A 60948-nucleotide genomic window follows, 5' to 3' on the forward strand; every position below is an offset into this window, starting at 1 on the left:
CATGATGACCATTTGGGTCCTTTGCCAATGTTGTGACACCTCGCTGTAAAGCCTTGATTACAAGCTGAATCTGATTTGGATCTTTCAGATTTTCCAACAATCTTTGCATAGCTCTAGTCCTAATTTTCATGACATATAAATCATCACACATAACTTAAAAGTAGTCCAAATATAGCAGCCCTCGCCTGGCTTAAACTTTTTCCATCACATAAGCTAAAACGCACCTTATAGCCTAACACTACAAACTGTGTTTTGGATTTCAAAAAAAAAAAAATAATCCCATTTTTCACTTAGAAATTTTTTTCTAAAACACACCTAATGACCAAACGCGACAAACTGAATGCTGGCTTTCAAAAGATAGGGCCTTAAGCGTAAGTTCATTTCCCCTTAAAACGTACGTAATAGCCAAACACTAAAACGCCATTTGGTCTTTCTATAAAGAGCCCTAAACATAAAGGTTTAATTCCTTAAAATAACCTAAAAGGCACCTAATCAAATTACTAAATAATTCAAATGGCATTTTAGTTTTCAAAGAAAAAACAATAACCTATAAACATTTGAAAAACACCCAATCTAACATGATATATCATAAAATGTAAACAAAAATGCAACATAATGTAACATACCCATGAGGACTCATACAAACAAGAATGATATTGTTTGGGACTTGCATCAATGAAAATATCAACTGCATTTTCTGATCTTCGTTACAAACCGAAACGAGTTTCTGAACCAAATAATTCCCAAATAAATCATTCATTAAATCCGAAACACAATCCACAACTTCATTAAAAACAACCTGCACATCTTCTATTGTTGGTCTTTCAAATAATGTTTGTAAAATCCTACATCCATTTTGATCTTTAGCCAATGTATAAATCCTACCCCTTAAATTCCTTAATGACCAAATTCCCAAATTTCCATTTTCAATTTCATTTCTAGTTACAAGATTTCTGTTTTCAGAAAGATTTTTATAAAGGTATTTCTTGGAGCACAAGGTTGACTTTTGGTCAAAGTCAAGAAAATAGTCAACATTCCTAGAAAAAGAGTTTCGCCGGAAACTTTCTGTATCATCACACAAGAGCGAATGACTGGCCGGAAATACGTCACCGGAGTACATCACCGGAGACCCATTTGCCGGAAACCCAAAACCCACGTCGGAAAAGTCATTTCCCGGAAACCCAAAACCCATGTCGGAAAAGTCATGAACTGAAGAACTGGCGGCGAGTGTGCGGCGGAGCAACGGCGGTGGGTCGATCATATGACCGGATACGTGACCGGAGATAGCCGAAGAAAGATTGAGACCAGAAAACAAGTCACACAAGCTCCGATCAACGTCAAACGGCGGCGGAAAACGATCAAGAGGCGGGGGAAGACGATCAGACGTCGGAAAAAACTCGCCGGATGTAAGAAACTCCGGCGAGAAGTGAAACCCATTTCGGGTTTGAATGATTGAAATGTTTCTTCTGTTTTCCATTTTTGAAAAAAAAATAGTTTTCAAAAGCAGGGTTTAAAGAGGGTTTTAAAAAGATATATGTATAATAGATAAGATAGATACAGAATTTTGTATGTATAGGTGGTGAAAGAAGAAGGGGAAAACGGAGGCGAAAGAAATAAGGGTGAATTGATTGATTGGTTAAGTAAGTAAGGAATGGATGGAATGGGATTTGTTTTGTATTTATTTTTGTAATTTTAAATTTAAATTTTTATTTTTGTGTTAAGAAAGAAAGAAGAAAGAAAGAAAAGAGTCATAATGTGTGTGGAGATTTGCATGCAAATAAGGAAAGATTTTACGAAACGTGAAAGGGAAGGATAACAGATTATATAACCAAAAACTGCAATATGCCGTTAACTGCAGTGTTAGTGGGATGGGATGAATATCTGCGTGTGTACTATGTGCTGTGTGATATGTACAATTTAGTCTAGTGTCTAATAAGTGTACTATTGTATATTGTGAGATTTTTATATTTTTTTTAAAGAGTAGTGATAAATGGACCTAAAAATAGACTTGATGCATTGAATATTTTATATTATGAGTTTTTTCTCTTTTTATTTACCATTGATTATGTATTGTTATGAATAAACGATTCACATCTTTAAATAAATGAAAAAATGTAATGTATAATCGTCATATTTATAAGTCTATTTTTAGACTGATCAACTAGGCTTTAAGCTTATCAATCATTTCTCTTATTTTTCTTATTGTTTTAGTTATTACTTGTCATGTTAATTTTGAGTGATATTGATATTATTATTTTAATATATTTATTTATCATAAAGTATAATATAATACTTGTAACTTATCTATACTTCTATATAAAAATTATAACTCAATGTTGAAAGTTCACAAAAATGGGGCATGCGAATTGACCAAAATACCCTTAATGACTTAAATCATCATCAACCCTTAATATTAAATTACACCATTAGTCTTTTATATTATAAAATATCTTTACTAACCCCTTTAAATCAAATACCTTTACCTACACCAATAGATGTCGCACAACCATCATCGTCAGTTCACCATTGCATTGCGCGGATACCGTGCGTATGTATAGTATAATTGTTTATTAGATTGAAATTTTTATGACAAAGACTATAATATCAATATCACCTATTTTTTTTTATGAGTCATTATAAATGTTCTTGTAGAAATATGTATTTTGATGAATAACTTTTGTAATTATTTTTGGGACTCAGCAAAGTGGGATGAAGTTCATAATAAATCTTGTTAAATTGATGAAAACTTGTTGATTGAAATCATATGATGAATGAATGAGTTAAAGTTCGGTTTGTATGAATATGTAGAATTTTAGGATTGTTCTTACAGAAAATATTGAGGGTGTCAAAAGCAAATGTAGATTACATACATAATTTTCATTATATACGACATAATAGAAATGTCATACTTACAAAATATAGTCGTAGAAAAATAGTTATGCATCCTGATGTAACTAACATCTATACATTAAAAAGGAAAATTAATGGAAAGAGTAAATTTAGGTTGATATGTCACATCCGCATAATAATTAATTAGAGTCAATGGGTTAAAAACCTCAGCGGCATTTCGAAGCCCTGCAATGATGCTTGGATTCTATGAGATCAGGGTTCAAGTCTGAGCAGGCGAGGTTTTACCTCCAATTTAACGTCATGCCTTTTGTAGCGGTTAAATTAGTGAGTTTTCTCTCCCTTGTGGTCCCTGACTTTGTGGACAGTTGTTAGTGACTGTTTGCTCGTACGGATGTAACGGCTATCCGTCCCGTGACACTAACGTTCAAAAAAAATTTTAATTAGAAATTATGAAATTAAATTTAAAAGTTACAACTCAAACATCAAGTTTGAAATTTAATCCTTAAATTTAATCTAATTATTGAGGTTATTCTAGCTAGACTAGTCAAGTTAAGACAACTTAAGAAATTTTAATTACAAAAGTTGAATAGTTTTACTCCCCTTCATAATAGTAATTAGCCTCAAGGTTCAAGAACTTTTGTGGGTTTCAAATGTATTCTTTATTTTTAGCTCCAAATTCGGATTTTAAGCTTCAAGAAACTTTGATAAGTGATTTCTATCTCAAAATACCTAATTTACATTGTAGTATAATTTCCTTGGGTAGATCTAACGATCGTTGGTCAAAAATTATTTTTAAGTGTGTGTTTTAGTGTGTGTAAGAATTGATGTTTGGGCATGATTATTCTTACTTTTGGTTGTGTGGTAACTCAATTTAGCTTATAAGTTGATCAATTTTAGTGTCAAACCCAACTTTGTAGATGTTGTATTATTTTTCTACTGCCTTATGGAGTTTCCTATTGTCTTATGGCAATTCATATTGTCTTATGGTGGATTCACTGCCTTAGGGTGGGGGGAGGGCTTCCCCACTCCTCCCCTCCCCTCCCTGATTTTTCTTCTCCTCCCCTCCCCTCCCCGAAACCTAGGAGCACTTAACCACCTCTCTCCTCCCCTCCCCACCCTTTTCTATTTAATTTCATTTCTATTTATTTTTAAAACTAAAACATTTTATTTAATAAATTAAAACTAATACAAATATTAAATATAAAACAAACAACAAAATAAAACATCAAAGTACAATATTAAACGAAACGACAATACAATACATAAATAAACTAGCGATCGATGCTCGGGATGAATGTGCGATGAATATGGTCAATGAAATCCATCTTAAGATCCTCGTGAACGTTTGGGTTCTGTATCTCAAACAATCGTTCATCCGATGGCCGTGGCGCAACAAGGGGATCTGGAATGTAATCAGGACTTATAGCGTGGTCCTCGTCTTTTAAAATCATGTTGTGAAGAATACAACACGCATACATAATCTTACGGATAGGGGTTTCTTCCATTTGTCTTGCCGGTTCTCTAAGTATTTTCCATTTTTTTTTTATAATACCAAAAGCTCGCTCCACATCCTTCCTTGCAGCCTCCTGCGCCTTAGCAAATCGAATCCTTTTCTCACCGGTTGGATGGGAAATCGTTTTCACAAACATCGCATATCTTGGGTAGATCCCATCCACGAGAAAATACGGGTACTGATATTCGGTTCCATTTACAGTGAATGGAACCAACGGTACTGTGCCGTCTTCAAAAGGATTGAACAAAGGAGATTGGTTCAAAACATTAATGTCGTTGTTTGAACCGGCAACACCAAAGTATGCGTGCCAAATCCAACAATATTGTGATGCAACTGCTTCAAGCGATATCGTCGGCCCGTGATGATCACCTCGCGTGTACTGGCCACGCCAAGCTACTGGACAATTATCCCAACCCCAGTGTGTACAATCAAGACTCCCTATAAACACGTAAAATATATATATATATATATATATACATTATTAACTAAACTATGTAATATATATATATATATATATATACATTATTAACTAAACTACGTAAAGTATATATACATATATACATTAAGTAAATATATATTAAGTAAAGATATACCTAACATGCCGGGGAAACCATGATAAGACGCATGATGATCAAGAATGCGTTGCGTATCTGTACGCGTTGGCCTACGCAAATATTCATGCCGATACAACTTAATGACTCCATCACAAAAAGCATTAAGGGTGTCACGTGACGATCTTTCCGACATATTTAGGTAATCATCTAAACTGTCGGGATTACTACCGTATCCTAACTGGCGAACTACAGATGTGCATCTCTGTAAAGCCGAAAACCCCCATTTACCACGAGCGTCGATCTTCCTTTGAAAATAACTAAAATTGTTTTCCAAATCTGAAGCTATCTTCACAAACAACCGTCTACTGATACGAAACCTTTGTCTAAAAAAAGTCTCATTAAATTTCGGTTCCTCGGCAAAATAATCTCGAAAAAGACGGTTGTGAGACTCACTGCGATCGTCGCGTCTTGTATACGTTCTTGAAGAGGAGGCAGTATCACGAACATCTTGTTGAATCGCATAATGCGCCATTGTGAATAGATTAATATACCGTTCCGTCTCGTCGAATGAACTCGAGTCCGATTGGAAATTTGGGGGTGTTGGGCCGTGATTGTCAAGAAATAAAGGATTATTGAAGAAAGGGTTCATGATTCCGAAAATATAGATATATGTGTGTGTTATTTGTGTGTGTTATTATTTGTGTGTGTGATTTGTGTGTTGAAAGAAAAAAAAAAAGAAACAGAAGTGCAGAATGGATGGAAAAAGAAGAAAGAAAGAAGAAGAAAAAAGAGAGAGAGAGAGAGACGTTGTGAGAGTGGGCCCCCCCCTTTTTTTTTGTAACGGTCAACTTTTCCGGCACCCAAACCGGCACCATTGTGCCCAGTCCCCTCCCCACCCAACCGGTACCGGGGGGTCGGGGCTGTGTGCCTTCCGGTACCAGCCCAGTACCGGTCGGTGCCTACTCCCACTCCGAGCACCCTTATGGTGAAACCTGGTGCCTTATGCTAATTTCCTATTGCCTCTCGTTAGTTTGCTATTGCCTTTCTTGAGCTTGCTATTGTAACACACAAATCTTTTTTTTTTTTAAGTATATATCTAATTTAAAATCTCATCTCATTTTAAAACTTTCCAAAAACATTTACTATTTTCTTAAACAAGAATTTGAGCATTTCCAAAATATTTCCTTTTTAACATTTTGTAATGACTTCCATTTTATAACCTCAACAAAATATTTTGCAGACATCTTGAGCTTGATTTAAAAGAATTAATACCATGGGTTGGTCTTGTGCAAAATACTTCTTTTTCTGTTATCCATAAACTTCAATTCATTTCCCTTAGGCCTTTTCATTTCTTGTTTTTCTTGCCTACAAGGTATTAACCACTAAAAAATAAGCTAAAGCTTAGTCAGTTTTAATCTACAGGCATAACCGTTTGACGTGATCTTAACACTTCATGTATCCCCGACACTTTATGTACCCCCGGTACTTTTTTGTGCTCCCAACACTTCTTGAGGTCCTGCCACTTCATGTACTAGTACTTTTATATTATGTGTCCCCGTCACTTATCACACTCGTGTGCCCCCGACGCTTAGCATTTTTTTATTTTGTCTCCGGCACTTTACAATTATACTTGTAAAGTAGAACTCACCTTGCACGCAGTTATCATATGCAACCATACAACTCCACGCTTGCTATTACTTATTTCAAAATCTTTCATCAATTACCTTTGATGCTTACTATCATTATAGATATTATCACTTTCACCTTCTTCCATTTTCACATCTTTCACATTTTTCTTCTATTTTCAAATCTATTTATCAATCTCCTCTTTACAAATGATCATTTATATATGCTTAATTATCATTCCACATTTTCTAACCATCTTTGATTTTATCTTGGTCAAATCTCATAACACACTTTCATATTGTGTTGGATCAGGGATTCGCTGAGGAACTCAGCGAGGGGCTCATTCAGCGAGCTGTCAGCGAGCTCACTCATCTGCAAGCATATTCGATCTTCAAAGTCTAAAAGGATATGTTCAATGACTCACCGTCTAGTATTTGTTAGTCAAATATGAGCGGGAATTTGAAGATTAGAAGAATGGTCCCAAGGACACGTGTTAAAAGATCAAGATAAAGACATGTGACCTTGTACTACTTCTTTGCAGTGAAGTTTCTCTTTCATACCGTTTTTGGAAACAAACAAGATGAAGGAAAGAGGCTTCTGCAGATTTGAATGATCCACCAATAGATAGTTGACAACCTTCATGTGTCAACATCTACTAGAGTAGTCATGTGATTCCTTATTTGCCTATAAAAGGAATCACTTGACCTAGCCACCACACTGGTTGGTGTGTTCCACAGTTTTACTTTACTTTCTCTAAGTAATTTGTTAAGTTTTTGTGTGTTCAAAAACTTAACATAAATTTCCTGTTTATAGTTTATTGTTGTTGTAAAACAACCACCCATGTTTTCATCGTTTAGTTTGAGTTTCGTATAACTAAACAAAGTTCTTTACATCTCATCTTTATTCTTGTTATTTCATATTTACATTACAAGTTAGTTAATTAAAACACAAGCAGTGCATTCGAGGACCGTCAAGTGGTATCAGAGCCACCATTCCTAAATTATTGGAACAAGATCTGTTTGCCTCTTGTGTTTACATTATTTTCTTTCTTTTCTTTACATTTAAATCTAAATTTTTTTTCCTTTTCTGTTCTAAAAGATGTCGTCTGTACCCACTCTTGTTAACACACGTGACTTTGGTTACGTTTCTATTCCTCCAAAATTTGAGCCAAAGTACTTTGGTTCATGGAAGGAACGAATGTTACTACACATAGTGGGTGTATGCTGCCCTTGAAAAGAAATTTGCTGAAAAGGGTAAAGCAGTCATGGTTTCTCAAGGCAAGCCACCCAAACCTCGTCAGCATGAAAAATTGATGTCTGGAGCCTTTTCGAAGTCAACAACTGCCTCCACTGATCTTTCTCCAGAAGAAGTTGTAGCTCAGCATGAAAGACTAAGCAAAAACAAAGAAGAAGAGCTGTCAGCTAAATTCATCAGTGAGCAGATTGTGGATGAGGAATTACAGGGCGCTGACGAGGAGACAAGGAAATTGGGTTTGACTGCTCTCAAGAGGAATGAGGAGCAATTTTTTGCAAAGAAAACTAAAACCTTGGAGGAGAGTCAGGCAGCTTACCTTAAGTCAAGAGAGATCAGATAAAGAGAAGAAGAAATTCTCAAGGTAACTCCTACTCTCACTCAGCAAGGTATGAATTTGTGTATACAAAGAAGAGGAATGCCCAAGTTGTTCAATCTGAAAAATGTCAAACCTTCAACACTTGGGCCAACTGAATGGATAGAGATTTTCAAGCTTATCAAGGATAAGAAGTCTCTACAATTTGATCCTCTACTCAAGATGGCTGGAGAGCAGATCAAAGACATCCGCAGCAAAGAGCGAAAATACAAAGTAAAAGATTCGCTGCTCAGCTCTGCCAGACATCCTTATCCTCCTCCTCCTCCCCAACAACCAAGAAGTGGCACCAAGAGGACAGCTGCTGGCCAAGCAATCTCTCAGCTCCCTTCTATTCTCAGAGCTGTCCCTAAGTCTAATATTGAAGAAGAGCCACTTCTTAACTTAAAGATGCCATCAAGAACTCTCTTCATTGATGGAGAATATGATGAAAAGCTGGGAGGGTTGTGTTTTTGCAACGTTCATGGTCATGAACTGTTCTTCCGTACAAATGAGATTGGCATTGCTTCCTCGGCTTTTCTGGTGAAGATAAGGAAATACTGCATCAAATCCTCTAACAATCAAGAATTTGTGAAGCTGATTGATAGAGAGCTGCTGAAGCCTGAACGACAAAATGATGCAGATCTAATTAAGGCCAAGGAAGAATGCATGTGGGAATAGATTGTTTATAGATATTGTAATGTTGATATTTTGTAACTTATTTGTCATTTATAAAATCAACATTATATCAAAAATCCCTTGTCAAATGTTTGTCAGTACAAGCCCTCTATTCAGCTAAGTCTCCTCAGCGAATAGGGGGAGATTGTTGGATCAGGGATTCGCTGAGGAACTCAGCGAGGGGCTCATTCAGCGAGCTGTCAGCGAGCTCACTCATCTGCAAGCATATTCGATCTTCAAAGTCTAAAAGGATATGTTCAATGACTCATCGTCTAGTATTTGTTAGTCAAATATGAGCGGGAATTTGAAAATTAGAATAATGGTCCCAAGGACACGTGTTAAAAGATCAAGATAAAGACATGTGACCTTGTACTACTTCTTTGCAGTGAAGTTTCTCTTTCATACCGTTTTTGGAAACAAACAAGATGAAGGAAAGAGGCTTCTGCAGATCTGAATGATCCACCAATAGATAGTTGACAACCTTCATGTGTCAACATCTACTAGAGTAGTCATGTGATTCCTTATTTGCCTATAAAAGGAATCACTTGACCTAGCCACCACACTGGTTGGTGTGTTCCACAGTTTTACTTTACTTTCTCTAAGTAATTTGTTAAGTTTTTGTATATTCAAAAACTTAACATAAATTTCCTGTTTATAGTTTATTGTTGTTGTAAAACAACCACCCATGTTTTCATCGTTTAGTTTGAGTTTCATATAACTAAACAAAGTTCTTTACATCTCATCTTTATTCTTGTTATTTCATATTTACATTACAAGTTAGTTAATTAAAACACAAGCAGTGCATTCGAGGACCGTCATATTGTTTGTAACATCAACTTATTATTAGTATCTCAATAGAGTTATTTCTATATATTGTTACTATCAACCAAAACAATCCATTTTATTATCAATTAGACCAGTTCATTCCAAAATCATTGTTATTACTAAGAAAACAAATTCATTTCAAAATCACATCATCACTAGCACAATAACTTATAGGCCATGTATAAATCATTTTCATCACTAACAAAACTAATCCATTCAAATCCTCAAATAAAAGATATAAGAGCTATAACTTGTACGCCACATAAAGCGTCGGGGACACAAGAAGTGCTGTGAGCACACAAAAGTACCGGGGTACATGAAATGGCGGGGCCATATAAAGTGTCGGGGACACATGAAGTATTGGAAGCATGTCAAATAGTTATGCATGTAGATTAGAACTTACTAAGGTTTCTCTTACTTTTTAGTGGTTAATATTTTGTTGGTGGGTATAACAGAAAATGGAAAGGCCTAAGGGAAATGAAGTGAAGTTTATGTGTCACACCCCACCTTAGGCGGAATCGTAGGATATGACGAAAAGATATAGCAATGGCACATGGAATTTGTAATAGAGTTATACTAAATGAAATCCAAATAAATGTAATTCCCACAAGCGAGATAAGTCTAGGCAACACGCCTCAAATAGCAAAAGATATAACAAATAGCAAATAGAGTTCAATGATTAAATGCAACCAGGAGTCCATGAAGGATCTCTTTATTAGTCTTCCTAAAGTCCTTATGCTCAATCTCCCTTAGCATTGTTATTACTTGAAAATGAATGCTCGAAAATGTCAACATAACGTTGGTGAGTTCGTAGGTTTAAAGGAATACAAATGAGTTTGTTGTGCATGATATATCAAGTTTGGACAATAGTGTAAATATAAACATGTAGTAGTATACTAAATACTGATCAATGCCATCATAGTTATCCAACAACACAATCCCCATCACTCCTTCCAACAACTCAATCATGCTTTAAATACCAACAACTACCAGCTGGAGTATATAGTTGGTCGATAGATTTCAAATAGTCTTCAATAGATATCAACAGACATCTATTGCATTATAGAATCAACACAAACAAGCTAGCATACACATTTCATAATTACAGGTATTTGTCCAAGAAAACAAACAAGTTTTGGCACAACTAGTAAAGAAATGAAAAGTGTTTTGAGCATCATTTTCCCCCAAAAAAATAAAATAAAAAGGGGCCACGAAACTCACCTCAACAAGTAAGTAGTTGTGCAAAGTCCGAAATGATCACTAGAATCTACACAACACATATACAAGAACAAGTTACAATTATGGACATGGTCAATAACCGTCCATTGTAACTCGTATTTGATGATATACAAATATGGCTACTTTCAAAATATTCGCAACTGATTTGTCATATATTATTAAGTTACAAGTCACATAACTTAATATAGAGTATTTGTTTTAATAATTTATGATTGAATTCTACAAGCTCATATTCGCTGAAATTTTTGGTAACTTTATCTATTTTTATTAGGATGAAACAAACAATTCAAGTTTTCAAATCTTAACTAATGTAACCTTAGAGTGTTATAAACTTACATGAATTTTTACTTCATTTATTTCGCACGTTAACTATTTTTAAAAATTCTATAATCACAGACTAGTCAGAAAATTCACTGTTTGCGTGCAGAAAAGTTCTATAAAAGTTAAGGGTCTTCGAAACTTCAAAAAAATCCAAATTTTTACTGTACACTCTTAACATCTTAAAAATGTTTCTGGAAAAAAATAATCTTCCAGTTCATAAAATCAACCAAGATATGACTATTTGAAGTCGACCTAAGTCTGTTCGGAAAACTCAGCTTTGCGCAGTTTTGTTATAAACTTCGTTTGACAACCTTAAACTTCATATTTTTACACGAAACCAATTCCACCAGAAAGTGGACTTTCTGAATTTAATTTTAGACACCAAAAAAGTGACTTAACCATCTTCCATGACCAAGATACGACCTTTCCAAGTTAGCAAACTGAATCTGTCCAGATTCTGAAGTAATTCCAACTTACTGTTTTAAAGACTACTACAACTAAATATTTATATATAAACTTTCAAATCTTTCCAACACCTATTTACATCTGTTATTATGATTTCCATGCCTTCATAATTGGATTTCTTTAATTACATTAATTATTATGCTACAATAAATACGTAAAGTTTTAACATTAATATGATTTATACTTCAAGCTTTTGATTTAACCCTAAAAAGTCTTTTATTAGTTCTTGTAAATTTTGCCATAATATATATTCACCAAATAGGCTACTTATAATAAAAGATCCACAATATATAGATATATTGATATATATGAAAAGAAGAGATAAGTAATTTACCCCAAGATTGATGATCACTCTTTAGATACTTTAAAAATATAAAATATAAACTTATAAGTATTTTAACATGGATTTTTTTTTATACAGTAAGATCTTTTGAGAACACAATGAAATTGTATATTATCTTACCAAAAATTCAAGAATCCTTGAGATGAATGTATTGGCAATTGTATGATGAAAAAAAAATTGGTTTTTGTGATGATGCTTCCTTTTGTTCGACGGCAAGATAAGCTTACAAGGAGAAATTGTGTTTTAGAGTTTTTGATGACTAATAATAATGCTTATATCCCATGTAGGTGTTTGACTTTGATTATAATTAGGACTACTTAGTATTATTATTAATCAAGACTTCTAATTGGGATTTTGATTCCCTCCATCCGTAAATCACTAGCTAGTGATTAGGAGAAATTTTTTTTTTTTTGTTGGATCATAAATTATTGGCATTCCATCGGTCCATTATATATGTTAAATTATTTAGTTAATAGTAATTTTTACTTGGTTTGTAATTAACGTTTAATTTCATATTATACCAATAATATTATTATTACTACTACATATATCTATACAATATACTTTGTTAATTACATATTTTACCTCGCCACTAAATAGTGTATAGAAATTTGTAAATGTCTAGAAATGAATATGACATATAATTATACGTCTAGAATCAACAGAAATAATTATAACCGTCTAACTTTTAGGAAAATAGAGTGACTAAATCCTAAACTTTTGGAATTTAAGTAATAGAAGTCACCTATTGGAATGATCACACCATCTCTACGTTTGTTATACTATGTAGGCACATTGACTAGTCAAGAAATTAGGAATTCAAGTTAGAGACTATTATAAACTATCGGTTTTGGTGACAGGTGTCACATTATGGAAAACAGAAAAAGAAGTATTTTGCAAGAGACCAACCCGCGGTAATATTTCTTTTAAATCAAGCTCTGGATGCCTATGTAAAATATTTTGTTGAGGTTATAAAATGAAAGTCATTATAAAATGTTAAAATGGAGATATTTTGGAAATGCTCAAATTTTTGTTTAAGAAAACAATAAATTTTTTAGAAAGTTTTAAAATGAGATGAGATTATAAGTTAGATATATACATTAAAAAAAAGAGTCGGGTGTTACACTATTGCCTTTCATTAGCTTGCTATTTCCAAATGATGTTTTCCTTGAAAGACTTAGCGATCGTTAGTTGTTTTGTCATGAGATCGTTTAGCTGTTATTGCCGGTTGTTATTTTTCTTAACGGACATAATGGCCGTTAGTCATTAATGTTCGTTTGGTGTTCTAAAGTGTCCAATCCTCTAACGTCTAACCTCAATTCATCCTTCCTCTTAACAATCTTTCTTTTTGGTCATATTATGGCCTAGGTAGTTGAACCTTATCGTGTGGGGTACCTTGAATTAACTTGATTACTTGTATAGTAGGTAGTGATCCTTGATGAGCTTGGGGACTTATTCTCACCTTTCTCAGTCGCGGTAAATTTGTGTGATCGTCTCAGGTGAGTTCGTATCCCCTATGCTTGTGTGTTTTGGGGGTGGAAAGATACTCATTATGTGCCTATGTATTATACCGTAGATTAAGCTTATATTAATACTACGTGCTTGTGTTTTGTGTTATTTCACGTTTGAAGGTAAACATGTATCTTGGTGGCAACAGTGTGAACAATGCTAAACATATAAGTTGTTATAGATTATGTTAAGGTGATCTTTTGAGGTTACATAGGTTATCTATTGAAATACTTATATAATTAGAATATGGTAGGTAAACTGACATGCATTTTGAGCGTTAGTTTAGTGGAGGGAAAGCCGATGGTATCACCTGTATATATACTCTGCCAATAAAGTGTCGCTCAAAGCATGTTAATGAGTCTGACTGTCTAAGTATCGCTCAGATTGTCGGTGACAACTAGGGCTTCTTGTAAACCTATAAATACGAAGTCTAAACCCTCATGACTAAGAAGGTCCCCACAAATTCATCTCTAGGATGACATTAGGGCTTCTTTGGGGTGTTTCAAGCAGATCTAAATGGTTTTATCATCCACCAATCATCCATGTGAACCAACATCATTCGGTTGATCCTATCTTGTCTTTCTAATTTATTACATGTATTAAAACGTGAATTATCTTTATATCATTTGTATGGATTTGGATTATATGAGTATATAAACACTTTTACCTCTAATTGGATATGTGATCATGCTGTGATATCTATTGTTTGCGATTGTTGAACTATTTTTATGTTTAGTTGCAGATCCATAAATATTTGAGTTGAACTATATTATATGTTTATAACATATGAATTGATTAGTGATTTGTTTGAGATAATTGGTACCCTTATCTTTAGAATTACTACTTTGATTCACGAAGTGTTAACCAGTCTTTAACTAATGTAGTCACTTGTCCTCTAGCGAATCAGGTGACTGGATTATACGTTTTAACAAATTGTTTTAGTTAATTTGGTGAACTAGCGAGAGGACCTCGACTACTAAAATAATTATAGTCCGGTGAATCAAACAAGAATCCTGGTTTATATAAAAAAAATTAAATCATAATTACAGGCTTAAAGCTTAATCTTAGTTAGGTGAATCTAGCGAGAATCTAGCGTAGTTTTGGTTTTGCCTTGTATTTTATATTTACTAAAACTTGACTACTTTTTCACCATACAAAAATCTCACATTACACGGTGATAGCTTATTTTGTTGTACATAAATTCATAAGGAGGCGTAGTATTAATGATCAGTTATTTAAGGAGCTTGATGACAACATTGCACTTGTTAAAGAACAACAATAAGCAGGATACAGAGAAGAAAGACTAGGGAAAACATAATGTGATGATCGAGGCAAGATATGGATAGTTAATTTGCGAGATGAAATAGCTAATCAAGTTACTAGCTAACAATTTAAGTCAAAATTGCATTCAAACTTCAAATTAGTATGAACTCTTATTAATGTTAATTTGTTATATGTTTTTATGTATTAGGCTATAAATGATGTTCGTAATATCTTTGGTCTAGAACTTCAATAGCTCTTGTTTTATGTTCAGTTACTTTTGTAACTTTGTTTTCCCCTCAATATCCACCCTATATATCAACCATATCCCGAATATATGACTAATCAACGTGCACCTGTCGCTATAAGAGTTTTCTTTTGATGAACATGCATATTCACAATATAGACTGGCTGCATGGATAAGTATGGCCTGGTATTAACCATTATTATGTCGTTTTATGCGTAATCAAATACCAAATGAATGCAACATAAACTGTATTGAGACAAGATATCACAAAACCATTCATAATTCCTGTAACTTCCGAGATGAAAAACTCCGTTAAAACACAACCATTGACTGTGATTACCAAGCCAGCCACAAACCATGAAATCATCTGCAAGTACCAATCACAAGTAATCAAATGATTGCAATCTGGTTAATTGCAAGCCAAATGTAACCAATTTCATTGCAAGTTTATACCTTCATAGTTAGTTTAATCGTAAATGCACCCATGAGTCGCTCACTTGCCACCAATTTTAAAAGAGGGATAAGAGCAAAAGGAATCTGCAGACCTTGAAGCACATTAAGCCATTGATTAAGAACATCTAGAGATTCTTCTGATCTATTGAAGTACACTGCTACGATTATAGTTGGCACAATGGCACAACTCCTAGTCATCAATGTTCTTAACCATTTTTTCATGGGAAGATCAAGAAACCCACCCATTATAAATTGACCGGCATAAGTACCTGTTAATGTGCTACTTTGACCTGCTGCGAACAACCCAATTCCCCATATGTATAGAATTGGGAAAAATCCTTCCCCATATCTGTCTTGAAGATAATGCCCTGCATTTAACAGACCTATGGTATCGGCCTCTTTTGTATTGTAAAATTCTTTAGCAAATATAGTAGTTACAAACACATTGATTGTAAAAGTTACAAAAACGGCTAATGATGATTCAATTGTGTAGTAATATAATGCCTCTTGGACTTGGATTTTCTTTTTCGTGTCAATATTTATCTCGATTGTACGATTGCAGAATATAAGAAGATGTTATGAGGTGTTATTATGCCTCCTAATAATCCCACTGCTTTCTGTAATGTCTTTGAGCCAATTTTTGGTATCAACAGACCTGAAATGAAATGTGAATTACATCTAGTTTTATTATGATGATACATATCAACACTTATGCTTACAAATGAACCGGATCGTTGAAGAACATTTGTACCAACTATAACATAGATCTTGCTCAATAATCCAACTTCAAAATATGAAACTATGTTTGTTGTGATTTGGCTTTTCTCAAGAGCATATTAAAAAATGTAAGTTACTTTAGTATGATTTATATTTGCCGTTAGAGTTGATTACAGAATTGGTCCATATGGTTTGTCCGTTTTCAATGTTTACATCCCTCCTCCAAAATTTCAGTAAAATAGGTTCACACTACACGGTTTGTTGCAAGTTACACTCCTAAAGAGGAATGTAACCTATGAAAAGGAACAAACCACAAGGGTGTAATTTGCAACAAAACGAACGGCATGGGGGATGTAATTCGCAATAAAACTAAGTATATTTGATCTATTTCACTAAAATTCTTAAACAGGGATGTAAACTACGAAAAAAACAAACTAAGGAGATGAATCCTTCGATTAACCTTTGTAGTTATAAACATTGTTACCCGTAGAAAACAATCATACACTACCATTCCATGTCTTTTCCACATTGAAAACAATACTACTTTGAGCATGCAAAGATTAAGATTAAGATTAAATTAGTTGAGTCAATTCGCTTGCAACCCTATATGTGTTAAGAATTGAGAGAAGGAGATAATATCAACCTAGAAGTAGTTCCTTTCCACTAGGATTAGTGTCAACAAACATCCAGGCAAATGATAGTGCCATTATTGAAATAAAACCAGCAAACATAGCTTCCAATTTCCTCACTCCATAGCTCTCAAGAAACAAGAAAATGAAACTAGCAACAAAATTTTAAATAAACATTATTAAGGCTTCTGGAAATGGTTAACATTCCGAAAAGTAATTAAACCCAAACACGACCCATGTGACCTTTTTATCTAATTCTAAATGGGATAATGTGTAAAATGGTTTAGATTCTCAAAGCATCAAACAACTTATAAGTAATTGAGAGAAACTCCCAAATAAATAATTAAAAAAATATATGGTTTGAAAGATAGATATCTAATTGGATGGGTTATCTGCACCTTTTAACCGCTGACTTAGTAAGTAGGTCAGACTTTTTTTGTATTACATTTTATTTTTTGAAGTCTTATATGCTTAAAAGAGTTCAAAGCTTAAATTATCTATCCATGGACCAAATCCGACTATCTCCCATTTCATAAATAGGTTAGATGTGGCAACACGATTTCGACCCAAACACATTTCATAAACGATATGTGCCTTGTTGAAAATTCCCCCCTAATGTCCGCAACATAAAGTTTGACGATCTGTTTAGCATATTTTGGAAGTGATTATCTGACATGAAAATAACCATAATCGTGAAAGAAAATAGTGTTGATTTCTAAGATATACCGGGGCGGGGTTCCTTTCTTCAACTCTTAATATCATTGATTTATTTTTTGCTTCATAAGTTGCAATATTCATAATCATTCCATAATAACCGAACACTAGAAAATGGTTATGGTTGACTTTAAAACACAATAGGTATGTAATTTGAAATCGAAAATGCCATTTCAAACACCCCTCATGAAAACCATACTTTGTAAGACCAATATATAATTCTTACCAATCAAAAGCTGTAATCAAAACACCAACCCAAAGAGGTACATTGCCATTGCTTAAGATCTTGATGGCAATAGCACTCCCAATCACCTCTTGAATATCAGCTGCAATCAACGCTATCTCGGCCATAACCCATAAAAATAAAATTGCCCAATATGGGTATTCAACCCTACAAATTTCTGCCATATGCCTCCCAGTCACCATCCCAATCCTACCGGACAAAAGTTGAATGAAAAGCCCCATTGACGTTGACCATAATAACAACCACAATAAAGAGTACCCAGAAACCGCACCAGCTTGGAGATCACCTTCAAGGTTTCCAGGGTCAAGAAATCCTACGCTCATTAGAAAACCAGGACCCGTGAATTTCCACAGCTTTTTCCACGAAAATGGCGATAAGGGTTGAAATGGGGCATCATTTTCCACATTGATAGGACTAAAATCCTCATTGGGTGTTTGGATATCAAGTGTTTGGAATGAAATTTGATCAAGTTCCTCGTCTGATGACAATAGACAATCGATTTCTTGATCAAGATTCATGGTGTCTGTATAATAATCATCAACTTGTTTTAATCGTTGATCGTCCATTGATGAGATAAAACATTCAAAATATTGCTTGAACATGTAATGAATTATGGTTTTTCTCGTTGCAATTTTTTTTTGAAATAAACAGAATCAGATTTATGGGTATAATCAAAACATAGCAAATGTTGGTTTGCCTTGAAAGTTTGTGACGGTAATTACCGTTTTAATCCATGACAAGATATCAATATAACTACCATAGAAAGTGATATTAAATATATTTAGACATATATTTAACTTTAGTTTAGTCAATTGTATATATTAAATTTAAAACATTTCAAGTATTCAATTAAATATAACTATCGTATACGATAGCTATATTTAATTGATTACATTTAAAATATTATCAAAAATACTATTTGATATATATTGTGTGTCTATAGGAGTGTATGCTTTGATATTATATATGTCGTATACAATGAATGTATACCAATACTTGTACTCTCAATAATCTTTAACAAGCATGTACCATAGGTTGATCCCTAAAAGACCAAGTAGATTAATTGTTAGTGATTATAAATATAAAACCATATATTTTGACAACGATATAATATGAACATGTCTGTAACATAAAATGAATTAAAAATAAAAGGATAAATATTAAAAGAATCATTCTGGTGGAATCGTATGTACTATATGAACTAGGGATGAGCAAAAGACTCGCTGACCCGCGCCCGACCCGGAACCGGCCTGAACCGACCCGCATGAAGCCCTAACGGGCTGGGTCATGGGTCACGTTTTTAGTGCATCCGCGGGTCACGGGGCGGGCCGGGCCAAGTCGGGTGAAGGCAAAAACCGAAAATTTGTGAAGGAAACCCGTGACCCGCCTGACCCCGACCCGAACCTTCACGGGTCGGGTCACGTTTTCATGCTCTCATGGGTCGCCTGTTGGGCCGGGTTTCGACCCGTAAACATCCTAATATGAACTATAATAAGTAAAAGCAAGTATGCGATGGAAATTTTTTTTTTATTGATCATAAAAATTGAAAGGGAAAAAAAACCAACAATCAATATGTGTTTGTTTCTTTGATCGTTTACATTACATTTCAAATAACATCAATTAGATATTTATTTTTCTAAGTATAAATAAGTGAAAAAGTAAAACAGTATAAAAGTAAAAGTTTGAAATTCTAATTGTTAGTTGACGGCTTTAAGGCAACAAAAAAAAAAAATTAAAAAATAAAAAAAAAATCCTCTTGTTTTTGGTGTTGTCTTTAAAAGACAAAAAAATTAGGAAACTTGATCAAGAAATAAAAAGAAATTAAAGTAAGAAACACATAATAAGTTGATAGATATATATATTATCTCAATGTTTTTTTAATTTATTGATGGATACGTATGATAAGTTATATTTGATATTAAGTAATAACTTGACAGGTATATATTAATTTTAAATAATATAATATTTAATAAATTTAAAAATGATACTTGTGTATAAGGAATACCATATATGTCGTTAAAAGAATAGTACAAATGTACAATTCCATTTTAGTTTATTAATTAACTAAAATATAAAACGAAAAAAAATGCCTTGACCGGTCAACGATTTTTGAATATGAGTTCGGCCAATGTTTATAGAAATAAACCTTCTGCGATAAAAATATTGCCATATTATTAAATATAAAAAAAAACTAGCAGTTTTAAGCCCCGCGTTACTAGATTTCAAATATCATGTTTATGTTTGTTATTGAATTGGTTCCATTATGCTAGTAATCTATCCTATTCAATAAAAATTCTAACCTCATGCTTGCTGAAAAGTTAAAATAAAACATACGAAATGATCATTCTATCGTTGATAAATTAATTTACACCGTCAGTTTTTGATCTTTTAAAATATCTTAATTTGTTACCTCTTTAATCACTTACCTTAAATCAATTATCATCACTAATCGCCGTCACCATCACGCCACCGCCACCATATTACGTGAGTATCTTTTGGTAAATAAAAAAAATCATATCAAGATTCTAATAAAAACATGTTTAAAGGTCTCTATAAATCTTTAATTTATGACAATAGTCAAGAAAATCTTTTTGTACAAAAAGAGTCAACTTCTAAATATATATTGAAGAGACTCCCTTTTAACAATTCTTCAATTTTATCCAGAACTAATTGTCCAATTCCAACTTTCAAGTTTTTATTCAAATAAATTTCAGCCCATGGCCACATAAAGTTTAAAAAACGAACTTCAGCCTATAATTGAGCCCAATAAAGCCTAGTTCAGATGTAAACCAAAAATTAAAAAATCAACCAAGCCGTCACTCCAAGATTCAAACTCGAGGCGTTTGTTTGGAAAATGGACATCTTTGGTTTCTATTTTACATACGTTTTATAAATATCATGCTGAATTATATTTAAAAGGTTGCTATAGCATAATAATCCTGCTTATAGCAAAATGATGACATGTGAAATAGTAAAAAGATAAAATTAGGAAAATTTTTTATTGAAATTTGCATTTCATCGTGCTGTTTTTAATAGGTTTTTTAGACTATTCATTATGCGGATATATTATTTTTTATATATTAATATATAGAAATGGTTAATCTACTAATACATTAGTCTAAAATACTCCTAAAACCATAAGAATGTGACACATGGAATTTTATTTTTTTATGTTTGATTTGTTTCTTTTTTTCTTTTTATCTCTAAAATTTTTTGTAAGGATCAGCTTGGTCTTGGGCAACCAATATTTCTTTACCTCAAAAATGTTTAAAGAATTAGTCAAACGGTACAAATAGAAGTCGATTTTTTTTTTTTTTCATTCACCCAAGTGTTTCGATGCTTTTTACATCATTTATTTGTATTTTTTATGGTTCAATTAAGTTTTCCCTTCAATTTATTTCGGCCATCACCTTGCAAACATGCATTGCATGCAAATACATACCACAACACCAATAATTCCATTTCTAGATTTTCTATTAGTTTCCATAATCTATATATCAAACATCATTAAGAATATATTAATCCAATGATTATGACGCTTCATATTTTCACCTTCGTTCTTGTACTTTTCACAACCTTAAGCTTCGATGGAGCAGCTCCCCAAACCGATGCGGCAAGGCTTCCTAGATTTGCAACTAAAGAGCTTGAAAAGGGAAATTATGGGTCAATGAGGTCTAGCTCAAGCGCACGGGTCTTGGAACAAAAGGATATCATGAAGAACCCTGAGTCTGATCCCCAATCGGTTCCAAGTACACCACAAACCAAGGATGGTTCACAGGACATGAGATCCAACCCAAAACCAAGGGTAATGGGACACGGTCATTACAGGGTTTACAAGGCCCAACCAAGTGGATTAGAGGAGGAAGAAAATATGGAAGGTAGGGAAGTAATTATGTCAAAGAAACCAAAACGTCGCAATCCGAAGGCCTCGAGCCCTAGGCCCAGCCGGAAAACATAGTCAAGGAGGGATTAATGAGTGTAATGTTGTTTTGTTTATCATTAACCAAAGTTTTAGTTTATATGCATGGTGTTCCATTTACTAGAATATGCTTAGCTCGGTATACATGATGGATTCAGACTAGGATCAATATGCATAGGTGTGCACATATATATGTTCAATAGGTAAATATTGCGAATTAAAAAGAGAATTTGCATGAGTTAAAAAAGTTTCCCCATTATATATATATATATATGTTTCCTGTATGTACAAGTCTTGTTTTGATTGGTTATAAAAAATCTACATTGTGAAGTTCAACTAAGACATAACAAACAATGTCTAGACAATTGTCTTTCAAAAGTATTTTTAGAAAAAAATATGATATGGTAAGTCTACAATTTTACTTAGAATGTCTTTATTTCAATTATGATGTCATAAATAATTTACAATATTTTTAATTAAAAAATATAACTCACGAAATGCTTATTTAAAGTTCTTAATCTTTTATTATAAAAAAAAAATTATTTTATATAGTATAATCCTTTTATGTTTTGTTAATACAATAGGTACTTTTAATTTATAAATTATTGTGTTATTCAACTCATTATCTCCATATAAATTTATAATACATTAATAAAAAAAAATTACATGCATATTTTTTGGTTTTATAATTTTAAATAAAACGTCCGGGTTAAACTCAGGTAAATTCGATAGTAACAAGATATATTCCAATAGAAATTAACTAGACTCGTTTAAATTAAGTTGATGCGGGTGCTATGGATCGAGAACCCCAATATATTCCTGCTGGAAGTTGGATTTTTAATGATCAAGACGCAATCCGTCAATCAGATCGAAGATCATTCACTTTCAAAGCATCAAGCCTAGCTAGATGTATTGCTAGCGTGGCTAACAGATGATAATTGTTTATAGTGAGTCGTAGATCGACTTAATTTTGACTCGTTTACTAATTAATGGGTCGAATTGAGTTTTTGGATGATCATACTAATTGTTATTTCACTCATTCCACTAGTCCAGATAATAATAAAAATTAACCAAAGAGAAATCAGGTCAAATGAGATTAAATGGACCTAACAGATTGAATATCAAATTGTATATTAGTGAAGACGTACAATTGAAAATTAAAATTAATTAAAATTATTATCAGACATTTTTATTCTTACATAGTTACATTAGTTGTGTTAGTTCAACACAACATTAGCACTTCTTAATGCATGACACACCAACTGTGTAAAGTATCAACCTCTTTTCACTTTGTCACTTTGTCACTTTGTATTAAACACATACTCGTACATGTATGAAACACACAAAGAAACCAAGTGCCAAAGCGAAAAGCTTATCGGTTAACTAAAGAAGACCAAACTGACAAGGCCACCAACGAATTGGTCCAACAAATTGAAACTCGAGATTTAATATATATATTTTTTTTGGAAATTTTATGTAATAAAATAAAATATCCAAGTTAATAGATATGATAAAAGGACTTGAAAGAGTAATTAACTAATGTGAGTTTGTCCTATATTGGTAGAAGAATAAACATTAAGTGTGTTTATAAGGAGGAGTGTTGGAATAATTATAATTCCTTTACGAGCATGGTACCCGCGTAATGCGTTAAGTCTTAGAAGACAAGGGCTTAAAGTGTTAAGTATTAAAATAAGAGTTTATGGTGTAAATTAATTCATTAAAGGCAAAGTTGTTAATTTATAAAACTCTTTCCACAGTGTGTTTTTATTAAGGGGCAATTTAGTAATTTCGTGTGTGACATATGAGTAACTATTTCTATTTTGAGGGGGATGCATAACTTTATATAGGAGTATAGATAAGGGGCTACACCCCAAGTGGGCAAGGAGGGCCCTGGGCGATGAGGCGTAATGTGGCATTTTAGTGGCGCACTTTGCACTTAGGACGCTTTAGAGCCGTCCTTATTTTTGGCTAGCTCGGTTATGGCTTTCATGGCTCATTGTGGCTCACGATTGTAGCTTCCATGGCTTAGTGGGTTGAGTTGTTCCACGCCTTGGACTTGGCATTACACTTGACTCAGTTTCAAGTATAACACCTGTTAATTAAGCATGCAGGCTAACAACTATCCCACTAAACCTTTCACTAACTGATTTATATGTATATAAATCATACTTAGTGGAATTTGGTAGTTTTTACAACACCAACACTCCATCAATCTGGATAAATCAAACACTTTCTCTTTTACTTTTCTTCTTGCTGTTCTTGAAGGTATAATTTTGGGTTGTGATTAACTCCGACAGTACAATCTGCTTTGGCTGTTGTACTCTGGAAAACTGTCGGGTTCACTTGGGTGGCCCGGAATCAGTTTTAAGGGCCTTCTGTTTAACAAAACTTTCAGCCGTTGTTAATCCTTTCCTATCTGTTTTATGTCCGTTTGTTGTATTTGGATTCTTGTATTAGTTTTTTAGTTTGTATTTTGTAATATGTTCTTGTAATTCGAATATATATTCTTCAATAAAATGTTATATTATTGAATGGTGAACCAACATTTTTGTTTTATACCACCTATAATATAAATTGACGATATATGGACAAGATTACATATCTCCACTCTTTTGTCATTACTAGGAGGAGAGTCTTCCAACTTCTTTACTGCCATGTCAATAGGACTTCCCTCAGAACTCTCGCCTATAACACAAGCTTGTACCCCATATGTTACCCCACATTAATCCGCTCCTACCTCACATTAATCCTCCTTCCTACCCGACATCGTGTCGTCTTGCAGAGTCTTGGGTAGGACCCCTTTCAAAACGCAGCTAGAGGACGCTCCATGCCAATGGAGTCCTCCGTCCTTAATGCTTGAGACGCACCTTTTGGACTACTATAAGCACAGGCCTAACATCCAAGATTTTGATTTTCTTAGTTTTTTTAACAGACATCTTAGATTTTTATTTTATATTTTTAATTTAGATAGATTATGCCAGGTTCTTGTTTTACTTCATTCTATGGTACAAACGAGTTGCTCATTTTCTCCGCTTATTTCATATATTACCTAAATCCCATATATAAAGTAGATGCAATGACTAAAGCAAAGATTCTCAACCGATTACCATTAATTTTCCATCCAAATGTGATGAAATGATGGGATGGAATTCAAAGTAAAGTGGGTGGTCGCTAGCAAATATTGACCTATCAAAAGTGCATTTACCTTGCATGAACTGATGAACGTATATATTCCTTCATATATTCTTGTTCTTCTGATGTTTTATTCAAACACAACTTTAATTAACAAACCAACATTTTGCAATGTCCAAACACGAGAGTTGCGCTCGTTGTTGGACTCAACCAAACACCTTAGGGCTCGAGATGACGACCACCATGCACCAACTGTGTCCATGTTCCCGAGGGCTGAAGGCACCCCACTTTCAAGAGAGCTTATGGCATGTCAAGCCCTAATACGGTTCTTTGCTATGCATCAAATTAAACCCAATGCTCAAACGCTTGTGCAGCGGTTGGCTGTGACCCATTTGACACATACTTCTATTGAGAGTAATTTTTACTTGACACTTTAGAGCAAAATATAAACTAAATTAAACTTATTCTGATCGAGAGTAATTTTGACTTGACCCTTTGAAGCAAAACATAAACTGAATCCCTATATCAATCTACAATATATATGGATCAACAGAATTTGTGTTATGTTTAAGAGTATTATTCACTAAAACGCTTGAACAATCCAACACCCAAAAGCCAAAATGTTGTATTCATTGCAATAAAAAAATAAAACACATTACAACCCAGAGAACTGCACAAAATAAGATTATCGGCCATATACCAAATGAAGAAATATTCTATGCAAAATGTTCATATCGACTTTATGTAATTCTAGGGAGCTCACAAATACGAAGCCTATGAGTACGCTCCTAAAAATGTTCCGCACATATAATGTTACATTTGTTCACTATTCTACACAAAATCAGCTACAATATAGCAAAGCTTTTTTAAGGTTGGTCAAGGGTTAGCCTATGAACAATGATAATATCTTCATTCCTCTTTGTGTAAACTTTAGCTTCTTCAATGTAAATTGTAAACTGAAGCTCACTGAGGTTGATGTAGCAAAATGGACTAGCTGTTTAAAAACGCTATACCAACAACCAATCTTTGACTTTAAAATGTGGGTCAATGCATTCGACGGTTCATTTTCCAATATAGGCATACCCTTTATTAACTATCTCACCAAACCATGTCGACGGCAGGAACTGTCCATGATTTATGAGATATATTATAAACGACAAATAAGCAGCAGTCGCTGTTATGGCTAAAAAGCCAAATAACAATCCGTTGACTTCAGCTGCAAAGAAATCAAGTAAAAGGTAACCGTTGATCACCATCACCAGGCCAGCCACACTCCATGCAACTCTCTGCAACAAAAAAAAAAGCCACCCAGAATGAAGAATGACCCAACAATAACGGTAAATGTAGTCAGATTAATAAAATACAATTTTTTTTATAGCAGTGAGAGGAGGCTATTTTGACCCTTTAACTAATGAATGGGTTGATTCGAGTTTATATTGGCAATCATAGTGTATAGACTTTGGCAACCCTAAATCCAACTGGTCCATGTAAAAATAATAAAGATTAGCTAATTAGTAATCAGGTCAAACGTCTACCTTTTTATGCATACAACATCATCTATCGTTTTATTCAAATATATTGATAATTTGTTCAAAATTCTTTTTTTACTTCTCTACCTATATCAATAATATTATAAAAAGCATTAATCCACTGTCATCTATCTTAAGATTCAACTTTACTAATCATATTGTGCCAACTCATCCTTATATCCATGTTGCTAAAAACTCTCCACCTCATCTATCATTATACCTATGTTTACCAAACACCCTCTTTTTTTCTCTCTCACACCATCACCACCCTGACCTGGTTCCCCTTGCCATGATCGGAAACAGCTGAAACTATCTGCCGCTTACATTTTGTGCAGGTGGGCCATGCTAGTATTATACAATTGAGTTATTCTGTATTTGTTAGTTTTTTTCTACTATATCTCATATATAGAAATTGAGGGAGGAGAGCATAAAATTGTTGAATTCTGCGGCCAAAATCCAAAAACAATACAACTTTTTACATGGCTATAGTTAAATGAGAAACTTATGACACGAAATCAAAGTCATCGATAACTTGTGATGATAATACCTATATATAAATTAAATTTCATGGAACCTTAAGAGAGGTACATAACTAGTATGATGAAGGAGCATACTAGAGGCAGCAAATAGGGGTTCGGGTGGTGGGTCGAGAGGTTCATGTCTAAACATGCAACTTTTTGTGTTCTCACTGAAACAAATGATATTTGTCCTTAAATTTTCTTAAGTAGTTAGTGTGTCAATCTGATTACAAAATTGCAGCTTATATTAATAGTTGTAGACTTTATGCATTAAAATAATATGCATTTGAGCTTTCAACCTGATAGAACCATTTGACAAAAACTGTTTTTTTGCTCCTAGAATGGTTACCCCCACGATGTGCATTAGTGAAAAGTTTTGATAGATTTTCAGGTTTTGTAATTCAAAAACAGATCTTCAAAAAGAAAATTCAAAACTTTCAGTGTGAGTTAGTGGTGACAACACCCCTGTCACTTGTAACGGTGGTACATGTAATATAAAATTTCCAAGCATATTTGTTAAAAGTATAGTCATCTTCTAACTAATGATAGATAATTAAAGATTCATTTTGATTCTACTTGTATCTGGTTTTACATAGTTTGCAGCTTCCCACGCTGGATTTAAGTTGTAAGGGCCTAACAGTAAAAACGACGTCTTAAATTTATAACTTTTAAATAATTGACCAAATGTTTAATAATGTAGTAGATATTCTTTTTATTTTACCTTTGGCCAATTAGAAATAAAACATACCCGAATCACCCCATTAACTGCTAATCAGGTGAAAATTGCCACCTCTAGAAACATACAATTAATCTATGTTATACCATTGAGTGTCACCATGTATAAGATTTAATTCTTATTCCCCTGTTTACTAGGCACAACTTGCATACCCAACATAACTTTTGCATCTTAAAGCTTTTAGAGCACTATAACTTTAGACTAAGTTGTCCTATTCAAGAAGATCTACTAAAAGGAGCCTATGATATGCTTTAAAGTATAAGAAAGAACCCTGACTAGACACACACTCAAAAGCAATAATGTATTTGTTTGGTCACACACGCGAAACTTTTCATATCGTTAGTACCCCACCGAAAAAGGAAAACAGTAATATTGAAAGTTATTTAAGCAGAATAACAAAAAAGTTAAATTAACAACAAACCTCTAGAGTCCGTCCAATTTTGAAGACCCCCATCACTTCCTCTTTAGACACCAACGTTAGAAGCGGGATAAGAGCAAATGGGATCTGAATAGACTGGAGAACGTTCAGCCATTCATTTAGAACATCCAATGAAGCTTCTGATTTATTAAAAACAAGAGCCACAATCATTGTTGGAACAATTGCACAACTTCTCGTTATCAATGCCCTCAGCCATTTTTTCAACCGAAGATTAAGAAAACCTCCCATAATAAACTGGCCCGCATAAGTACCCGTGATTGTGCTACTTTGACCCGCTGCTAATAACCCGACACCCCAAATATATAACACTGGCATAAATCCTCCACCATACTTCTTTTCAAGATATTGACCAGCATTTACAAGGCCAATACTATCAGCTTGTTTAGTTCCATAAAATCCCTTGGCGAAAACAGTAGTGACAAACACATTGATCAAAAAAGAAACAAAAAGGGCAGCAGAGGACTCGATTGTGTAGTAATTTATTGCTTCTTGAACCCTGCCTTTTTTGGTTGGATCAACTTTTCTTGATTGTACCAAAGCAGAATGTAGAAATACATTGTGTGGCATAATGACACAGCCTACTACCCCAACAGCCTGCCTAATTGTTCTTGAGCTGAGTTTTGGAACCAAAAGACCTGAAAACGCATGTAATCAACACATAAGTCCATTGTGCTATAGAAGCAAAAAAAACAAAAAGCGGTAGAACTGAATGTGGCAATATAGGCAGATCAGGCAGGTAGCGTAACAGGTCAAAAAAGGGGCTTTCTATAGGTTAGATCGGATTGGAATTCATATGCAAAGCTTACAAAAGCTTCATATTTTCTAGTATTTTAATAAAAGAATTGACTTTCAACAACTTCAATTTAGGATAATCAGACCCGATTACCAGTCAAACTGATGGCGTAGAGGATGGTATGTAAGTAGCCTTAACCATGTTGACTTTTTTCTCGTGAAGGTACACTGCACATGAGAATAGTTAACATGGAAGATTAACTATGAAATCATGTAGAAAGTTTGAGCCTTTTTGCAGGTGCAAACAAGGAGGGTCTAACCCAAGATAAAAAATTTGCCCAAACTCATTACTTGTTTAAGCAATCTTCCGGGGAATAATAGTACTATATTAATACATTAATAATCAGATTGTTTGAACTAAAGCAGTTTCGAAGACTATATGCGATTATAAATATGTCTTAGGCAACGTTCTACCCATATGACCTGTTATAGATAAAAACATAACTCAGGCACAACACTACAGAATGTTAACCTATTAGAAGTTCCTTTCCACTAGGTTGTGCATCAGCAAACATCCATGCAAATGATAGTCCCATAGTCGAGATGAGCACTGCAAAAACAGCTTCCAAATTCCTCACTCCATAGTTCTCAAGAAGTAAAAACATGAAACTGTGCACGCAGGTAATACAAAATAACAAAAGTTAAAAAGGATTGAAACAGGTGAATTACAGTGAACAGAATAGTGGCATGTTTTTTTTTTCTCTGTCAATGCATTTTTCTACTAGTGACAAATTTGACCCATTTGTTTACCTATATATAAGGCTCGATTTAGGTTGTCTAGTATATAGCCAAATGGTTAAGGTAAAGTGAACAAGGAATCGAGTCACATAGATCGAGCAGGTTATACGGATTGTAAGTCATCTGAAATGTATTTTTTTTAAGTCTCAAAACCACCTAAATACGAAAAGAACTATAGTTTTGTAAATCAGAGATTATGTAATCATATTTACCACATATAGAACTTGCAACACCGCAAACTCTCATGATCTAGTCCTACAACTTTGATATCAACTTAAAATCAATGGTGAAAGACATTGGTCGACCATAACTTTGAACTTATAAAACGCTTAAGCTTCTATCTTCCTATCCATGTGAGACAGGTCATGACTTAATTGGATCATGATCCAAATAGTATTCGATCGTCTAATTAGCCTTACACCCAAAAGTCCAAATTCATGATCTATCCTAGTAATCCTAAAGCTCTAACATGCCTAAACCTCTATCTTATTATGGTACGGGCTATTACATCACTAGATCACAATAAACTAAACAACCATCAAACGAAAACGAAAAAAAAAAAAAAAAAAAAAAAAAACTAACCAATCTGACGCTGTAATCACAACACCAACCCAAATAGGCAAAACCCCATTACTCAAAATCTGTAAAGCAATAGCACTACCAATCACTTCCTGAATATCCGCCCCAATTAACGCAATTTCAGCCATGACCCACAAAACTAACCCGGCCCATTTCGGATATTCTTCTCTACACAATTCACTCAAATGTTTCCCAGTTGCCACACCAATTCTAGCTGACAACAACTGAATCAATAAGCCCATTCCAGTGGCCCACATTAATAACCATAATAACGAATAACCGGCAATTGCGCCGGCTTGTAAATCGCCTTCAAGATTACCTGGATCAAGAAAAGCTATACTCATTAAAAAACCAGGGCCAGTAAATAACCATAATGTTTTTAAGGAAAATGGTGGTGGGGTTTCTGAATATAAATCTTGGTGGTGTTGTTGGTCTGTTTCGAATATTATGATTTTGTCTTGTGATTCATATGCAACTTCTGATGAATCTAATGAATTAATGTTGTTGTCGTTGTTTTTGTTGTTTATATATAAATCTTGATCAGTGGATAGTGGGAGAAGAGTGTGGTGTTCGGATTCAGATTCGGGTTCTGCTTCGGGTTTGGGTTCTGGTGGTGGTGGTGGTGAAAGGTTGTGGATCATGGCGGCCGGCGAGAAGTGATGACCGGCGCCGGAAAAGATAAGATGTATAGAGGAATATCGAATTTTATATTTGTATAGATATAGATACACTAGAGTTTAAGAGTTTGTTATTGTTTGTTCCGCTTCTTTTCAAGGCTTTGGCACTATGGAGTATGGATACGTCATACGTGTTATTATATACGAGTAAAGTATTTTGAATATATACACACCAGAAGATATCTGTACAATACGACGACGGCGACGGTAACAAATATTGATGGCTAGTGGCGGCGGCGATTGATGGTGATGGCGATGGCGTCGGGCGAGTATATGAAGATATTAATGTAAAAAGAGTGTTGTAGTTATTTTAGGAGTTAAGGGTAGATGTTGTAAATTTATTTTATTAAGTATTATAACTGATTCATTTATATAGAACACGAAAGCAATCTCTCTACCTAGACACCTAGATAGAGGTAAGGCTGTCGAGGTATTGAACTCAAAACTCGTTAAAGACGGGATTGAATGTTACATTTACATTTATATTTTATTATAAGTATTTCAAGTAGATATTCTATGTATTTTAAGTGAAAATGTTTAAAATAACAATTAAGATACTCGTGCAATGCGGCAGTGGTCGTGGAGGCAACGGTGTGGTTATGGGAGCCACTATCGGTGGTGGAGCGGCATCGAGTGGTGTTGTTAATTGATGTAAAAGTAATTGATTTAAAGGGTTAATGAAGATAATTTAAAAGATAAATAATTGATAATGTAATTTAATCATTAATGTTAAGTGATAATGTATTTAAATTTTTTTTAATGGGTGCTAGGTAAAAATCTTACATATATTTCAACAATTACAAAATTAAAGTGTTTTTTTTTCTAATAAAATAATATAGATGAATAAGAGGGAAAGACATTTTGGGTTATCAACTACTTAATTAAAAAAAATCAAAGTGTTATAACGTAGTATATATATATATAATATAAGGTTGTCGGGTATTTAAGCTTAGGTGTAGAACACTCACATATTATTTTTTTAATCCATAAAAATCATGAGGGCCCATGCATTTATTCATTAAACAAAAAATAGTAAAATATTAGTATGTGAGAGGTTCCATACCTAAGCTTAGGTGTCAGACAGCCTTATATTCCCTTTTCCCATATATATATATATACATGTTTAGTTAAACGATATGAAGACGATGGTAGTAGCGTTAGTAGCAGTACGGTGGTGGCGATGATTGGCAGTGGTGGTGAAGATTGTTAGTGCTGGAGACGACAACAAATATGGTAGATTATTGATGTAAAAGTAATAGTGTAAATGTTTCAGAAATTAAAAGGTAAATGTTATAAATTAATTTCATTTAAAATATAATAAATATATTAATTTGAGAGCTAAACATATATTATAAATATGCGTATAAGGCATGTATAGGGGGTATTTGGTAGGGAAAATATCTAAAATATGAAATGAATCAGGAAAAAAAAATAATAAAAAAAATGTGAAGGCAGTCAAGCATATTTTATTGTTTAACAATGAAGAATTTCACTTAAAAATGCTAAGAAAGATAATCTTATGTGTCCAAAGTCTTATAAATTCGATCAATTTTACATAAACTTAATTATTTGAGAGGTCAATTTTACTTGAGTTTCTTTTCTCTTCATTGAATTCTTCCATACCAAAGAAACATCCATTGTCAAACATATTAAGTTGTTTAGAAAAAAAAAAATACATATGATTAAGAAGTAGGGAGTGACGGGTTGACGGCAATCAGCTTCACACTAGCTTTGGTATAGCGATGTCCATAAAAATTTTCTAAAACTAGGCATTACACTAATATTATTCCACAACATTGAGTTTTCCAATGTATTGTATGTTAACTTTCTAATTCGTTATAGTAAATTAAATTTAAGTTTTTATAAGTTTAAATTCGCCTTTAGCTAAATTATTTATATTAAGTGGTATCATTATAATTATTGCATTGAATTTGTTAAAGTATTATACATATGATTAAAATGGTAATACTCGTAATTTTAAAAACTTAAGACACACTTTATATGTTTTATAAGGCTATATAAATAAGTTTTAATTAGTAAGAAACTTTATTTGATTACAAGAACTTAGTTTTTACTTGCATAGTATTTGTGCAATACAACATTTTTTTTTCTTTCTAGGAGTGTTTATGATTTTGTGTAGAAATGTAACATCTTTTTGCGATATTGTGATTTTGTAAGTTTTTATATATAAAAAAAAAACTTGAGTGTTTGCTATATTTAAGATAAATGACACCTACGAAAGTGTAAAAAAACTTCCAGATCTGGCTCAAGAACATAAGCTGGACCTTTAATATAATTAGTCAATAATAAAATACTGAAACATAATATTACGATGATAAATTTTTTCGAAGTTAAAAACAAAATGAGACATTCATAAACTCCATTATTTGAATACACGTACAAGGCTTTGCCTCGCAATATATTGAAAATACGATTGAAAAATCTTTATAAAATTATGTAACAAAGTTTGAAAGAATTTAAGACTAACTTTATATGTCTAAACATGATTTAATATTTTACTGATAATTTAATAATCTCAAACATCAATTAAAAAGATGAATAAATATACAACAGAAACATAAATTATTTGATAACTAGGTGAAACTCGTGCGTTGCATCGGTCTAGTTAACTATCTACATGATTCATCGTATATGACTAAATGGCATGCAACAAAAACATTGTTATAAATGAAAAGTAAATAATTATATATAATAAAATAGATGTTCATATGAATTGAACAATATAAAAGATTTAGACTTGAAAATTTCTACAAAATGAATATACTTGTAATAGATTGGCCAGAGCCGACCCTTATTCGATTTACATTCAATGTTCTAAATGAACAAAAGCTATTAAACAGAAGATTCATCTTGTTTTTATTACAGAGCCAATCCTAGCTGCCATAACAAAATCCAATATAAGGCTCCAACTTGAAGTAAACACAACATGAACCTAAGATCTGCAAGATGTATAAACAAAGTTGTCAACTTAGGGATGAGGGAGCAAATAATGGGCTACCCAACCATTCACAATCCAAGTATGTTTTCAATATAAAAGCATGTTAGTGTTTTAAACCATGTTTGATAGATTCGAGGTTCATGCAATTGTGTTTGATCAAAAAGGGCATCTAAGGCAATTAGATTCTCAAGAAACCAAAATGTAAAATCTCATCCAAAAGTATGAGTCAATAAAAAAAATAATACCTTATATATACTTGAATATATAATTTTGATGTCGCATTATATAAACATGAATCCATAAGCAACCCTATAATAACACCAAAAGGACTTCACGTTCAGCATTACTTTTATCTAGAAATCAACTTACAATAACAAAATATAGAAACAAACTTTCCGGTACATTTATAAAATGACTCGTATCACAACGAAGACATTTGACCGGTGATCCAAACCTAACCATCTTGTCCCTCTCTAAAGTAAAAAATAATCCTGGATAAAAATAATTTTAGGACAGCCAAGTTTATTCGCTCCAAGTTCACCTGTTTTACTTACCCAACCCAACACAACCTAATGGGTGGTGGCCTTTCTTTGCAGTGAAGTACTTACAGTGAAGACTTTGTCTCATTTGGAGCAATAGAAGATGTTTGCAAAATTAGATCTTGTCTTAAAACAACTTTGGAACTCATAGGTGCCAAGAAGTACATATTGTGCTTGGCAGATAGCTCTTGACAGATTACGTACCCGGCCAAACGTTACTCCTTGTGCTATGGAGGTTGATTCTATTCTGCATCCTATATGTGAGCTAGAGAATAAGTTGATGATCAATGTGTCATTGATGGCTCACCTTGTTCTTAATTATAAATGCATTGTTCCTAGTAAGCTGGGAAAAAAAAACAAAGCTCGTGAAGTTGTTATTCATCATCTAAAAATAACTACTGCAATGAATAATAACCACTTTTCATATTTAAATAACCTAGTCACATAATAAAATCATTTATATTTTTGCATCCCATGTATAAGCAACCCAACACAACTCTTACCATTCCTCTTGGGTCAAATTGACAACAAAGTATATGATATTTACTTTCTGATCGCATATGTGTATCCCGATAATTTTAGTTAACACTCAACTAATGCTCAAATTGATCTTTTATCTCTTACCATTCCTTCTATAAGTTAATCCAACAACTCTTACCATCCTGACAAATAATCAAATTATACCATATGTAATGACTTACAGATCAATACCATTTATTGTATTGTACACTAAAATCTACCCATACTTTTAATTTTACTTTTAAAATCAGATCATTTTGTGTTGTACAGATCAATACCATTTATTTAAAAAGTTGCCTTTGTACGTAATATTTGGTAACTGAATTTGCTCATGCCATTAGACAATATCTAATAATGGACGTTATTCCTTTTATACACTACTTTAGGCCAAAAAAGTGTAGGATGGCATATAGAAGAAACAGATAAAGCAAGAATATACCTTTACGGAACCGCATCCAGTTGTAATGTAGGTAGCATGCTCGGGCATTAGATATGTCACGGCTGCAAGTTCCTGAAAGATAGTGAATACTCCAGGACTCGGAATTTGCAAATTAAATATGAAAAAAATTATGGAACGCTATTTATTTAAATAACTTGTTGGGAAACTGTTCATACCGAGTTGATATTAAAGGCCCTCTTGAGAGCCACAATGGTTTGACTTGGGAGTGTAATCCAGGCAGTTATTAGCCATGGTTGCAAAGACGGGAGTATAATCCGGGCAGTTGGCAACAAATAGAGTGCATAATTTAGCGCCGGGCAGCCACAGAAAACTGCTACAAATCCTAATTCATATACACCAAAGAAGATTGGTTAGTCAAACGGGTCGTCTAATATAACAGTAATTTCTACAAGTAGCCAGCTGCAAGATCCATTAGCTTGTAGACGGTTATCACCTGTTATAATATCACGTATAGTACTAAAACCTTGTAACCTGTCATTTGAATCAATGTCATATCTATTTAATTTTTAAGAGTTGAGTTACCTCATGTGTTTATCAACCAGTATCTATTGGAAATTTCATGTGCTTATGAAAAACCTTTATTTTTGATATTCCAACAAATATAACCTCAACGACTAAGATCACCTATTTCTTGTTAAGGGGTGCTAACTAACTGAACCATCTAAAAAGAGTGTTAAAGACCAATTGAACCTTTTAGTAGCTCTTCTACTACAAAACTGCCACCCACTCATATACTATGATTTGGTGCCAAAATAGGGTCAAAATGCAATTATAGAAAAAGGCACCGTATTTCGGTGTTAACAAACGTTCCAACCCAACTGGTCAGACCCGTTACCCAAATTGACAGCCGTTCCAACCCAACTGGCCAGACCTATTACCCAAATTGACAGCTGTTCCAACCCAACTATAAATGACCTAAGTCAACTTAACCCATTTAGACCTGTTACGCAACCCAAACCAATATTCAATTATAGTCCTAATATGACCCATCTTCTTTTCCATTACCTTGAGAATAATATTTATTACTCGTACTTTTTGTCAATTCTCACATATGTAACATACCATCCATTCTAATCAAGCAATTGTAAAGATGGTCCATGAATTGTTTAAAACACTATTGAAGATAAGTAAAATAATGAGTTATACAAAAGTTAACATCTTATTTGTTTAGAAAACAATAATCTAAACAACCGTATAAATAATCAAGAGACGAAATGAATACCTTATCCTTTCCCATATAAAGAACTATGTTCCGTAATGGAATTCGCTTAATATAGATATCTCCTGAAATAGTTTTAAAGAATAAAGCATATAGGTTACTAATTCGAAACTTCGAATCTGGTGGATAAAAAACAGAAAAACCACATACATCGATCCTGCAAAAAATCTTTATATATATAAATCACACAAAAACTGATTTAATCAAATAAATCACATAAATGTACATGTTTGATAGTGTATGTGCTCACTGGCTTTAATCAAGACCATATGCGCACAATAAACTTTGGTATTCGTAAATATCCCTGATTTATATATCGAAAACATTAAAAAAAACTGATTAAACAGGTTAGGGATCGAAAATTGTTACCTGGAATGATACCCGATTTCACTGCGCGTGTTAGCCGGAAAAAAAAAGTTAATGTTCAAAGGGATTAAACCGTTTTACGGCTGAAAATAACGCTGCATCATAAAACCTTATCTCTGATTTATATATCGAAAACATTCAAAAAAAAATTGATCGAACAGTTAAAGGATCGAAAATTGTTACCTGGAATGATATCTGATTTTGAACGTGTTAGTCGGAATAAAAAAACTCACGGCTGTGTTGATATAATATATACATATATTAATGAAATATAAGGGGATTTAGCCATTTTTAAAAAACCCTAAATCCCTAAAGTTAGGGATCAGAGGTTATCTGATAGAAATTAGGAAGAAATATAAGGAGTAAAGATTTGAAGGAAACAAATTGAAAATAGGAATAAAGTTGATTGATGGGTTCCGAACTTCCGATGGGATCTACATTTTTTTTAAAAAAAAAAAGAAAGAAAAGTCAAGTGAGTGAGCGTTTATGAATAGTGAGTTTGACAGTTAGAAACAAAACCTTCCGTGGTTCAATTGGTAAACACGCTCAGCTTCTAAACGTAACGTTGCGGGTTCGAAACCCATAAGCCTTATTTTTTTTAATTAAAAAAGGGTATATTTATAGTTTATATGCTTATGTGGACCCTACACACCGTAGAACACTGATGTGGCTGCTGACGTACCGTTCAAATCGCTCTGGTAACGCCACATCAGAAAACGCTGACATGGCGGGCTCAGAGAGCGCCACGTGAGCGCTTTCTGATAGCCTTATATATATATATATAAAGATTGAGTTAATTGAACACATCATCCTTGTGTTTTACACATATTTACAGTTTTCATCCTTTAAAGATCTTTTAAAATGAATTTCGTCTTTCATTTTTATTTTTTTAGAATTTACATCCTTTTGGAGAATGAAAAACTTTTTTATCACCTTACAACTCTCAAAAGAATGTAATCTACTAAAACTGTAAATATGAAAGTCGAAATCCACTAAAAATCACTTTAAGGGATGAAAACCATGAAAATGTGTAAACCATGGGGATGATTTGTGCAATTAACTTTTTTTTCTTTTTTTCCTTTTTTTTTTTTTACAAAAATTGGGTACTAAAAGTCTAAACTACATATTTAACATTGTTATAAAGTTAGAGGTTTATATTGTAACTATGCATAAGTTTAAGGGGCGGTTGGTACAATGGTCATGAAGATGAAAGAATAGATTTGCAACTGTTTCTTCTTCACAATTTAATATTTCTAAGTTAACAATCTTCCATTAAAACTTCAACTTCACCTCCTGAGTAAAAACTCTTCAACTTTTTTGATGGGCCCTCAAAGTTGATGGGTTCGGCTCGATGCCTCGATAACACTTCTTACACAACTAGCTAAATAACACGGGTTCAACCCGAAGATTTTAATACAATTTTTGCTAGTCAATATTCAATAATGCTTAGTAAAGGAATAATTGCATATTTGTTTAATTTTTATATATGAAATATACTTAATCAAAGAATGCAATAATAATTGAACACGGTGCAATAAAGTAGTTTCGCATTGATATATTTCACATATATGAGAGAAACTGATAAAATAATACACAAGAATGGGGAAAAAAAAGTTATAAACATATTAATGTATTTAAAGCTTTTAATAGATATCATACAATCAACTTTTCATTTGCTCAACACCTTCAAATTCAAGAAATAATAAAAAAAAAATTATGAAAATTATTACAATACTGTATAAGAAGAAAAATCATTATTAAAGCTAAAAATCTTATAAAATACACACGAATTCATAATTCTATTCCTGTAGTTAAGCTACAATTAAAAAATAATAATAATTAAGCTACAAATTAAAATAAACTATAACTTTATATTAATAATAATAATAATATTAGCATAATGATAATAGTTAATAACTATAAGTGAAATTCTTGGCATGGAATTTGTAGGAGGAAGATTTGGTTTCCAAATTAAATTAAATTCTATAAAAATCTAAAGAAAAGTAAAATCAAAATGATTTATGATTTATGTTGTCATAATTTTTTAAAATCCTTGTAAGAAATAATATGAATTTGACACATAAAATTTTTGTTAAAAAAACTTCTAGAAACAATCCTCTTTTATTTATATAAGAGAAGAGAAGAGATCTTAGAGCTAGTCCTATTTAAGATGACTTTTATAATTTTGTTTATCTATATTATGTTTTTAAATAAAGATTGTTTATTTCATCGATTAAAGAGGATTCCTTCAAGTTACCTTAATATGACTATCTTGACATAAAAAATTCCATTACACAACTAAAATGAAATCTTACAAACTGAACGTGACCCTGTGATTTTAAATTAATACTAAAATTCACACTTTGAAATGGTTGGACTCCTTTTTCAAGTGACAAGAAAGTATAAGACTATCATTGGAACAATTCTTTTCGTTTGATGGTGGTCCTTATGGAAAAATCGAAATAATGTGGTATGCGGGAAAGAGATAACAACAAGTGAATACGTTTTTAACTCGATTATTTCTTCGTCGTTTTTATGGGTATCATCTCGTTGTAAAAAAATCAAGTTGTCGTTGTCATTATGTGTAATAGTCCTAGTTACTTGATGTAATACTTACTTCGGCACCTTGCCGAAGTTTCTTATTAATAAAATCATCTTGGTGTTAAATTTTTTTTTTACTAAAATTGGCAAAATCTACAACCAATCAAATGATGACATGTGGCTTACGAAAAGAAACCAAAATTTACCAAATTGTTAGGTGTAATCGGCTCCATCACTACTATCTACATCTATAGATTTTTTTATTTTATTTTGCACAACCAATCAAATGCTCACAATCTCCACTTTAATTACTCCCATCAGTCAAATGCATCTGGTCATATGGCCAACGTTGCTTGCCTAGTTTATCAATGTGAAAGATGTAATGAAGCCGACTTCGATTTTTGCCAATGCTACCTGCTAATGGTTTTTCTCGCTCCTAATGTAAGTAAATCCAGTGACGGATCAAAAAATTAAGATGGTGGGGGAAAAAAAAATATGCCTATGTTGAATAGGCTCATAGTAAGATCAAAATAATCAGCCCCCAAATCTTCAACAAAATAGCCTTATTGCAACATAAAAAATGATCATTAAATTGTAAAAAAACCAACACCAAAACAACTTTTTAGCAAGGGTCAAATACAACAGTTTTAAATGAGCAAAACCTCACCTAAATAGCCTTATATATGAGCTTTAGATCTGCAACAAAATAGCACTACAAACAGCCCTAAATCTACAACAAAACAACACTAAATACAACCCTAAATTTGCAATAAAACAGCAGTCAAACAGCCTATAAACAACACCAAAAACAACAATAAATCATATATTGTTAAACATCACTGAGTAAAAGACAACCTTAAAATCATTATACATGCAACATGAAAAACAACTTCAAATTAATATTACCTAAATTAGCATAGAGTCAATAATATAAAAACTACTATCAAAAGTAAGTTTCATTGCGGGTACCAAATTACAAATTACAATTGTCTTTTGCGGAAACCCATCTTTAGAAAGCGTTTAATATTTTTTTCATTTTGTGATAAATAACAAAGAAATATATACTAGTAACTTCCTAACATAAATAAAGAAATAAAAAAATTAATAGAAGTATGACCTGAAATTGGGATGTAATTGCTGGTAACGACATCAAAATTTGATTTGAACAAAGTCCGATATTTTTATAGTATTAGACTAGTAATAAAAATTTTTTACTTAATGGTGTCAATAATGTTAATTTATAATTTATAATTAACGGATTTGATTTGAACAAAGTCCAATGTTTTTGTAGTATTAGACTAGTGATAAAAAAAATTTTTTTTTTACTTAATGGTGACAACAATGTTAATTTATAATCTTAAATCTTCCGTTGACTTTTCAGATTACTTAGATGTTAATCAATCCAAACCATAATCAAAAATTCAAAACCACTTAAAACCCAAATCCACCCTTGACTAATCATACAGCCAATATTTTTCAAAAAATGGAGTTTTCATATCTATACATCTCCATCATATTTCTTCTATCTTCATTTCTCCTAACATCCCAATTCCTTCACAAATTCTCAAATCTGCCACCGTCCATTTTCCCATGCCTACCAATTATCGGTCACCTTTACCTTCTAAAACCACCACTCTACAAAACCTTAGCCAAAATCTCATCCAAAAACGGACCCATTCTTCACCTCAAATTCGGATCACGTCGTGTCCTTTTAATCTCGTCCCCTTCAGCATCCGAAGAATGCTTTACAAAAAACGACATTATTTTTGCCAACCGCCCTCACACGCTCTTTGGCAAAATCATTGGCAATAATTACACCAGTCTGGCGTCGTCGTCTTATGGAGATAATTGGCGCAACCTAAGACGCATAGCGTCTATTGAGATCCTATCTATTCATCGAATAAACGAGTTTCATGACATACGTGTGGAAGAAGGCAAATTTATGATACGTAAATTACTAATGAATTTTAATTATTCTTCACCCGTGAATATGAAGTCTGTATTTTATGAACTGACATTGAATATGATGATGAGGATGATATCGGGAAAGCGTTATTTTGGTAACGAAATTTATCAGGTGGATGAAGAAGGTAAACGGTTTAGGGAAATTATGAACGAAATGTTTTTGCTTGCTGGTGCCGCTAATGTTGGCGATTATTTGCCTTTTTTGAGTAGGTTTGGAGTGAATAGTTTGCAAAAGAAGTTACTTGCGTTGCAAGAAAAGAGAAATGTATTTTTTCAAGATTTAATTGATCAACTTAGGAAATCGAAATTAGGAGGAGAAGTGGCTAGCAAGAAAAAGAAGAAGAAGACGATGATTGAAGTGTTGTTAGAGCTACAAGAATCAGATCCAGAGTATTATAATGATGCAATGATCGGGAGCTTTGTCATGGTAATTAAACATTTTATTAACTTAATTATAATTAATTTATTTTTGTTACGTGGGTACGTATATCAAATAATGTGGGTTGAAAAACAAGTTTTACAGGGAACTGAAGTTTAAATAATTTAATAGTCAAAATAAATGGCAGAATAATGTAGAATTTTGCATTATTGGACCCACGTTATACCACAGGAAACCTCTAATTAAAGTTGAATTTCATCTCATCAAGTTATAAATCATTTTATCCAAGCTTATCTAAAAGCAATAAAATGTTGTTGACTGTAGATAATCTTTAAAATTTGATTGTGCTTAAATTATTCAATTCTATTCTGATGAGATAGTCAAATTTTTTATATTGGAAAAGATAATATAAATAAATAAAATGATTTTTTCTTTGCTTGTCGATCTTATGGAATGAAACAGTTTCCTTCTTATCCATTTTGTTGATGCATCTATATCATTTTTTCCAATGAGTTTATATAGGACCAATAATGATTTTAATCAAGGTATGTTTTGATTTGGATCATAAATTATGTTCATAATTATTAAAACAAATCTTTATTTTGACATGATCTGATATATACGTGAATGATGACCATTGTGATATAGGGACTATTATCAGCTGGTACTGATTCTACGGCTGGAACCATGGAATGGGCATTGTCACTGTTGCTGAATAACCCGCAAGTTCTTAAAAAAGCACAAAACGAGATTGATAGACAAGTTGGAAAGGATCGACTTGTGGACGAGTCAGACATAATTAGCCTGCCGTACTTACGTTGTATCATAAACGAGACATTACGAATGTACCCTGGAGGCCCTTTACTACTTCCTCACGAGTCATCAGATGCTTGTGTTATTGGAGGTTATAAGATACCAAGCGGGACCATGTTATTTGTTAACCAATGGGCCATACAACATGACCCCAAGTTATGGACCGACCCTGAAAATTTCAATCCGGAAAGGTTTGAAGGGTTAGATGGCACAAGAGATGGGTTCAAGCATATGCCATTCGGGTCTGGAAGGAGGAGTTGTCCAGGAGAAGGGTTGGCTGTGCGCGTGGTTGGTTTGTCTTTGGGGTTGTTAATCCAATGCTTTGATTGGGAAAGGTTAAGTGAAGAGATGGTGGACATGACCGAAGGTCCTGGGGTTACCATGCCCAAGGCCGAACCCTTGGTAGCCAAGTGCAAACAGCGACTAGAAGTGCAAAATTTGTTGTCGAAACTGTGAATATGTTATTTGAAAGTTTTGGAATGACAAGTATTTGTATGATGATACACACTTACATAAATAAACGCTACTGATTTGTGGTAGAAAGAACAACTTACTAGTTAATTAAAATCACTACATTATATCCATTTATAATGACTGTTATGAGTTATAGTTGTATTAAAAGAAAATCTAATTGTTCAAGTATTTTTCATGGTACCTAATATACAAGTATCTGTAATCTAAGAAAATGGAACCTGCTAATATACATGTATATTACTTAACCTGAAAGCTGCAATTAAAGTTTTGTGACTAAGTCTACAATTTATTTAATTATACAATATACATTTCACATTATACAACATAAATATATGTAATTCCCATCATTGGCAGATGCATTTCATAGACTGATCTTGGAAGAGTAAGATTGAGTACAACTGTACAAGTAAACCTCACAACTGAGACAATAGATTCTGCATCTCTAGCCGGGGTTTGCACTTGGCAACCAACGGTTCAGCCTTTGGCATAGTAAGTCCTGGACCCTCGGTCATATCGATTAACTTTTCACTTGGCCTTTCCCAATCAAAGCATTGAATTAGTAACCCTAAAGTCGACCCCATCACACGGACTGCCAACCCTTCCCCTGGACAACTCCTCCTACCTGACCCGAATGGCATCAGCTTAAACCCATCTCTAGTCCCTTCTAGCCCTTTAAATCTTTCTGGGTTGAACATTTCAGGGTCGGTCCACAATTTGGGGTCATGATGTATTGCCCATTGATTAACTAACAACATGGTCCCTTGTGGGACGTTATAGCCTCCAACAATGCAGTCTTCAGATGACTGGTGAGGTACTAGTAACGGGCCTGCAGGGTATAATCGTAATGTCTCGTTTATAATACAACGAAGGTAAGGTAGATCATTTAAGTCTGACTCATCAACAAGCCGATCTCTGCCAACGTGTCTATCAATCTCATTTTGTGCCTTTTGTAGAGTTTGAGGGTTGTTTAACAAAAGAGACATGGCCCATTCCATTGTTCCGGCTGAGGTGTCAGTGCCCGCTGTTAATAGGACCTAATCAAATCATATACAAAATATCAGATAAAAAAATATGTAACATTATATATCTATGAGAAAAAAAAAAAAGGTACACATATACGCTACATATTTAAACTGGAGGTCACAAGTCATATCGTGTTTAATAGGTTAGAAACGACACGTTTCACACAAGTATCAAACATAAAAACAATTCGTTTAACACTTGGCTTTGGTGGTTTGAGTGTGACAGTTATATGTTTTATGTATCAACAAACATAAATGATGAACCTTCCAACTAATGCAATGTATATCCATTAAATGGCATTATTAAATTATCCAAAACAGAGGATCTTAATTACCATCACAAAGCTCGTGATCATTTCATCAGTATAATACTGCGGATCTGATTCTTGTAAAGATAGTAATACTTGAATCATGTTCTTCTTCTCCTTTTGCTTGTTACTCACTTTCAAAGCCCTGAGTTGCTCAATAAGTTTCTTAAAGAAAACATTTCTTTTCTTTCGCAACATGACCAATCTTTTTTCCAATCCTTTTATTCCAAAAACTCTCAAAAATGGCAAATAATCACTAGCATTTGATGCTCCGGAAAGCAAAAAAGTTTCGTCTACTATCTCCCTAAACCGCTTCCCTTCTTCTTCCACTTCAGGAATATCACCACCAAAATATCTTTTCCCGGCTATCATCCTCATCATTATATTTAATGTCAACTCGTTAAAAACGGACTTCATGTTTACTTCATTTAGATTTACTAGCTTACGTATCAAATGCTTGCCTTCATCGATACGAGTATCATGGAACTCATTAAGACGATGAGTAGATAGTATTTCAATGGAAGCTAGACGTCTTAGGTTGCGCCAATTATCCCCATAAGGTGACCATACAAGAGTAGTGTAGTTGTCTCCTATAATCTTACCAAATAGCATAAAAGGTCGGTTTGCAAAATTTATGTCGTTTTTAGTGAAGCATTCTTCGGCTAAAGAAGGAGAGGATATTAAGAGGACAGGGCGGGATCCAAATTTGAAATGAAGGATTGGGCCGTGTTTGGATGAAAGTTTGGCGAAAGTTCGGTAGAGTGGTGGTTTTAAAAGGTAGAGATGGCCTATTATCGGGAGGAATGGGAAGATGGTTGGTGGAAGATTGGTGGTTTTGCGACGGAAGATGGTGGTGAAGAGATAGCATGATAGAAGAATAATGAGTGAGATGTATAGGTAAGGGATCTCCATTGTTTTTCTAAAGAATTGTGTTTTTGTATTAATAATGGATTTTGGACTTATATACATTGTGTGGTTATACATTGTGTGGTTATACATTGTGTGGATGTAGATGTGTTTGCGTTTATTTCACAATTACGTTTAATGTTTGTGCACTTCAAGTATGAAAGTGTATGGGTTTATTTGACAATTATGTTTAATGTTTGTCCACATAGAGTAATGTGCATACGTTTTGTAGAAGGATAATGAGTGAGATATATAGGTAAGGGATTTCCATTATTGGCCGGGTTTATAATTATGGTTTTATAATGGTTGACTTAGGTCTTATATACATTGTGTGGATGTGGATTCAGACATAATGTTTGCGTTTATTTCTCAGTTAACTTTAATAATGTTTATTTGACAAGCGTGTAAACTAGATGGTTTAGCGAGAAAACCTATAAAACTCAAAAAGTCAAGATAAAGGATAGTAATTGCAAAAGACTCGAAAAAGAGCTAGTTTTTTCCAAAGAGGGAGAATGATGGAGTCGAGCTTGGACCAATCAACGGTCCAGGCCTGTTTCCCCACCCATAGTAGTCATGGCCCAGTTTTGAGCCCAATTTAAGACCTCGGCTTAACTTATTCGGTGCAAGCTGAAGATTATCATATCTTTTTTAAATTTACTATTCAAATTTGTATTTGATTTTTTTTTTTTTGTGTATTGCCTAAAGTTTTAGTTAGGTTTAGGCAATACATCCATATTTTCTACTAATGAAATTGGTTTTTAGTTAATAATATTTTGGATAAGAATTACCTAATTCTTTAATTCATCAATGATAGATTCTATTGTTTGGTAAGACGGATAAATTATGTAACCAAAAACCTTAATAAATCAAAACTTTGCATAAACTGTTTTTGAGAATAAGTCTTAAAATAAAATAAAACAAAATAAAATAAAATAACTTTCTAATTATGTTTTCTTTGCATTTCTCCTTATTTATAATCATATTAGAACAAAACTATACTATGAGAAATAATGAGTAATGACCACTTCTTTCCCATAGTCATTTCCCACTATCAAATAGTAGAAATGATTTCTCTAATCTCAATTCTCTCTAACTAAATACACTCTCGTAATTATTTAACCCCTACTATCAAGGTAATAAACATTCGCTGTTTATTGTTCAACATTACAAGTTGTTTATTTTAATTTAAAGAAGGTAGATTAGACAAGAGTGAAGTATTCATTAGCATAGAGAATATAAATGTTCGTTGTTAAATGTTACAACCTACAACCAAAGAATTTGCGTACACATTCGGGAGTCAAAAAAGGTTGCTTAAAAATCAAAATACACAAGGAAGATAATTTGCACGGCAAGTAGAGTTGACAAGTCAGTAGCCAAAATTTCCACATTTAATTATTTTTTATTTGAAATTATCTTTCCAAACATCACTAGTTTGACTTTACTACCTCATCAAATACGAAAAATTTCAAGTACTGGATGTGATTAATATCCCTCTATATACGGCATAAATTTTGTAACTTTACAAATTTCTAGAATATCTTGGACTTCAAACATTAGATCTAAATGTTTAGATATCTAGACTTTAAATACTTCTACGTTTTTCACATTGTTTTGGACAAAAAAAAATATACACCTAAGATCAAAACCTACTCTATTTCCTAAAATCATTTTAACTTTTTTCTTTATTTATAGGTACTGGTCAAACATTATAATGACCAGACTATGTTTTTATAACCAGATCCATACTTAAAAGCCCTCCCACTCAATATCTTAAAAGTGAAAAAATCATCTATTAATCCTCTTAAATGCACGACGATTATTAAAAGTGTTTTTTTTTTTAAAGTTTATTAAAAGTGTTTTAATATTCATTTTTATCTTAACAGTTAACAATCATACTTTAATATAAATAAAAATGTGCCAAGTCTTTGACAATATATACCTACATATCCTTGAAGTCATTAAACAAGTCTTCTAAATGCCTTTTTAATATATGTAAAAAGCATTTTGCTAATTTCCCATTAGAAATGCTATAAGTTTGAAATCTTTTCAAGAATGAAACCTCACAACAAATATATATTGTTGGTTCAGTATCTACTTATAGATAAAAGATAGTGATGCATACCCAATAAGATTCACAAAACTTTTATGAGTTACATGGTACGAGTACTATACAACATACTAATTACTAGCTTATCGTGTTTGACTAGATTTAATCATATAAATATCACCTTCTTGTAATCTTGTTATAAACTATTAGAAGCTAGCTAATTAAACAATATGCAACCTTGAAATCAATCCAAATTACATAAGTGTTTTCCTAATCTACGCATGCATAGTAGTAAAAGATTATATATGTTAACAAAATCATGCCGTAATAGGTAAAAATTTGAATTTAGTCTTGGCTCCCATAGGTTAAATAGCTAGTTACTATTAGCAATTGCCGGTTGGTATCAATCTATCATTTTCTTCCAAAACCAATTTTAAATTTTCTGTATAAAATATTAATTACTAATGCAATGTCCATCAGAACGCATAACTAATTAAATAACTTAGCTAATTAACTAATTAGTTTTATAAAACGACGTCCTAAGGACTTTTGTTAAGGTGAATAGGTGTACACTTACCATAAAAATAACGAGAGACTTTAAATATGAAAAAAAAAAAAAACTTTTTATGCCCCTTAAGTGAATCCCTAAGAGCTTCATTTAGCATTTTCCTTTATATATTAATAGTATAAGAATTTAGAATACTAAATTCAGATTAAAATCCAGAACAGATCTTACCAGCACAAAGCTCGTGATCATTTCATCAGTATAATATTTCGGATCCGAATCTTGTAAAGATAACAACACTTCAATCATGTTCTTCTTCTCCTTTTGCTTATTATTACCCGTTTTCAAAGCCCTGAGTTGCTCAATAAGTTTCTCAAAGAAAACATTTCTTTTCTTTCGCAACATTAGCAATCTTTTTTCCAATCCTTTCATTCCAAAAACCCTCAAAAATGGCAAATAATCACTAACATTTGATGCCCCGGAAAGCAAAAACGATTCGTCTAATATCTCCCTAAACCGCTTACCTTCTTCTATTACCTCAGGAATATCACCACCAAAATACCTTTTCCCGGCTATCATCCTCATCATTATATTTAACGTTAGCTCGTAAAAAAGGGACTTCACGTTCACTTCATTTAAATTTACTAGCTTCCGTACCAAATGCTTGCTTTCATCAATACGAGTATCGTACAACCCGTTAAGTCGATGAATAGATAGTATTTCAATGGAAGCTAGACGTCTAAGATTGCGCCAATTATCCCCATAAGGGGACCATGCAAGACTAGTGTAGTTGTTTCCAATGATCTTGCCAAATAGCATGGGAGGGCGGTTTGCAAAAGTTATGTCGTTTTTCGTGAAGCATTCTTCGGCTAAGGAAGGAGAGGATATTAAGAGTACAGGGCGGGATCCGAATTTGAGATGAAGGATTGGGCCGTGTTTGGATGAGAGTTTGGCGAAGGTTCGGTAGAGTGGTCGTTTAAATAGGTAGAGATGGCCTATAATTGGAAAGGATGGGAAGATGGTTGGTGGAGGGTTGGTGGGTTTGTGACGGAAGATGGTGGTGAAGAGATAGGATGATAGAAGGATTATGAGTGAGATGTATAAGTAAGGGATCTCCATTGGTTTTGTAATTTTGGTTTGGTGTTAATGGTGGATTTTAGTCTATAATATTGTGTGATAGGACATGCGTGTGTTTTCCTTTCAAACTTATGTTTCATGTTTGTCCACTTCAAGTATAAAAGTGTGTGGGTTCATTTGACAATTAATTATGTGTAATTGTGTGTGCACTTAGACTTTGAGTAATATAAGGGGGAGGTTAATTGGTTCATGAGAAAGAGAAAAGAAAAATCAAAATAATATTAATTAAGGTATATTATCATCGCATCAATAATGTTGGCTAGCATATATATAAAAATTTTTATCATTATATTGTTATTAATTTAACTTGGTTAATAGACAATAATGTATATTGAATAGGTGGTGATGATGGTGACGGCGACGACGGTAGAGTAAGAGGTGGTGGTTGTGACGAAGATAGTTGTGGTGGTGGTTGCAGTAGAGCAAGTGGTGGTAATGGCAAATAGTGTTAGTAGAACAGGAGGTGGTGTGGTGGTGGTGATGGTGGCAGTCACTGGTGGTTGTGATGGTGTATCAGATATCGGTAGTGGTGGCAGCGGTAAAACAGGTGGTGGTGATATTAAAACATTTGGTGGCAATAGTTGTAGAGGAAGTGGTGGTAGTTGCAACAATAGAATAAATGGGGGGTGGTAGTGGTGACAATTGATGGTGGTGGTGGTGATAGGTGGTGGCGGACCAAAGAGTGAATTGCCAATCGGATGAAAACCAAAAACAGCATTGTTAGTTTCATTTGAATTACTCCTCAATTGAGAAGTCATCCAATAGGTCAATAGAGCAGGTGGCGGTGGCATGTGGTAGTGGTGGAGACAATATGGCTAGTGATGGTGACGATAGTAAAACAGGTGGTGATGGTAGTAGTAAAGCAAGTGGTGGTGATGGTGGCGGTGGTGGTAGTTGGAGCGGCAGACCACCTTGTGGTGGTTAATTGTAACATAGTTTTTTTTTGAAAGGCTAATTGTAACATAATTAATTAACACTACAAACAATATTGCATTTGTTCACATTTTTAGGTGAGTGTGAACAAATTAAAAATTTTGTCACGCTTTTTAGTGTGTAGAAATATATTAAATTAAAAGTGTATGGAGATTTATCGACACTAAAAAGTGTGTATAAATAAAAGTTCACACTTTTTAGTGTGAACTTTCATAGTTATTTTGTCACACCTCATTTGTTCACGGTAACTTTTTTATTTCTACACACTTTTTAGTGTGGAGAAATTTACACACACTTTTAATTCAATATATTTCTACACATTAAAAAGCGTGACAAAATTTTTAATTTGTTCACACTCACCTAAAAGTGTGAACAAATGCAATATAATTTGTAGTGTAACTAATCATATGTGTTAAGTGTCATAAAGAAATTAAACACTACATTACCGATCGATCGAGATGACCCTTGAGCTGCCCTGCCAACCGGGTGTTTATAGTTTATACATGTGAAAATTAACTTGACCCATCAACAGGCCGGGGACGCAACCGAATAAGTGACAAAATTACTATTGAGTCGTATATACTACTATTTATATATATGTTTTCTAGATTAAAACTATATAGAATCATACAAATATTCGTAATCCAAAAAATACAAAAAAGGCTAGAAACAGTGAAACGTTACATGATTCATCACCAATTTGTATAGGAACAAAAAGATAGGTATCCTTAATTCAACTTAAAGTTGGGACAACAAATTCTTCATCTCTGGCCTCGGTTTGTACTTGGCGACCAACGGTACTGCCTTAGGCATTGTGAGCCCAGGACCTTCGGTCAAATCGACCAATTCTTCACTCATCCGTTCCCAATCAAAACATTGGATCACTGAACCCAAAGTCATCCCAATCACACGAACCGCCAACCCTTCTCCAGGACAACTTCTCCTTCCTGACCCAAATGGCAATAGCTTAAATCCATCTCGTGTACCTTCCAGCCCTTCAAATCTTTCCGGTTTAAACATTTCAGGGTCGGCCCAAATCTTTGGGTCATGATGTATGGCCCATTGATTGATAAGCAACATCGTCCCACTTGGGATGGTATAGCCACCAACAACACAATCCTCTGATGCCTCGTGTGGAACTAGTAACGGGCCAGGAGGGGTTAATCGTAGTGTCTCGTTTATTATACAGCGAAGGTAAGGTAAATTAGCTATGTCTGATTCATCAACAAGACGATTGTTGCCAACAACTCTATCGATTTCGTCTTGGGCCTTTTTTAGAACTTGTGGGTGGTTTAGCATAAGTGCCATAGCCCATTCCATTGTTGTGGCCGAAGTATCACTTCCAGCTGCTAATAAGACCTGATCACATTGATAATTTGATTAGATGTCACACGGATATAATAGACTTATAAAAACAATCGTTTTTAGAAATAATTCCAGTACACATTCACTATTTTTAGAAATAATGCAATGTGATCAAATATTCAAATATCATTTTAGAAAATTGATTTCTAATGCAAGGCTCATTTGTATTTTTGATTTTTGTTAAAATGATAATAAGTCAATAACTCTAATACACCTTTACTATTTTTAAAAACAATGCAATGTGATCAAATATCATTTTTTTACAACATGATAAACATAACACAGAGTTATCTTTTCATCACATAACCCGGGGCAATATTTTCCAATTTTCTTATTTTTCAATTAAACAAAATCATATCAGTTTGAATTTTCACCCGTTTGACATATCTAGAATCATTTTTAAAAGAATTGATTCGTAATTGATCAATAATTAGTATGAAAACACAATAATCATTAAGGATCTTACCAGCACAAAGCTTCGAATCATAGCATCAGTATAATATTCAGGTTCTGATTCTTGCAAGGCTAATAATACTTCAATCATAGTCTTCCTCTTATTTCCACTTTCACTCCCTTTACTTTTCCTAAGTTGCTCAATCAACCCTTGAAAGAAAACATCTCTTTCTTCTTGCAACTTAATCAACCTTTTCTCCAAACCTTTCACTCCAAGCCAACTCAAAATCGGCAAATAATCGCCAACATTCGTCGCACCAGCTAACACAAATGTCTCATTTAACATATCGAGAAACCGCTTCCCTTCTTCCTCCATTTCCGGATTCTCACCACCAAAATACCTTTTTCCAGATATCATAATCATCATAATGTTCAATGTAAGTTCATAAAATACCGCCTTGACCGCCACTTGTGAAGACGAATTAAGTAACAATTTACGGTTTAAAAACTTTGCTTCTTCCACACGTATGTCATGAAACTCGTTAAGACGATGAATAGATAGTATTTCAATAGAAGCTATACGTCTAAGGTTACGCCAATTATCACCATAAGGTGCCCATGCAAGACTAGTGTAATTTACACCTATTATTTTTCCAAATAACATTTTAGGACGGTTTGCAAAAACGATGTCGTTTTTTGTGAAACATTCTTCGACGGCAGATGGGGAAGAGATTATTACGACACGTCGAGAGCCAAATTTGAGATAAAGAATCGGACCGTATTTTGATGCAAGTTTGGCTAAGGTACGATAGAGTGGCGGTTTGAAAAGGTACAGATGGCCGATTATTGGAAGGGATGGGAAGATAGTTGGTGGAAGAGTGGCGGATTTACGACGAAAATGGGTGGTGAAGAGGTAAGAAAATAGAAGGATTATGAGGGAAATGTATAGATATAGAACCTCCATTGTTGAAGTGTGTATTTGTGTGATTTTTGTGATGTTTGATTTTTGGATTTAAAAGGGGGCGTGAATGTTGAAAAATGAAAATGGGAATGGGACAGTTCTTTGTGTTGTGATATTCAATTTTTCCTATGACGTGCAGAATGGATGAAGGAGGGTTGGTTTTTCTAACTTTTTGACTCTTGGACTAATTTTATCTTTTTCTTCTAGATAACGGTTGACTTGACTTAAAAGCTTGTCGTAGTAACACGCCATAATTTATACATTTTGAGACAATATAATATATTTGATGTCGATTTCCAAATAAACAGAATGTAAAATATTTACCGAATAAAAAAAAAACCAAAATTTAATTTTTTACTTCAAAAAAGATAACATCACTTCAATAGTTTAAAAATAAGGAGAGAATAATAAAAGTATTTTAAATACTAATAAAATTGAAAGAACAGATAACAAAGAATATCAAATTTCGTAACTCATAGAATCAGATTTTGCGCTCAAAAAAGGAAATCTTTTACTAATTATATTTATAAACTTATACAATTTTATTTGTTCAAAAATATTCTATGTTTTTACAAACTAAAAAGTTATCTAAAAATATTTTGCGTGGAGAAATACTCGAGGTGCGTGGTGGTAACAACGTCGTGTACCTAGTGGTGCAAGACAACAATAAATGAATAAATGATGACAAGAGATTACAGAGAAAGTTGAAAATTAGAGAATTGAGGCCGGGAGAGGTAATCAAATCTGTTAATTTTTTCTAAATATATTCCAATTTTATAGAGACTCTTCCGTTTTCCCATTACATTACGAGATGAGTATCCGCGCAATGCGGCGACGGTAACGGAAATGATTGGTGATAGTGGCGGTGGTGGTAACGATGTGGTTATTAATCTAAAACTAATTGATGTAAATAGTAGTGTAGTTATTTTATGATTAAGATGTATCTTTTGTAATTAATTTTGTTAAGAATATTATAAAGATATTAAGTGGAAATATTTAAATTAATGAATAAAAATAGTTTGAATAAATATGGTTGAAAAATATTTTAGGGATATATATATTGGGTAAATTTAGTGTGTGAGTTAAAAATATGTTTGAAATTTAGTGTTTTTGGGTATTTTAAAGGTAGAAAGTTGAAAAGAAATTAATGTAGTTTGTTTTAGGGTTTTTACAGAAATGGTACCTGACGTTTGCTATATATTACTGGTTTCATACCTAACGTTTTATTTCCACTCGGACCATACCCAACATTTTAAAAACCCCACTCGGACCATACCTGGAGTTAAGACTGTCAAAGGTCCGTTAAAAACACACACGTGAGGTATGAAACCTGTAAATTCGAACAAACATCGAGTACCATTTCAGTAATTAACTCTTATTATTATTATTAATCAAGAAAATATTATTGTTAATGATTATTATTTAACAATAAATTATAATTTTATTAAAAATTATCACTATTTATATATTTACTTTTATTTTATATAATAATATTTTGTTTAATAACATTTAATTGTCAGTTTATAAAATTTATTATTATTTTATAAACAAAACTAATATTATTTAAAGAAGTACTTTTTATTTTGTGAAAAAAAAAACTACTATTATTATTTTAAATAAAATTTTAGAAAAGTATTTTTTATTTTGCAAAAAAAAAAGAACAATTCGACCGTTATTTTTTTTATTTTAAAGAGGTACATTTTATTTTTTTTTAAAGAAGTACCTTTTATTTTAAAGAAATACTTTTTATTTTATAAAAAACAATTCGACCGTTATTTTGAAGAAGTACTTTTTATTTTTTTAAAGAAGTACTTTTAATTTTAAAAAAGTACTTTTTATTTTTAAAAAATACTATTTATTTTATAAACAACAATTTGACCGTTATTTTTTTTATTTTAAAGAAGTACTTTTAATTTTAAAGAAGTACTTTTTATTTTATAAACAACAATTCGAATGTTATTTTAAAAAAGTACTTTTTATTTTAAAGAAGTACTTTTTATTTTATAAACAACAATTTGACCTTTATTTTTTTTTTTTTTGCAAATTAAAAAGTACTTCTTTAAAATTTTATTTAAAATAACAATAGTAGTATTTTTTTTTCACAAAATAAAAAGTGGTGCTTTAAATAACATTAGTTTTTTTATATAAAATAATAATAAATTTTATAAACTAAAAATAAAATGTTATTAAATAAAATATTATTTTATAAAATAAAAGTAAATATATAAATAGTGATAATTTTTTATAAAGTTATAAATTATTGCTAAATAATAATCATTAACAATAATATTTTCTTGATTAATAATAATAATAATAAGAGTTAATTACTGAAATGGTACCCGATGTTTGTTGAAATTTACAAGTTTCATACCTCACGTGTGTGTTTTTAACGGACCTTTGACGGCTGTTAACTCCAAGTATGGTCCGAGTGGGGTTCTTAAAACGTTGGGTATGGTCTGAGTAGAAATAAAACATTAGGTATGAAACTAGTAATATATAGCAAACATCAGGTACCAGTTCAGTAACCCTTTGTTTTATATATAATAAAGTATAGATGTAGATATTGGAGCAGCTTAGGATTTCAAGGAGAGTGACGGTGGAGCATTTGATCCTTTCTCGCTCAGAGTTTAGAGGCACTGTTGTTTTTTAACTATTTGGGTGCTAAAATAATCGCTTAGCACAACCCAACATCATACTATTAAGGAATCTTAATTAATTGAAACATTTTTTTATAATTAATTGAACCGAATATATTCCAAGACCATTTGTTCATATCATTATTCCAATGTAAGATTAATATTGGAAGGAAGCATACCTGACTAATGGTATACCCCTCCAATTCGCTATACAAAGATCATACGATATGAAGCGCTAGCATCCTCACGAAGAGCATACACACGGAGGTACTTAAAAAAAATTGAAGATCAATATAAATCATTTCCAAAGATAAGAAGATATTCATCAAAGGTGAATATATACCTTTATCAAATCTGATTCCTATGAGGATTATCTCTTACGAAGATCAACATAAATCTTTTCCAAAGATAAGAAAATATTCACCAAATTAGGTGAATAGATATAGTTACCAAATCTGATTCTCTCTCTTAAGGAAACTAAATCGGATAAACATGATATTTAGATATTGACTCAAAGGAGTAGTAAAGATTAAACCATAATCTTGTCCTCCAAAAGGAACCCCTCATATGCACGATCATTCAATCGGCCGAAAACCCTATCCATAACCCTAAAACACCTACTTTATTGGCGTAAAGAGGCATTGTCGTACCTCCGGAGAATCGCCAATAAACCCTAACCCTTATCATGTTATCTCAAAAGAAGCTTTCAAGTACTAGCGCTATTTGGTGCACAATCATATCATTGACTCTATTGAATTGAACTGGAAAGTAAGGATTATATGCTTAGTTTAATTATATGCATTGGCATTTCAAAAGAGGAGGATCGAAACCACGTTAATAGAGAATTAATGATCTGGAATCCAAAAAATTTCACCGTGTATGAATTTTAGGTGACATGCACTCTGGATGCGAAAATGATACATGTGACAAAGGGTTTCCACCAATTTATTCGTTTTTAATGTCTGCATTCTAAAATAGTGTACTTCAATGAGACGAAACACCCAAATTAAACGATATCTATAACTTTCAATTCGGCTTGATCGTTAGATTTGAGTTGTACATTTGAATTCGTTATAAATACTTTTGTTATTGGATTGGCTTAAATGTTGTTCTTGAGGAACAATAATATATTCGGGAGTTCTATTTCTTTTAGCTCAAGATTACTAAAAAAGTGTTGCATTTTCATTCTATGTTATGTTTATTATCTATATTTACGTGTAGACAGTTTCACCATTCGTAAATCGTAAGGCTCCTCATTATTTTTAAAGGCTGTAATTTTACTATTATTATTTATCCTTTCGAATGGTTGCTTTATTAAGAAACTTAAAAAGGTTGAAAAGAATTTAATCTAAGAAATGAAAACTACTACAAAAGTTCATTGGATTTTTTTTTTTTTTGGATCCAAATTATCTTGTAACTTTAGACTTCTTACATCAAGACAAGTACCAAAGTTAATAAATATTCACTTTCAAGTCGAAGAGCAGCTCGTTCCTTATCTTTGATGTTGCTTGCCGAACACTTCCCCATTTCTTAAGCGCCAAAAAACCAAATTACACAAATGATATTTTTTTATTTTTTTTTTTGAAAAGTAACCATTATTGTATTCATATATACCCCGGCAAATCACCGGCGAGCAAAACCCATATATCCTTCGGTGTCAGGTAACATAAAGGCTATACTTTGTAAGCCAACTGTCCATAGTCATTGTTCAACTAGGCTCCATAAATTGATTAATTTAATTTTGATACTACCTAGAGAGTTAGAGCCCGCTGTCGACTAGTTTTAGTTTGTATGTGTTTAGTGGAGTTGGTATTACTATTAACCTTCCTCCATAACATTTTTTTTTACTAAAAAATTCGACACACATAAAACATCATAGTTTTCTATAAACTTTGCAGTAAGTTAAGGGGAAATGCTACAAATCAATGTTCTTAAACAAGCAAAGGATTATATTTTGCTAAGTAATATGGTTGTATTAAGTGGTTGATATTGTTGCCTCTAAAGTCATGGGTCAAGGGTTAATTGGTTCTCGCGAAAGCTGAAATTTATTTTTTATCATTTAAATTGAATTTGAAAACAGTCTCTATACCTGTATTTACTCTTATGGTCATTGAATTCAATTTAATAAATCTAGTAGAAAAAATGATGTATTTATTCAATTATCCTTTCACTTTTATAGTGTATGTGTTCTACGCTAATTGTCAAAAGAAAATATATTGAAAGTAATCTAAAATCTTTCGATTACCAATTTTCCATGCTACATTGCTACAAGCCTACAATGCTACCTGCTACGTACGCCAAAAAAGAAACCATGGCCCAAAAAGTTACGCGGACCACCTCCATACTACTGGTCCTAACTTGTATTTGGAAGTGAGTTTCCTATTCCTTAACTTTTATAAGAACTGTGAAAACTATTAAAATAAATATTTGTTTATATGTTTTTTTTTATTTACACGTGAAATGATAAAAAAAATATATGTTGTACAAGAAACTTTTTCAAAAAACCTTCAAAATAGCTTTTTATGAACTTGTGAACGAATTTGTTCACATGTGACATACGACTATATGTAAGGTCCTGAAAAAAAATTTCTTCTGCAACATATATTTTTATAACGTTTCACATGTGAATGAACAAAAAAAAACATGTGATCCAATATGAAATTTTAAGTGTTCTCACGCTTCTTACCAAAAAAAAATTAGTTCTTAGAATAAAGGTTCCTTCGGAAGTCCCAACATTATATCATAGCCCAAACTATTTCCGGATAACATAGGCATTTTATTTTCACTACTATTTAACGACTTTTCTCTTTTATTTTTCTCTCTTTTTCTTAATAGAAACTGATCCATAACCGGGTACGACTCAATTAAAAACCGTCTATTTCAGAAAACGGGTTAAATGAACCACATAAATTATGTATTTGCTTTTTGCTCTACTTCTTGACTTCTTGTATCACGGCATCCCAACCTATATACTATATGTGTTAGATATATTATCACACTATGCATAGTTAACACCGTAAGTAAACGTAAATGACACAACTATAATAAAACAATCCTAGTTATAAAAAAAAAGTTTTAATTTCACTAGATATCGTGGGTATAATGCTAATAAGCATATAATTAACGAGGTGTACATTTTGCTATATATTATCATCTATACTTTTATACAACTATATAAAAATCATACCCCTTTGTTGAAAAGTTTACAATTTTAGGATATGCAAAATTACCATATTACCCTTAATTAATTAATGGGATAAGTATCTTGGAATGTAACAAACTTTGGACGAATGTGTATAATAGGAAATAACTAAAGTTGTGTGTATTGTATGTAAACAACTTTAAAAAATGTTTATTGTATGTAAGAAAACATACGTGACAACCATATAGAGGTGTCACTTGTCTGATTTTAATTGGTTGAATACATTTTCTTACATACAATACATACAACTTTAGTTATTTCCTACTATAGACATTCGTTCAAAGTTTGTTACATTCCAAGATACTTATCCCTTAATTAATTTACACTACCATTCCACAATCATTTAAAAGATATTCACTATCTATAAAAATCAAATATCTTTGTATCAATTACCAACACCACTTGACGCCGACGTCACCACATCGCAACTAATGTCACCGCCGCCGCATTGCGCAGGTAGTATGCTCGTAAATATAAAACTTAATGGCAGAAAGGAACCCCAACCCCAAGTTGGGACAATAGATCCTTCATCTGTAGCCGCGGACTACATTTTGCAACCAAGGGTAATTTCTTAGCCAAAGTGAGTCCCGGTGATTCAGTCATATCAACCATCTCTTGACCGGCTCGTTCCCAATCAAAACACTGGATAAGCGAACCCAAAGTCATTCCAAGTACACGAAACGACAACCCTTCTCCTGGACATCTCCTCCTTCCAGACCCAAATGGCATAAAATGAAATCCATCTCGTGAACCTTGCAGCCCAAGAAACCTATCCGGACTGAACCTTTCAGGCTCAGTCCAGATATTCGGGTCATGATGTATAGCCCATTGATTTACCATCAACATGGTCCCTTTCGGGATCGTATAGCCCCCAATAACACAATCCTCTGATGACTCACGTGGGAATAGTAAAGGGCCGGCTGGATATAATCGTAGTGTCTCGTTTACTATACAATGAAGGTAAGGTAAACTAGCCAAGTCAGTTTCATCGATGAAACGTGCGTTGCCAATAACACTATCGATTTCGTTTTGTGCCTTTTTGAGAATTTGTGGGTGGTTTAACAGAAGTGACATAGCCCATTCCATTGTTCCTGCTGTAGTGTCTGTCCCTGCTGCTAACAAAACCTGATCACACATAGATAATATATCCATTATTTGCTTAAAAATCGTATCCGGCCGGCTGATAGCTAGATAAAATATAAAGATGTATTTGTGTATGTTTTTATAAAAAAATGAGCTAGTACGTAAAAAAAGCAATTTAACCTAACTATGTGTATGACAAATGTATAAATATGTGAGAATCTGCCACAAAATATATATTAGAAGAGAAAATACTAGCTAGTGAGACGTTACCACCACAAAGCTTCGAATCATTTGATCAGTGTAGTATTTTGGATCTGATTTTTGTAGCGATAACAATACTTCAATCACTGTCTTCCTTTCATTTTCCACTTTCGATATTCGAAGTTGCTCGATTAATCCTTGAAGAAAAACACTTAACTTTTCGTGTAACGCTACAATCCTCTTCTCCAAACCTTTCACTCCAAACCAACTCATAATCGGCAAGTAATCCCCAATATGCGGAGCACCAGCAAGAAAAAACGCCTCGTCGAATATCTCCCTAAACCGCTTTCTTTCTTCCATCATATCCAGATTCTCTACACCGAAATATCTCTTCCCTGATATCATCCTCATCATGACGTTTAACGTGAGATCGTATAAAACCGTCTTCAGATTAACCGAAGAAGTAGACAGTAATTTACGTATCATAAGCCTACATTCATCGACTCGTATGCCATGAAACTCTTTAAGACGATGAGACGATAAAATCTCTAGAGAAGCAAGGCGGTGTAGGTTGCGCCAGTTTTCACCATAGGATGCCCATGCAAGACTAGTGTTGTTGTTTCCTATGATTTTGCCAAATAGCAATTGGGGCCGGTTTGCGAAAGTTATGTCGTTTTTAGTGAAGCATTCTTTGGAAATAGAAGGGGAGGATACTAAGAGACCGTGGCGGGAACCTAAGCGAAGGTAGACAATGGGGCCGTGTTTTTCACTTATTTTTGCGAAATTCCGGTACACAAGGGGTTTCACGAGGTAGAGGTGGCCGATGATGGGGAGAGTTGGGAAGACAGTAGGCGGAAGGTCGGAGAACTTGCGACCACAGAGATATACGGTCACGAGTAAGTAAGAAACTAAAAAGAGGATGAAAATTATAATGATAGTAATTATAGTTACTTCCATTGTTGTAAGTATTTGGTTATATATGTGTTGAAGGTGGAGTACGTACGTACTTCTAGCTAGCTAGTTTTAATTATATATATAGTAATTAAGTAGTGTGGAAGTCGAACATACTTGGATTGATGCTTAGGTCATTATTAGTGCTTGACTCTTGACCTATAGTTTCATAATACCTATAGTAGTATTATATAGGTGACACGCCCTTACATATG

General features: G+C 33.1%; 6 protein-coding genes and 1 pseudogene across 7 annotated transcripts in view; 1 reads left to right on the forward strand and 6 right to left on the reverse strand.

Moving 5' to 3' along the window:
• Positions 1-5449, reverse strand: part of LOC122608883 (pumilio homolog 12-like) — a 7659-nt gene extending 2210 nt beyond the window's left edge. Inside the window, exons 1-3 of the mRNA XM_043781957.1 lie at positions 4986-5449; positions 627-1466; positions 1-119 (exon numbers count right to left, since the gene is read on the reverse strand). The exon at positions 1-119 is cut by the window's left edge and continues 44 nt beyond it. Of these exons, the coding sequence (XP_043637892.1) occupies positions 1-119; positions 627-1466; positions 4986-5449 (1423 nt within the window). The remainder of the gene's footprint in view (positions 120-626; positions 1467-4985) is intronic.
• Positions 5450-15230: 9781 nt separating this feature from the next.
• Positions 15231-18155, reverse strand: LOC122608221 (annotated as a pseudogene).
• A 7299-nt stretch (positions 18156-25454) lies between these two features.
• On the reverse strand, positions 25455-30894 carry LOC122607519 (metal transporter Nramp2-like). Its single transcript, XM_043780507.1, has 4 exons — positions 30176-30894; positions 29328-29464; positions 28046-28698; positions 25455-26127 (listed from the first exon to the last, which is right to left on the reverse strand). Exons 1-4 carry the CDS (start codon positions 30811-30813, stop codon positions 25903-25905), a joined length of 1653 nt encoding a protein of 550 aa, XP_043636442.1. The 5' UTR covers positions 30814-30894; the 3' UTR covers positions 25455-25902.
• Positions 30895-40935: 10041 nt separating this feature from the next.
• Positions 40936-43140, forward strand: LOC122608334 (cytochrome P450 81Q32-like). The gene is made up of 2 exons (XM_043781429.1): positions 40936-41844; positions 42445-43140. Exons 1-2 carry the CDS (start codon positions 40936-40938, stop codon positions 43063-43065), a joined length of 1530 nt encoding a protein of 509 aa, XP_043637364.1. The 3' UTR covers positions 43066-43140.
• A 178-nt stretch (positions 43141-43318) lies between these two features.
• Positions 43319-49109, reverse strand: LOC122606988 (cytochrome P450 81Q32-like). 2 transcript variants are annotated; one of them, XM_043779904.1, is made up of 2 exons: positions 48103-49109; positions 43319-44117 (listed from the first exon to the last, which is right to left on the reverse strand). In XM_043779904.1, exons 1-2 carry the CDS (start codon positions 48988-48990, stop codon positions 43497-43499), a joined length of 1509 nt encoding a protein of 502 aa, XP_043635839.1. In that variant the 5' UTR covers positions 48991-49109; the 3' UTR covers positions 43319-43496. The 2 variants fall into 2 exon arrangements, with proteins under 2 accessions (XP_043635839.1, XP_043635838.1); XM_043779903.1 differs by lacking the exon at positions 48103-49109 and adding an exon at positions 44441-45777.
• Positions 49110-50491: 1382 nt separating this feature from the next.
• Positions 50492-52702, reverse strand: LOC122607462 (cytochrome P450 81Q32-like). Its single transcript, XM_043780439.1, has 2 exons — positions 51773-52702; positions 50492-51300 (listed from the first exon to the last, which is right to left on the reverse strand). Exons 1-2 carry the CDS (start codon positions 52661-52663, stop codon positions 50680-50682), a joined length of 1512 nt encoding a protein of 503 aa, XP_043636374.1. The 5' UTR covers positions 52664-52702; the 3' UTR covers positions 50492-50679.
• Positions 52703-58978: 6276 nt separating this feature from the next.
• LOC122608884 (cytochrome P450 81Q32-like) lies at positions 58979-60739 on the reverse strand. The gene is made up of 2 exons (XM_043781958.1): positions 59852-60739; positions 58979-59623 (listed from the first exon to the last, which is right to left on the reverse strand). Exons 1-2 carry the CDS (start codon positions 60737-60739, stop codon positions 58979-58981), a joined length of 1533 nt encoding a protein of 510 aa, XP_043637893.1.
• Between the last annotated feature and the right edge of the window lie 209 nt (positions 60740-60948).

The sequence above is a fragment of the Erigeron canadensis genome, chromosome 7 (genome assembly GCF_010389155.1).
Source record: "Erigeron canadensis isolate Cc75 chromosome 7, C_canadensis_v1, whole genome shotgun sequence".
Taxonomy (NCBI): domain Eukaryota; kingdom Viridiplantae; phylum Streptophyta; class Magnoliopsida; order Asterales; family Asteraceae; genus Erigeron; species Erigeron canadensis.

Excerpts from the sequence above, each read along its gene's own strand:
- LOC122607519 (XM_043780507.1), bottom strand. The coding sequence starts at position 30,813 with ATGATCCACAACCTTTCACCACCACCACCACCAGAACCCAAACCCGAA. Across the intron at positions 29,465-30,175 it reads GTGATTACAGCGTCAGATTG|TTTCATGTTTTTACTTCTTG; the intron begins GTTAGTTTTTTT and ends CTGCGTGCACAG. Across the intron at positions 28,699-29,327 it reads TGGAAAGGAACTTCTAATAG|GTCTTTTGGTTCCAAAACTC; the intron begins GTTAACATTCTG and ends ATGCGTTTTCAG.
- LOC122608334 (XM_043781429.1), top strand. The coding sequence starts at position 40,936 with ATGGAGTTTTCATATCTATACATCTCCATCATATTTCTTCTATCTTCA. Across the intron at positions 41,845-42,444 it reads TGATCGGGAGCTTTGTCATG|GGACTATTATCAGCTGGTAC; the intron begins GTAATTAAACAT and ends ATTGTGATATAG.
- LOC122606988 (XM_043779903.1), bottom strand. The coding sequence starts at position 45,412 with ATGTATAACCACACAATGTATAACCACACAATGTATATAAGTCCAAAA. Across the intron at positions 44,118-44,440 it reads TGATCACGAGCTTTGTGATG|GTCCTATTAACAGCGGGCAC; the intron begins GTAATTAAGATC and ends TGATTTGATTAG.
- LOC122607462 (XM_043780439.1), bottom strand. The coding sequence starts at position 52,663 with ATGGAGGTTCTATATCTATACATTTCCCTCATAATCCTTCTATTTTCT. Across the intron at positions 51,301-51,772 it reads TGATTCGAAGCTTTGTGCTG|GTCTTATTAGCAGCTGGAAG; the intron begins GTAAGATCCTTA and ends CAATGTGATCAG.
- LOC122608884 (XM_043781958.1), bottom strand. The coding sequence starts at position 60,739 with ATGGAAGTAACTATAATTACTATCATTATAATTTTCATCCTCTTTTTA. Across the intron at positions 59,624-59,851 it reads TGATTCGAAGCTTTGTGGTG|GTTTTGTTAGCAGCAGGGAC; the intron begins GTAACGTCTCAC and ends ATGTGTGATCAG.